The sequence below is a fragment of the Trachypithecus francoisi genome, unplaced genomic scaffold, assembly GCF_009764315.1.
Source record: "Trachypithecus francoisi isolate TF-2019V2 unplaced genomic scaffold, Tfra_2.0 Lachesis_group2, whole genome shotgun sequence".
Classification (NCBI taxonomy): Eukaryota; Metazoa; Chordata; class Mammalia; order Primates; family Cercopithecidae; genus Trachypithecus; species Trachypithecus francoisi.
The window spans coordinates 43,014,809-43,086,897 of NW_022681465.1; the positions used below are offsets into that span (position 1 = coordinate 43,014,809).

A 72,089-nucleotide genomic window follows, 5' to 3' on the forward strand; every position below is an offset into this window, starting at 1 on the left:
CTTTCCATTTATGACTAATTATCAGTCAATAGCAGTCATTACATGTGTCTTAGGTTAATTTTGCTAAGTTGAATTTGATTAAGAGTCAGCTCCTCACTTTCAAAGCCTACGATTCTAAAGCAGTGAGACTAATTTCTCAGATAATACATGTGAATTGCTTTCCTCACTTTACATCCTACAGGTTTAACCTTTACACTTTGTGACCTATGGAATATGGTTGTCTGCTTACAACTTAAAAAAGGGAATGCGGGGAGAGTACTGCTGATTTTGCTCACAGTCTCAGCATTAGAGGGCTTATAGCATCTGCAACACATCACAGCATTTGTGTCAACCTACAAATTATCTGTCAGAACTGGAGGAATTTACTTAAAAGGCTTCCAGTGAAATCCTATGGCAAATAGGTACAATCTAACATCACCCTTCTCACTATGTGTTTTATTCTTGGCATTTATAAATGTTCACTACTATTGTGCATTCTTGAGTAAATTTGGATTTTGGAAGATAATTTGTAATGCTTATCATTCCTTCTATAAAAAGCAGCTAACCACTGCTCTTTCTTAGCCGAAATGTGAGATCTCAGAGGGTTAAGTGAGTTTCCCCCACACAAAAAGTCAACATCAAGTATTTCTTTAAATGTGGACTTCTTGACAAACACATCTCTCCATTTGCAAGGCCCATGAATTTAAAGCGTTTGGTAATAACAGGCCTGTTCTTCTTTTCTGAGTTGGAAGCTCCTTGTGAAATGGTATCCTGCCAAAGTGCCACTGCAATAAAGCTTGCATCCTAACGTTGGTGTCAAAGTGCCAGCGAACCAAGACTGGCAGCGGACTAATTTGGGAGAATTGTCTGCCTCAGCCTTCTTCAGTCACTTCTACTGATCAACTCACCCCCATAAGCTATTCAGCTTGTCAGTAGTTCCATGGGTAGAGGGAGGAGGGGATGAAAAGGAATTAGGATATAGCTTCTCCCTTTCACTTAATACCTAGCATCCTCTGCAGCACTGGTACGTCCTCTAAGAATGCCAGGAGCTCTGTTCCTCCATTAGAGGAATGACTTCATAAGACTCTAGAGGTAAGAAATACACCCCTAGCTAAAGGTGGCATTACTTATAATATGCAAGGTTTTGACAATATGTAACACTTTTACAGATATCCTGAAATAAATCGAATACTTAGCTACAAGCCTGTCTGCACTAATAGATGTCTTGCCTGATTAGTTAATTATCTGTTTCCTTCTATTAAAAATGATCAATTAAGTGAAGGGAAGGAAGCAGCTGCATTGCTAGGGACAGTCGGATGGGTGAGAACCCTTCTGCAAAGTTGGTTTGGAGTAAAGAACTACAAAAATGCAATCTGCGAGCTACTAATGCCTACTTTTTGATAAACTAAGCCCTCGTTCTCCATGGCCACACTTGAAGTCACAAGTGCAGATTTGACCTTTTTCTCTCAACTCATTACCTATGTATAAAAGGGGTCAACAAAAATTCTAGCTTCAGTGGCATGAGCCTCCTATGGGATAATGCGCAGAAAGCTCCTAGCACACAGCAAGCCTACAATGAATTATTTTTTTCTCTTCTTCCTCTTCCTTATTATTATTGACTTAACTACCTGAAATTGGTGAACCACGATGAAACTTTGCATTAATGCAAAATGGCCCGAAATGTTTGATCTGTAGTTGAATATCACATGAGAAGAAAAATATTTAACTATAGAAGTCCTACCTAGCATGAAGAAATTAGGCAAAATGAATATGGGCCTCAGAGGTCCCGACTTCTTATTTGTAAGAATGACTTACCCTAAGGCAGTGATTCTCACTCACCGTGTAGCTTGTGAACTGCTCACAATGCTTAACAAGCAGTGTGTGGCTCATTATAGCCTGATTTACTACCTGTACACCATGTGTGTGCTTCTGTTCCTCTCAGAAAGGAGCTTCAAATAAAATGTGTAGGTTCCACTCTCTGTATCTTGATATAGGGCAGGTGGCTGTTCTGGTCATGAACCCAGAGTATTTGGTACCCCAAGGTGATGCCTTAATCCTCCCTAGTAATCATGAGGGACAAATGCAGGCACATATCATCACAGTAAGCAGTAAAAACAAGTTATAAATGTTAACATTTTACCCATGCAGTAGCAGGAGAGGGGGTCGAGCTTAACAATTAATAGCGGATGGTCAGCAGGCTCATGCTGTCACAGGGGTGCTGTCAGAGTGACCAGAAGACTTTAGATACACATAATAATCTAAGAGTTGCAAAGAAGGGGAGAGGAAGGTAGGAACAGTGTGTGTATGTTTCAGAGGGAGGGAAGGAAGAAAGGAGGGAGGGGGAGAGAGATAGAGAGTTTTCACTGATTGTAAAGAGCAAGCTCATTTTTTTCCTTCTTCATTTGTTTTCTTATACCCAGAGGATTTTCTGCTCATGACTCCTTTCTGAAAGGTATCTTCTGTGCAATAAGCATATAATGGGTATGATTTTTTCCCCTTTTAATGCAGTTACTTTATAGTGAGGGGCCAAGGAGTTATTTTAACCTCACAGAGGCCAGGTTTTTCTGATTGTATTTTTTTAACCTTATTTTTTTAGTTCACACTGTCAGGCTTATAGGCCATCATCTTCAAGACACTTCACTTTCATTTTCAATCAATTTCTCTCCACGACTTTTCACATAGCTTCCTTCACACTACTAATTTCACTTTAGAGCTGGCATCCTATGCCATATCCCCGGACTTGCTGTGCTAACATGTTTAAACATGATTAGTCTTTATTAATGTAAAAGAGACAAAGCTTCAAGAATCACACACCTCTTAATTCGCTATAGTTCCAGAGGGGGACCTCAACCCTGGAAACTGAAAATGAATGGACTGCTGGAGAGGCAGATATGCTGCGTGTTCTCCTGCTAAGTGGAAAGTTTTGCATTTTGGTTGCAGACAGGATTTTCTTTACATTGCATTCCAGTTAAAATTCCTGCTATAACAAATGCCACAAAATATCCAAATAATTCAAAAGCATTTCCTGGTCACAGATAATGATTAATATACTTTCGGCAAGCTTGTTACACATTTACTTCAGAAAAAGAAGGGATTTTGACATCATTATGGTGATGTTTGACCTCCATTATGATCTTGAGAATAACACAGTAATACTCTCTTAATGCAGTATTCATTTACTATGTTATTCAACAAATATGGGCTAAGAATTTTTGTAAGCCTTCAAGAAAGGGGGGAGTAATAGGACACTATCCACAAAAGACACTGAGTTTAGATGAACACTTCATCTATTTAGTACTTTCTTGAAATTTCTGTCTAAAATTTCAAAAGGCTGGATATTTTATAAAACATATACATAAATATACCCGTTACTTGATGTAAGTCACCTATTTTGGAAGGGTTACACATATACAACAAGATGTTAACATAAGGCTAAAATATTAAGGGCCATATGTAGGAACAGAGTAGATCATTAGATCTGAAATCGAAGCTAGGGATATTTTCTACAGTTGCACATTAAATTTAGTTCCTGTGCAGGTCACAAAGGCCAACACAGAAATTCCATCAGTCATGTAGTATTCATTTTCTAATAAAAGGATATCTACCAGTTGGTAAGAAGAAAATGTTCCTGGAAATAAACAAGAACCTAACCATGAATTACTAAAATAAAAGAAAATATTGAAAATATTTTTATAGAAAATATTTTATATTCAAATATATATTGAAAATATTTTATAGGGCCAAAGAGATATTTTAATCTCACAGAGGGTAGCTTTTTCTGATCATATTTTTTAACCCTTTTTTTTTTTTAGTTCACACTGTCAGGCTTATAGGCCATCTTCTTCAAGGCACTTCACTTTCATTTTCAATCAATTCCTCTTTAATAGTGGCTTTTAAAGAAGATATGGAAAATGTATTCATACTGTCATTCCTTATGCTGACCCTTAGTAAAAATCAAGAGAATAATGCTGCATTACAATCATGTCAATGTGCTTCCATAGATAATAGAATGAAATAGTCACCAGGCTCCCCGTAGCTTGGTGTTTTGTTGCAGCTAGAGGTGACTGTGTGTGCTGTCTATGCTTTGACTGGGGATGCATCTGAACACCAGCACTCCTCAGGTGAACCAAGCTAGACAGCCCATGGCCAGGCTCCTGCTGATAATGTTGATACCAATGCCACTGCTCTGCAGGCCCATGGACACTGGGCTGTTCCTGAGCAGTGTGTGGGTCCTTCACCTTTCCAACCTGCATCTTCTCCACCGCCCCAGCACCTGTCTCAATCTACTCTGCAGAACATCCTTATTTTCACCAGAAATGCTCCTGGACTTGTTCACCTGCTGCTGCTGCTCATGTTGGGGCACCATAAGATGACCTGGGGGCCTAAATAAGTGACTTGGGAACACCATAAGGTGGCTTGGAGAATTTCTTTTTATCAACTGCTTGGGAAGTATTTCAAAATTTAAACAACCAGAATGGTTATGCCAGTGTATATCCCAGGTCCCCTGATAAGAATGCCATCTTTTTTTCCCGCTGGACTCAATTAGTACTATATAGTCTTCTTTCCTGTGGACATTTATCACATATGTCCCTCATCTTATCTACTAGACTATAAAGTCCATGAGGGCAGTGTCCGAATCTGATTTGATGTCTATGCCCCACAACTTTTTTAGCACAGTTCTTCATACTGATTGAATATCTGCTGAATGAATAAATGAATGTGGGACATTTATTCAAATCCTCTGGGTCTAGGAATGTTGGTGAAAATAGGTAAGCTGTCTTGCAATTTTCAATCTCTATCGTTTAGTTAGTTAGATTGTTATATTAGTTAGCTGATTGTTAGTTAGATTGAACACATAAAATAGTCCATCTTTATCATAGGGGATGACTTCTACATTTAATTATAAAGATATAAAGATAAGATTTTTGAAAATATATATATATATATTTTTTATTATACTTTAAGTTCTAGGGTACATGTGCATAACGATTATATCATGTATAACTCCCCAATGCAATCCCTCCCTCCTCCCCTCTCCCCCTGATAGGCCCCAGTGTGTGATGTTCCCCTTCCCGAGTCCAAGTGATCTCATTGTTCAGTTCCCACCTATAAGTGAGAACATGCGGTGTTTGGTTTTCTCTTCTTGTGATAGTTTGCTAAGAATGATGGTTTCCAGCTGCATCCATGTCCCTACAAAGGACGCAAACTCATCCTTTTTTATGGCTGCATAGTATTCCATGGTGTATATGTGCCACATTTTCTTAATCCAGTCTGTCACAGATGGACATTTGGGTTGATTCCAGGTCTTTGCTATTGTGAATAGTGCCGCAATAAACATACGTGTGCATGTGTCTTTGTAGTAGAGTAATTTATAATCCTTTGGGTATATACCCAGTAGTGGGATGGCTGGGTCATATGGTACATCTAGTTCTAGATCCTTGAGGAATCGCCATACTGTTTTCCATAATGGTTGAACTAGTTTACAATCCCACCAACAGTGTAAAAGTGTTCCTATTCTCCACATCCTCTCCAACATCTGTTGTTTCCTGACTTCTTAATGATTGCCATTCTAACTGGTGTGAGATGGTATCTCATTGTGGTTTTGATTTGCATTTCTCTGATGGCGAGTGATGATGAGCATTTTTTCATGTGTCTGTTGGCTGTATGTATGTCTTCTTTTGAGAAATGTCTGTTCATATCCTTTCCCCACTTTTTGATGGGGTTGTTTGTTTTTTTCTTGTATATTTGTTTGAGTTCTTTGTAGATTCTGGATATTAGCCCTTTGTCAGATGAGTAGGTTGCAAAAATTTTCTCCCATTTTGTAGGTTGCCTGTTCACTCTGATGGTAGTTTCTTTTGCTGTGCAAAAGCTCTTTAGTTTAATTAGATCCCATTTGTCAATTTTGGCTTTTGCTGCTGTTGCTTTTGGTGTTTTAGACATGAAGTCCTTGCCCATGCCTATGTCCTGAATGGTACTACCTAGATTTTCTTCTAGGGTTTTTATGGTATTAGGTCTAACATTTAAGTCTCTAATCCATCTAAAAATCTGTAGAAAGATAGATGTAACTAAACCCTCATCCCTGAAGTATTATATTTTTCTCTTTGAGGTTGAGTACCAGTAGAAACTTCATATTTACCTGGCAGATTATTTTTAGGAAGCTTGAAGAATTCCCTCTTCCAACTTGGTTGTAAGTAGGATCACCATGTAATTTATTGTCCAAACTGGGACACTTTTGGAGGTGAAAAATGGCACTTTTAATAATTATGCCTGACTACAGACACTAGCCAAGACAGTCCCTGGGCAAACAAGAATGTATGGTCACCTAGTTAAACATATATTTTTAAATTCTGAATGATTGGTTTTTCAGTGTGACAATATGTCTTCCATCTCCTTCAGTGGCCATAAAAGAGGCCAGAAATGACACAATTTGAACATTTTACATTTCCCCAACTTGTCTTTTTAATGTATGCAACAGATCGGGGTCTTTCCTATATCCTTCATTCCACCTCAGAACACAATCTCAATTCCTAGGCATAGAAGGGAATAAAATAAAAATGGCATTCTTTTTTATTCTAGAATACAGAAGATTAAAAACTGACACAGATGTACCATCAAGCCAAGCAGTAGGTGAAATTCTCAGAGAAAACTGATTTTCAAGAGATGACTGGAATTTTAAATTGTAAGCTTTAAAATTTGGTAAGATTCTAATGAAAAGAATGGACTCAATTTTGATGGGAACACCTATCAGCACTTTTTCTTTCACTGGAAGAGATATTTGATCTTGACTTAGAGGAACATAGTAGTAGGCATAATGGTTGACATGAAATAAAATAGAAGCCGAAATCCGTGGGGAGGCAATTCTAGCTGAGTGATCAGTCATTTGCTTACAGTATGAAGCGCCTAGATTTATCACAGTAATATTCTCGTTTGCTTTCTGTAGATCATGCAGGGCTCATTATATTTATGCTGATGGCTTTATCATCACTGCTGATGATCAAAATTCTCTTGGTTGGACTTATGTGACTCAGTAACCTTCAATAATTGAGGATGGAACATTATATTAAGGGCTAAGGGGGAAGTGTCTACAGTGAGATCTTCTCTCCCTAATAAGAGACCAAAAGTTTGTCAGAAATGATCAGCACGTTTTCTTGGAACATTAAAAGGAGCAGAAATAAAGGAGCCCTCTGCTTTCATAAATCACATGAGTATCCAATAGTCTCCTCTTCACCCTGTAATTTGGAATGAAAAAGATCTCTTGTGCATAAACTGCTTTTCCTGAATCTAATACAATTAATCCAGAAGAGAAGTGGGAATGGATATCAGGTTTTTTTTTCCTTCAGATTTTGTTGTTAATTAAAAAAACAATTATCAAGGATTTCTAATTACTTTATAAGTGCTGTATGGCCTGTACCTGCTCCTCAGCAAATTAGTAAGATAATGCTGGAAACATCTTATTAAACAGAATTACCCTTTCTCTTCTTCCAGATTCACACATCTACTTAATGGGCCTCTTCTTGTGCAACATCTTTGTGAAACATTTATATCTATTAAGTTATCTCACAGTTATTAGCATTGTATATTGGTTTCTTTTTTTTTTTTTTACCCAGGACCTAATAAATTGATAGACTACTATAAGGTTGAGTAGAAACAGACACAAACTCTTCAGAAGATCTTTAAAAATATTCCTCTAGAGTAAGTGGGTGCTCTGAAAATTATAAACTCTGATGTAGGGTATAGAGACTCATTGAAAAGACAATACCTAAAGGAAAATAGGGCCCAGAGGTCCACAGAAGTTTCCTGGGACAGAATGGGAATCTCTGTAGTCAGGGACTGACAGGTGAAAGGCTATCCCGTGGTCTGTATGTCCCCTCCAAAACTCATGTTGAAACTTAATTGTCATTTTAACAGTGTTGAGAGTAGGGAACTTTAAGAGGTGATTAGGTCATGAGGACTCTGCTTTCATGAATGATCAGTGCTGTCAATACAGGACTGGGTGCAATATCTTGAGAGTTTAGCCCCTTTCTCTCTGGTCTTGGTGCCTGCTTATCCTTCTGCCAATGTTATGACGTGGCAAGAAGACCCTTACCAGACGAGGCCCCTTGGTCATAGACTTCTCAGCCTCTACAACAGTGAGCCAGATAAGTCTCTTTTCTTCATAAATTACATAGCCTGTGGTATTCTGTTACAACAACAGAAAACACACTAAGACAAGCTAGAACCAAAATGTGAGCCATTGGAGAATGCTAACAAAGGGAGCACATGAATGGGAGGGGCGACTGTGGACATCAGATCTGTATGTGATATGCTGCTCAAAAAAACAACAGATGGGGATGCAACTACTTCAGGGTTTCACAGAATATGTCAAGGTCTGCAGCCCATCCTCTTCAGTTTAAGCAGAGTCAAGTTGAGAATGGAGAAGCAAGCTCCTGAAATATAGGGAATCATGACATCATAAGTTTTAAATCATCTTTAAGAAGATCATTCTACATCATATAATCTATCCTAGAACTATATGATATTGGGGTTTGAATATGTAGTTAAAGATTTTTTGTATTTTATAAATTTGAAGTGACTTTCATTTCATCTGAGTATATTTTTGTTATATTGTATGTCAGTTGCCAAATGAATCATCATTTCATGGTGATGGCACTCACTGCAATTTTTGTTGTTGTTATTCAGTACTCTGTTGTTCTAGGAGCTGTGTCAAGATCACAATTTCGTTACCACAAATTGTCATACGAGGTTTGCTAGCTCATTCAGGAACACTGAGTGTATGTAGGGGAGCTGGGAGTAAGCCTAACATTCCCTCCCCTCTTCCCTACAGCTGCAATTATCAGTCCACCAGGCCCTGAGTATCTAACAGAGATCAATCTGCAAATGCTTTGATGGCATGTATGCCAAGTCACTATTTACCAGAGCGAGAGTCTCATTTTGGCATGCATTACTCATGAAATATTTGTAGACTGTTGGGGAAGTTTATGGAAATCCTTTTATTTGTAGGAATTAAAAAAAATTCATCATGAATGCATAGTACTAGTAGGGATTTTGAGAGAACACTGGGTCCAGGTTTGAATTTCAAATTAGACTCAGAAAAATTTCACTGAGATATAGAAAAAACACACAAATAGAATTTAAGAATTGTAAAGCATGCACATTGACAAAAAGGTAAAGGATTTGAGATCATCAGACAAGAAGTGAAGGTTGAAAAGTAGTTTAGTAAGTCATAGGATGAGTAGGTGGCCCTTACAAGGATCTCCCTCACTGGGGCCATTTAACTGAGTGAGTGATTGGATGGATGGATGTTGCCTATGAAGGATTTCTTTGTGCCTGAGCACAGCTGGAAGGGGATTTTCTCCCTATGTCAGTGGGATGTACAAGGGAGAGCAGAGGCAAAGAGGCGCATTGAGCAGTGGCAGAGTGGGGGCACACTGAGCACAGGTAGGGTAGGGCGCATTGAGCAGTGGCACAGTGGGGCTCATTGAGCAGTGGCAGAGTGGGGGCACACTGAGCACAGGCAGGGTGGGGCGCATTGAGCAGTGGCACAGTGGGGCGCGTTGAGCAGTGGCAGAGTGGGGGCACACTGAGCACAGGCAGGGTGGGGCTCATTGAGCAGTAGCAGAGTGGGCGCATTGAGCAGTGGCAGAGCGTGGCACACTGACCAGAGGCAGAGTGAGACTCACAGCTTCATAAATCCGCAAGTTTCTAACTTTCCTGGAAGCAGTAATAAAAGAAGTCTCTGCTATTGTGGAATAAGTTTTTTTATCCTCCATTGTCTTCCAGCAATGGACCTTGAGCAGCAAGAAGTTAGGTCTGAACAAGGTTGCCTGAAAGAGATGAGAGAGGGGAAATGAAGGGAGCACAAGACATACTGAATCCCCTTACAAGGTTTATCTAAGGCCGAGCAATTCATATAAATTACCTGGAATGTACTTTATCTCCATCCTCCAAAACAATTCCTTTAAGGTTTTCCATGGAAAGTCTTCACTCTTTATAAATTTATCCCACTAGCATACATTTATTTTTATTCTCTCCTTATTTCACATAACTATTAGGCTATCCTTCTGTTTGGGGTTGGGCCCTATCTTTTGTTCTTTGTGACTTTCTTTATTATGCTAAGCTATTCTGGACACAATAGATTCTCAATAAATGTTTATTTAATAGATTAATAAGATTGTATTTGTATTCCTCCTTACATCTCATCTAAAAAGGAGGTGTTTCCTTATTATAAATGTAGTGTTAATTGTTAAAAAAATTGAGATTTTTTTTTTTTAATGGCCTCCTTAATGCAGACATAGTTTGTTACTGGGGCCTTTCATTACATCAGGAAAAATACTTTTAGGTATTTCCCTTCTAACCAAGAAATGTACTAAAATATAAATTAACTGTGACTTTATAATACAAATATATTTTATGGAAATCTTGTTTTTTTCAGAGCCTATAAAGGTATGCCGCAGTAATGTAGGGTAGAGTAAGTCCAAAGTTGTTTTTGTCCCAGTAAAAACATTTTCTTCAAAATACACTTATTTCTGAGTTATAATATTCTCATTTACAGGATAAGGATAATAATACCTCTTTCACTGACCTCTTAAATTTATTGTGATGAATAATGAATTAAAGTTATAAGATGTCAAGCCTTATGCAAACATTAGAATATAAGGATTCTTCATTCATTCATTTATTCACTCAATGCATTTTACAGCCCTTGTTTGTAAGAAAGCTAGTAGGTGCAGGTGCTATAGAGCATGGGTCTCCAATCCCTGGGCCCAGGTTGATGGCCTGTTAGGAACTGGGCTGCACAGCAGGAGGTGAATGAACAAAGCTTCATCTCCATTTACAGCTGCTCTCCAACACTCACATTACTGCCTGACCTCTGCCTCCTGTCAGCTCAGCGGTGGCATTAGATTCTCACAGGAGCGTGAACCCTATTGTGAATTGTGAATGCAAGGGATCTAGGTTGTGTTCTCCTTATGAGAATCTAATGCCTGATGATCTGCCACCATTTAGTTGCAGGAAAACAAGCTCAGGGCTCCCACAGATTCTACATTATGGTGAGTTGTATAATTATTTCATTATATATTACAATGTAATAATAATAGAAAAAAGTGCACAATAAATGTAAAACAACTGAATCATCCCAAAACTGTCCCCCCAACCCCCACCATCCCCCAGTCCATAGAAAAATTGTTTTCCATGAAACTGGTCCCTGGTGCCAAAAAGATTGGGGACCAATGTAGAGGATTCAAAGATACATAAGGACCTAATTTTTCCCCTCTCCAGACAGGTCCCTATTGATCTTATAACATCCAAAATTGTTAGCCCAAGTAGATAATCTTGTGTGTAAACCAGCAGCCCATATAAGAGAGGGCAGATTTCAGACTTTAGTAAAAAGATAAGTCTGGCTTCATGATGTAAGTCTCTGGAAGGAAGAAGGCTTCAGGAAGTTTGGAAAATTATCAGTGATGTTCTCATAGCTATAAAGCCGCAGATTAAAGCACTGAGAAAGAAAAGGTGGTAGTGTTCAGAGAAAACTATCTTCTGATATTTGAGTGCCCATACTGTGCAAAACACATTTGATTCATTCTGTGTGGTTGGCTCCATAGGGCAGAGTAGGAGCAATAAAGGAAAATTACAAGGGCACACATTTCAGAATATTACAAGGGAGAAATTTCTAATGTGCTAAGTTATCCAGAACTAGAATAGGCTGCCTGAAGGGTGATGAGTTTCTTGTCACTGGAAGAGTTCAACCACAAAATGCACTACCTCTTGCTTGAACGGGAGGCTTTTAAGGTATTTTACAAAGCTGAGATACTGATACAATATGTCTGCTCTCCAAGTTGGTCTTAGTAAGCTGTGAGCTTTTCTTCTCCTGCTGCGATTTTGGGATCCCCTGTTCCAGCTCCCTCCTCTCCAGAAGAAATTGGAGAAAATGAAGGATAAGCCTCCTTTAATATTAATTCTGTATTAAGCATGGAGAGTTTCTCTATCAAGAGGAGTTTTCTATTTAAAGATAAACCTAGGGTCATAGATTTATGATTTTACATATCATTCTTTTCATTTTAAATGGAAGCAGAGGTCTTTAATGTGGCATTCATATTCTTTCTTTTCATTTTCCAAATATAAGTAAATAGCGATGGAGTGAGTGTTTTTGCCTTGATACAGCAATCCATTTTCCTCTTCTGTTCTCAATCAGACAGTTTTAAATTTTGGTTAGCTGCGTAAACACACTGTGATGGACGACATTAATAAATAAGTATTACACTGGCTCTGCTTGAGCAGTCCCTCTTCATCTTTATCTTTTTTGTTTAAATCCTGTAGGGTCTTAGAATGCTCTTTATGGAGATCAAGAAGATTAAGCAAAATTAGCTCTCAACTACATAATGGGCTTCTCTCTCCTGGCATGTGTCTCCCCTCTCTGCACGTGGTGACTCCCCCTGATATCAACAGCATATTCACAGATGGAGGGAAAAATTATGTTCTGGGAGAGCAGGGCACACAATGAGATTTCAGCTTTCTCTTTCGTTTCTAGCAGCATATAGCTTGAATAGGAATCCAAAATGAAAACGATAAGTAAATCAGTTGGCTACTTAAAGACACCTTCAAATTCATCTATTTCCCAGGGCAGGCTGACCTGTTCAATCTTGAAGCCAGAAGTATCATCCTAGTCTTGAGAACATCTAAACCACAGCTTCATAAACAGATGATACCTTAAAAGAGGTTATTTGCTGGGAGAACTATGCTTCACCCATGTCAAACAGTGAAATTTATGCTGTTTATAAAGTTCTCCAGAGAAAGACTGGCTTACTCATGGGCAGAGTCGGCAGCTGCCTACATGGAATAATTTGAGGATCAATGAGAGGCCCCCATGCTTTAAAATCCATCTCCCTCATCAGTCTGCAGTGGTGCCTGAAATTTCCACCATTACTGTCATTTCTTAAAAGCCTTTAAGCGGACATATGCGCTATTATCTTGAGGGAGGTAACATTAATTAACTACATAACATATTAGAACGGATGAGTTTTCTTGTTAATAACCCATTACAACCATTGACACCCAGTAAAGATCAAGGCTCTAAAGAGATAGAGGCAAGGGCAGGTAAGTTTTAATGAAGAATTAGAAGACAGTGATTCACAGTGTGTATATTGCGGTATTATGCAGGTCTTATGTGGATGTGGGGGATCTAACATAGGGATAGCTAGTGGGGAGAAAGAAGGCATTGAGCATTTTATCGCAGATAGTGGGGTATGTATGGCTCCCAAGTAAGAGAAATGGAAAACAAAAGGAAACGTGTGGAGGACAAAGTTTACTTACCACATAATATTGCTAGCCCTGGCCTCAGTCCTCCAAAAAAGTTCCTTTTGTTAATCACCACTCGTACAGTGATTTTAAACCACCTTAAATGGTCTTACACGAGGGTAGAGGATATTTGTTTAATTCTAAATCAATGGAAATGGAGAACTGGTTGTTATAATTTTGATGGCAATATTTCACTAACTTAATTCATTGACTTATAACATCCACTGGCTAAATAAGCATATTTCTTTACTGGTTTCTTCAGAAGTGTTATTCCAAAACATTTAACCAATTAATAATATGAAGCATTTATAGAGTTTAATTAGAATCAGAGAATTTTAGAGCTGGAATTGATGTTTTGAAATCTTTTGGTTTAACCCTATTACTTCAGAGATGAAAGAGATTACTTCAGAGATTCATTGTCATAAAGTGTCTTTATTTATTCCTTCATTTAGTCTACAGATCTTTATTGAGTATTGACTGTGTCCTTGGCACAGGGATATAGTAGTAAGCAAAAATAGTTCTATTCCTCACGGAGCTTATACTTTAGTGGGGGATGAAAACATTAATCAACTGATCACAAAAATATGTATAAAGTAAAAACTATGATGTATGTTATTAAATGATATGATTTATGAGAGAGTATTATAGGAGGGTGTGACCCCAATAGGGGTGGTGTTAGGAAAACTTCTTTGTGTAAATAATGCTTGAATAATATCTGAAGGTTGAACAGGGTTTCACTGAGCAAATAGGAGAAAGGAGAGCTGTTTAAGGAATAGGTAGAGAGTGTGCAAAGGCCCTGTTACAGGAAGGTCATGACCTGTTTAAGAAATTAACAAAGGGCCTGGGTGGTTTGAGCTGACAGTGCCACTCGGAGTGAGTTTTGAGATGAGGCTGTAGAGGTAAACCGAGGCTGCTCATGTAGGGCTCTCTTCAGAATTTGGGGCCTTATCCTGGGAACAGTGCAAAAGAGACTGGAAAGGGATTCCTATGGGTTAGGAGACTAAAACAGTGAGTGAGCCAAAAAAATCCCAAAAGCCCAGCAGTGACCTTCCCAAGGCTGCAGAACTGTGGTAGAACTGGCATTACTTCTAGGTTCCTTGATGAACAGGACTGCGTTGTTCTTACTCATAACAGGCATTTGTTGCTTTTTGAACTCCACATCATCCATTTATCCCACTTCCATTTTATATGGGGGTTCTTCCCCTTCTCACAACCAGTTTCTGTGATTTGAGTAGAGTTGACTTGATTTTCAGCTCCAAGGATGACATGTAATTCAGATCTGACCAATGAGACTCTGAATCTCTTAGGATCATAGGAATTGGTTCAGAAATAAGCATGTGATCCCATCATAGAGAATCAGATGTCAAGAGACGGTTAGCACTTCTAAGACAGAGGAAAATAGTGAAGTGGGGCCTGCGGAAATCATCCTAACTATAGGTAGTAGATAATACTGAAGCTGACACAGCAGAAGCCAGACAGAAGTGATGGAAAGAAAACATTTGTTAGAGCTGGGTTTCCTTGGTTTATCTACCATGTGCATTGAAAAGAGTTCTAATTAATACAGTACTAAACTTTTTTCTCCTCGTTTATGAAACAGCACCTAAGAAGGAGAAACCTATGATTTTAAGTACAACATTTACAGAATGGGTCTAACACTAGGAACTTTAGTATTAAGACATTTTGAAGCTGAAAAAGGTCAATTTTTCACATGGTATTTTGTTTTAAATAAAGGTGTTTCCCCAATATATAGTTGTATTCTGGAAAATTTTTACCACATATAATATCTAGATACATGTTATTGATTAAATCTAATGTCATCAAAGGAAAATAGACAATTGACAGATGTCACTCAAATAATAGATTGACATATGGTATGCAAGTAATTTTGATGCTCCTCTAAAAACACCAGTTCCTTCATACTCAATAAATCATTGCAATATTTCTATTATAACATTTTGCCAATTATTATTTGATGTTGTCTCCTCATATTAACCCATGAAAAACCTTTTCTTTTGTTCTCACTTAACTTTAGTTAATCCAGTTAAATGATACGTAGTTTCTTTATTTTTTTTGGAGGTTTTTAGGATTTTTATTTTTTTGTATCAATGATCAAATAGCTTAAGAGTCTGCAAGTTACAATATTTATTTTAAAACAATATTGTACAATTTAATTAAAAACACAAGATAAAGCTTTTGTGGGGAATTTTTGAAACTGTAGAAGACCCTTCCACTAAGTTCTTTTTAAAACAATTAAATAAAATTCTTCTTCACTTTCTAAATGATACAATTCCACCCAGAACAAAAGCACCCTTTCAAAAATGTTATAATTAAATGGGTTTTAAGAAATGTTGTCCTTGACTGCCCTGATTGTAGTTTTCACAACCAGGCACTGGTAGGTTGTAGTCACAGCTCACAGCAGGATCCGTTTTGGGCTTTAACACACCAGAGTTACAGAAGGGAGTGCAGCTAAATGTTTATCAAGTTGGAATGTTGAGGATCAGTCTCAGTATAATAGACACTAATACTTCCTTTTTGCATTTAACTTTTCTGCTAGAATCTGAGTTCTGTGGCACCTACAAGAGAAATGGCTGCTTATATCTGACAACTTGCAGATCTGAGCAGTAGGGGAACAAAGGCAGGAACAACACAGTGGCACTGGTCCCACTGAGTCCTGGGGAGTCTCAGCTTTCGGGAGTCCCCTGAATATGGGGCAACCCCACAGGTCTGAAATACTAAACTTTAACTAAAAATCTTAATGTTGGGCTGGAAGAGATGAACTTCTAGGGCTGGTAGAAGGAGTTGAGAATGAGGTGGCAGATTTTCCTCCTTTCTATAATCCTATGAAAACAGAATAATTTACCTGTGTAAGACCTAAGGAAATGTACATTATTTGACAATGTGAACAGCTGAATACATGGTGTGATGGTTATGCCAATATTTAGTAAAACTAAAGGAGAAAAAGAAACTATAAACAGATATAAGGACCAGCCATATATATATACACACACATATATATGACAGAATATACATTTATATTCACTCATATACATTAATATTCATGCTTCATCTGTTGTGTACAAGGTACATTGCTAGCTTACCATATGAGAAAGTGAAGGCTACTTAATCAGGGAATTTTACATTAATGTGCATGGAAGCTAATGGGCACAGAATTTGTGGCAATAAAACATTATAATATCTACTTCACGAACAAGTCCAGAAATAATTTTATGTTCAGAGGACTTCTGGCTGGTATGATCAAGAAAAGCTCTATGGAAAAAAATGATATTTTAGCTGTGACTTGATGATTGTGGGAAATTTGTAAGGTCATTCCAATTGAAGGAAATAGCATAGATAAAGTTATGCAAGCAGAAAAGTGAGAGTTCAAATAGTGAACAGCAAGTAGTTTATGAATAGAAGCACTAAACTATAAATCAGAAATATAAGATAAATGAAGGCCAGATCATGGAGGTACTTTAAAGCTATTTAAAGGGTTTTGTAGTTTCTCTTTGAGGTAATGGGGAGCCATTAACTGCTTCAGAGCATGAAGAAAAGACAGTAATGTTTAAGGAAGGCTAAGATGGTTAGGGAATAGGAGGCTATTGCATTTGTCCAAGTGGAAGAAATGGAAAGAAGGGATGGTTGGGAGAGACTGAAACAATGAACAGGCCTTAGCAAGTGATTGAATGTGAGGCCATAGGGCAAGAAAGAAGTAACAGATGACTTTCAGGACACAAGAAGGTTACTATTTAAAAAAGGAAATTCAGAACAAAATGCAGATACAGTAACAGAAAGGAATCAAAAGAATGTAATTTTCTTAAGGATTCTAGTCAATTCTTCATAGACATTGAACCTCTGAATAAAGCTATGACTTAATTTTTTTAATGTATATCCTACTTAGCAGTGCTGTGCTGAACACCATCCTATGATAGAATCATTGTAATTATGATACAATCATATTTGCAAAGTTCTAATTCAAATAAATTGATTTTTTTCTACTCTGCTTGTGCCAGCAGCCTGCACCAAGTGAAGAAATGACCTCTTTCTTTCAAAAACTATTTATTACAGATGCAAGACCTACATATTTTATTTCCATATGTGCTCTGTTGATCCATGGAAAATTTCAGCTGTAGGATTTCTTTTAGTAGAGATAAAAACCAATAATGTATGAAACAGACATCATCACCAACATGATATTAAAAAATATGAGGCAAACAGTATATTCAACACTATAGAAATGACATATTATATATATATAAACACAGTTATTTCTTCCAGTATTAATAATGTTTGTGAACCCTCAACAAGTATGTGGCTAACCACCCAAGAGTTTTAAGCTATGGAATCAAAATAATAAGTCCAGTGAATGTCTAACAGGAGAGATAGTTTTATATGGTTTTTATAAAGCCCTCAAGAGTTCAAAGACTCACAATCTCTCTTAAAAGTCTTCTGCATTTTATCACTCTTCTAATTACAAGGTTCCTGCTTAAGTCCTGTTGAAATCTTCCCTGCTCCACTTCCTGTTAGTTCCACTACATTTCCCTTTCTGATTTTGGTAAAGCCTCAGGGGTTGTCAGTCCTCCTAAAATGTTTTGTGGTTGTGAAATGACCTGAGAAGCATATTCTTTTCCTAATTGTTCAATATCGTGGTGATGTGGCACCAGCCAGTGTGTGCTCTGCCTATGAATTGGGCCTTGAATAATGATAGTAGGAGACAGTCCTGCATAGATCCTGAAAAGTTGAGTGGGCAATTCTTCAAAATCCTCAAATGTCCTTTGCAGCCTCTCATGTTTCCCAGTCCTCAAGCAACTACTGCTTCTGCAGCCTTGAAATCACAGTGTCTGGGAGAGAATTGGTGCAATATGAAGTCCTGTGGACCTACAGCCAGAAACATTTCCTCATAAAAGAAACACACCTCCGTCAGAAAACATAGCTTGAGAACAGAGCTGGACTAGGATGAGTCAAGAAGCCACACTGGTGCAAAATGTCAGGAGGTTCTTACTCTCAGGAGCTGGTCTGGGACCTGCACAACCATCAGGTTGTGCCTTCTATTTTGCACTCTTGATACTTGCTTGTTTCATGCTAGTCACAGACCCTGATTGAAAGCAAATCTTTCAAAGAGAACATCAAACTTCCAAGAATGTGAATTGCATCTTTATTATGCTTCTGCCTGTAGGCCACAAAAATAATAGCAGGTATTTGGGGATGGGGGAGAGGATTCTACTCTCCAGGGGCAGGTATCAACATCAATTAAGACCTTATGGTTGTAAGCAACAGAACTGACTTTATCCAGTGGGTGGAGAGGGGGTGGAGGGGAAGAAAATTTTTGAGGAAAATATTGGAGTGGCTCCTATGGTGGAAAGGAAATTTGAAGAACAAGATTTAGGAAGGGCAGGGAACAATTCTGAGGTTCTAGTAGAAGGAACCATTGTTGCTAGAAGCTATAGGCTCCAACTGTCATGCTCCCATACCTCCTGTCTTTGCTTCATTCTGCTCAAGCTATAGATTGAAAAAAAAAAAAAAAACAGAAGAGTATGGTTGGCTGAGCTTGGGTCACATATTTTTTTGTTATATTCCTATGAAAAAGTTCCTATTAAGCAGTAAGGGAGAATTAATTTCTTAAAAGGAATTTTGGGTCCATTGTCCAACACAGTCAGAATGCATATTGGGCAACCAGAAAGTGGCAAATAACCACTGTAGTTTGAGCTTTTCAGATTGTAAATTTGAACAGAGTCTTGCCCAAATGTTTTGGCATGTTGTCCGTTAGGTAGGCTGACAGTGGGATAAACACACTTGCTTAAAACAGCTTTGTGAATGAAATGTTCCCCAAGTTTCACCTGCCTCATAGAGTATAATTAAATGAGACATTGTACATTAACCATTTAAAACAATGCCAGCACAAATAAATACTCAATAAATTAGCTATCTTGATTATTTAAAAATACCAACATGGGTCGTTTTGAAGAGGAATCTGAGCCTCTAAATCATTTATTTACTCATTTCACAAATATGAACACTTACTATCTAATTGATTGCTAGGTACTGTGTTAGGCTGTCAATACTGAAGGATGAAAGGTATCGTTCCTGCCTTTATGGCACTTATCATCAAATGGGAACGCAGTTAGAGGAACAAGCATGTAAATAATGACAGAGCCAAATGTAGTGCTAGTGATATTCTCAGAGTGCCTGAGCCTGATAGGGCAATTTAGGGGAGTGGAGAGTCAGGGGCAACAAACGGGTAGGTCATTCTGGGCTGTTCCAAGACTAGACTTCATGGAAATGTGTTATAATAAGAGTTCATGAAAGCAGCATCTCCACAAAGCAGCAGCAGAAAAAAAAAATTCTCTTTGAACCAAGTCCTCCAGTTAAAATGCTTCATGAATCACAATCACAGGAATCAAAACTTTATTCCAATTATTACTTGTGTTCCCACATTGAGCAAGGCAGTATTTTCTCTTAAGCGATTTTTAGAAGATCAGATATGTGCCTAATGCCTTTTCATTTCCCCCTGCACTTACAAATGTATTTTTATTTAGTTCTCAAGAGAATTTTTAAAGCAAGTAATACTTCCCTATTCAAACCAAAGCTCCTTTATCACCAGGTTATAAGAAAGATCATTTAGCCTGAATATCCTTTATGTTTTTAATAGAGAAAAGATTGACACTCAGAGAAGTTTAGGGACTTGTCCAGGGTCGTGTACAGTTGACAGATGAGTAAGACATTGGTCTAAAAGCATAAATAATTTCAGTAAGGCAATGTATCCAGTTGTTGAGTAAGCTGAATTGAGTATGCACTGTGGGTTGAATCCCAGCCTTGGGATTCCACTTTGCAAAACAAGTAACAAAAGTGATCAAAGATAAAATATTTTCCCCTACCCTAAATGTGTACTTTGAACATATGTTGTATCTGCTTTGAACCCACATTGACTGGTGATAATCTCTCTTATTGCTATCGCTTTGTTGAAGGGGCAGTCGATCATGGAGATGGTGAATGCAGGAGCTGGAAGGGTCAGATCTGGACTGGCATCCTGCCTTTATCACTTACTAGAGATGTGGGCTTGGCCAACTTAACCAACTTCTGTAAGCCTCAATCTGTCAAATGAAGATAGTAATGGTATCATGTATGCCACGTAATAAATTTAGCATATTATCTAGTATATAAATATTAGATATTGCTGATATTAATTAGTAGAATGAATGGTAAGATTGGATAGAGGCTAAATGTTGTTTTTATTCCAGTATTAGTCAGGGCTTTCCAGAGAATCAGAACCAAAGAAATATTTATTTTAAAGATCTAGCTTGTGTGATTATGGAGCTGGTGAATTCAAAGTCTTCATGGCGGGCTGGCAAGCTGGAGATCCAGGGAAGAGCCGATGCTGCAGATCAAGTTGTAAGGCAGTCTACTGTAGGATTCCTCTTTGCTTGGTGGAGGTTCCTTTTCTGCACTATTCAGGCCTTCAATTGATTGGATCAGGCTCACCCACATTATGGGGTGCAATCTGCATTACTCAAAGTCCAATGCTTAAAATGTTAATTTCATCCAACACACTCTCACAGAAACATTCAGTAGAGTGCTTGACCACGTGTCTGAGTATCTTGGCCCACCCATGACAGCACATAAATTTAATCAGCACAGTTCCAAAGCATCTTAACCATGCTTTAAAAGTTTCAGTATGTTGTCTGGTACCAGTGCGGCCATCACTTCAGTCACAGAACTTAAGCCAGCTATTATTTTGACAGGGTTGGATGCAAATCACTTTTTTTCTCTTTGCTAATAATGAAGCAGTCATACTCTGTGATGGGCTCTGTTTGCCACTTTTTTTTTTTTTTTTTTTCCATAAACTAGTTCCAGCTATGGAGATTCACTGGCTCTCATATGCTACCTTCTTCCAAAGTAATATCTGCTGCATTGTTCCCAAACTAATTAAAGAGGCATCTACTCAACTATTGCTAGTCACATCCAAGTCACTCATATTCCTCTAGAGGGGTGACATTCCCTTCAGTAGCAACAGCTGACCCTTACGTGGTTGTTAAGATTTTTCAGATGCTGGCTCTAAAATCTAGGCTTGTTTGGAAATGAGCCCTGCAGGAAGCAGTCAGCTGGTGTGGAGCCATTTCAATTGAGGCCTTAGTGGTCAGGACAGATCTGAGGAAAGCTTTGTGTATTTTTAGACCACATTCTCCTGTCACAGGCAGTAGAGAAAACTGAGAAGCAACATCCATCTCCTCGTTGTCAGGTCATAGTGCAGGGGATACTCTAGCAAGAATGGTTTGGGTGTTGAAAATGGCATAATTTGCTTTGTGCTATGGTACATGTTATTAAGGCTGCTGTTTAATGTTCTTTTCCAAGGAGGTTGTCTCTGGTGTTTTTATCGTCCAGGGAAATGTAGTACCAGAAATGATCACATTCCTGGCAATTTTCTTTGAAAATGGTAAACTTTTGCAGAGTTTACTCTCTCTTCTATTAGGGTTGATAATGAGAAATTGTGAGGATTATTAAACACTCCTAGCTTTCAGTAGGAACTTATTTAGCACAGATGTTTCTATAATTGCAGTACACTGGGAAAATTCACAGTGTTCAATGGCCCAAAACTCATTATTACTTATTGCTTCTACCTGTGTATTGTGGTGCTAGTAAGCTGGGCTGAAATGTTTAATTCAGCAAGGGCTATAGCTGTGGATCTCAGCTACTTTAGAAGACTACCGAGAAGTTATTAGGTGTTCTGCTCAAACCCTTATACTTATTAATCTTTTAATCATTACCTGGTGCCTTGACATACTCTTTTTTTCTGGGTTCAGCCCATATCATTGCATTAGATTACTCCAGATAATTCCTTAGCTTATGGACATGAGGAGAAAATAGAATCTTAAGAGACTTTTAAAGCAAACAACATAACTAACCATTGTGTTATATTGGGATAGAAAACATAAAATATATACAACTGTACTTAGCTTTCTACTACTTCTTCATAAAGTGCAGCTCTCATGTCTTGGCAGTAGTGCTTTTATTTTTGATGACACCTTGGCAGTGTTTAAGAACAGGAGTTTGAATGATGCAGTGAAAATACTTGTAAAAAGCCACCAAAGTGAGTGCAGAAACTTCCTCATATTCCTAATTCTCTACAATCTTAAAACCAACATTGTAAACAAATTCCCCATTGCATCCTTTATTTCCCTAAGGTGAAGAGCAACTGTTTTGACTTGACTACACATTTGCTGCAGGAAAGTTTGACAAATGTATCCATATGAGTTTAGCTAAGGTATTGTCTCCTCGAAGAGGACCAACTTGTCCTGGTTTTACACTAAACACTCAAAGTTCTATGTCCCAGGAATCCTTCTTGGTCTTGGGCAAATAGGAACTGTGGGTTACCCTAACTCCCTGACCACTTAAGATTCCTATGTTTTATTAATATATCTAATCCCACACGTTGAAGTTTCTTAGGCATGTCAAAGATTGCTGTTTTTACTCTGTATTTTGGAATAGCTTAGGATTTACATTCAATGCAAAAAAAAATGAGAAAATGAATATGACTTCAATGGTAATTCTCAGGCGTGACAGCCAATCATAGAAGCTATCAGAGAGAAACTAAAGAATATGTTTGATTAAGTTTAGAATTAGTAGATCTCAAATATATAACACCTGTAGTCCTAAATCAAGGTGAGAAATTTTTGCTTTTCATATACATTTACTTGTAATTAAATTGATACAGTTCAAATTTATTTGATGATAGAAAAACAAATATTACAGAATGATGTAGTGAATTTGGATAATTTAGATTTATACTTGTACCTTTATCTGAATATTCTTATATTTTAATCTGAAGATAAGTATATTTTTTGTCTTTTAGTCTTTGCTTCATTCATTTTGAATGGCTCCTTGGCCACACAAATATGTAAATTCAGAGGGTGATAGTGATGGCCCCATTTCTAAATTTTTGCTTTGCTGCATATAGACTATAAATGATTTTTGAAAACACTGAAGTTTTACCAAGTCTTCAAAACTCAACTTAGATTAGTAAGTTACTTATAACAAAGAGTAATATAAGACATATTTCACATAGGAAGCTTGTGGAAAATATTTGAGAAAACTAGCGCCTCCTTCCTTAGTTGTTATTTTGACAAATAGCCACAAGCATGTACATTTTGTGGATGTTCCCATTCCACACTTCTGTAAGTGCTGCATAATGATAAAGTACACGGAAGAGACTGGATCTTTTTTCTTTAACAGCAGGGAGAGGAGCATTGAGGTATTTTCCATTGGAATTAAGTTACCAAGGAAAATGTTGAGCTCTAGTTTTTGGGTTTAAGATATACATTTTTCTATATGTCAAAAGACTAATATAACAATGCTTTGGCTTCAAGAAACCAAACAGATTTTGAGCATTATTTCAAAATATTCCATAGTACTTGAATATTTCATAATAACTAACCAAAGAGATATTCCATTGTTCAAAGGGTTAGATAAACTTCTGCAGGCTGATTTACTTTTAATTATAGTATGGCATCTCAATGTTAAGGTGTTTATGAAAATTGTTTCATTAGAATTCAAACCTTTTCGTTTTCAGAGCTTTCTAGTAAGATCTAAAATGTTTAATCCACTTGATCATGAAAACAAACTATTAGGAACCAAGAAATAGTCTTTGTATTATTTGTAGTTTCCAGCTTCAGATGGTACTTGGGAGCATAGAGGGCTGAAAAATGTAAAAGCGAATTAAAAGTTCACGAAAATTATTTGAATATCAACTTAATATCAATCTGACTTTGTGCTGGGGATCAGATTTTTAAAGTCAGAGGGCAGAAGGAAACTTCAGCTCCCTCTTAAAATTTCGTTTGCATATGTTCACCTCTCATTCATTTGGAGGTAATTATTTGAAGCTCTAAATCAAGTTCTTCTTTAAGATGGAAAATAAGTGACAGAGATAAATCCAAAGTTAGTGACACTTGCACACAATATGCCAGCCTCAGATGGAGGTATCAGCATTTCATCTGCACTGCATTGTGCTGAAATTCTTCTCACCCATTCCTTGCCTGGAATACGCCTGTTGAAGAGCCGCAATAATAACTACTCTGCCAATTAAGGTTGTTCTACCCGGGGCCAGCGAGAGCTTAGTTTGGGGACAAGGTCACTTGCTGGGATAGAGTTGTAGTTCCCCAATTACTAGTAGTTCCACTACCTCTTCTAACTTGTCAAATAATGAGGAGACTTTGAAGGCTAAATCCAGCAGTAGCTCCTAGCGGGGTTAATGCAGAGTGAATGACAATGATACCTCAGGAGTGAGAGTCTGACAATGTCTGTCAAGCTCCTTTCACGAGGATGAAGAAGTTCATTGCTACTTAACACTACTTGGGAAAGGTATTGGTCTTAATCTTATCAGTGAGAAAGGACCACATTACTCACTTTGGCAGAAATTCATTAACTCCTAAATGCCACCCATGTAAACTGGGCATGAACTTAATATCCTAGTGACAGAAGTTGAGTGTGCTGCAGTAGGACAGCTCATCCTCGAAACTATGTCACTTCCAGTCTATTTCTCATGTCTTGACTTTCTAGTCAATAGCTCAATAGCTTTTTTTCTTTTTTAGAGTTTCTAAATTCCAAGTTTAGTGATGAATAACAGTGGTTATACAACAATTATTTTTAGTACTCATTAGTAACACAACTGAGAGAGTAAGAATAACCAAATTATGCTCCCAGATGAAAAACAGAAAGGTTTTATACCAGTGATAACAATTTTCACTGCTGACTCCATTGGTAAATCATTTAACCGAACATTCAAAACAACAATAACTCAACAAAAAACCCTATGAAATTATTCTATGATTAGCCATTCAACATTTGTAGGAAATTGACTAGATGGCCTGAAAACTAATGTTTCCCAAGACTAAACTGTATTTTTAAAACTTGTGCTCAAAGCTGAAAATGTAATGTAGGAAAGGAGTTTTAGTGGCTGAATTCTTTTGCCTGTGTTTTTCTTTCACTCATGTTTATTTATTGAAATAGTGAAGGGTACTGCTGTCCTTTGATTATACTTGGATCCTCTGTATAAAAGATTGAGAGAGCAAATGGCCTTTTTGGCTCCTAGGGATGTTCTGACTCACTCTCCAAATTCTGCTGAAGTTTGCTTTGCATAAATGGACAAAGCTTCACTTGGTCATGACAAATATATACACAGATATTTAAAGAGATGCAAATATTGCTTCTTACCTCATAACTAGTCAACTCATTCAGATCTAATTATCAGATAGTTTTCTTGTTGGGAAAATAGTTCTGGGTGTCCAGGATTATCTATGAAGTTGCAAAAAAGTAGTATTTGAATAAACAAATGAGAAAATATATATTTTTTTTCTTCAAGAACAGAGCCTTTTCTCAAATTTTGATTCTTGGGCTCCAAAATATTAATTTACTATTTGCTTTTGACACTTGGTAAATTCATTAAGACCAAGAAGGGCATTTTCTCATATTTTTAATACTTATTTCACAGCACAAGGGCCTGTAATGAATTTCAAAGTTTCAAGTTTCCTGTGGGAAATTAGATGCTGCAAAATAGCTATTGGCCACAAAAAATTAATTTTAATTTTGATAAATAAACAAAATTTCAGTTGGGTAACATATGTACATATTTTAAAGTGGTTCTTTTAATATTACTTAGAATTCTATCAGCTCCCTGGGATGCATTCCAGACTATTAGCACATACACATCATCTCGATTCCTATTGAGTATTTTGCGGATTGTCAGTAGCCAAAACTATGACGGAGAGGGAAAAACAGAGACTGTGGTACCAGATTTATAACAGTGCTTCTGAGGCACTTTTCTGTATGGAGTTCTCTTTCTTTTGTTTACCCAGAGTGTATTTTTGTTTGTTGATAAAGCTCCTCTTCCTCTATAATGGATTGTAGTTCCTATTACTAAAAATTATTGAACCTAGTACAGGCAAAACACTTTGTCTTGGGTGTCCCAAGGCTGGTTCATAATGAGGAGGTACTCCTTGTCCTCTATGGAGGATTTCTTTTTTCTTACTGAATTGCTGGGACATTGTCAAGGACCTGGTTGAATTCTCCTGCACCTCTGTGAAGCAGTCCTTTCCTTCCAGGGTCACATGTGGGCTGTGTGGTTTGGAGAAAGTTGCCGTAACTGCTCCTCTCTTCTTTGCACAGCTTCTCCCTCCTACTCTGCCTGGGCCTGCACCCTCCCTTCTCCCTGCCTTTCTACTCCTCTCACAGAAAGTTTTCTGTTCTTCCGCTCAGGGCCCCAAATGTCAGCTAGCTAATCTGACAAATTAATCTATGCTAATCTGCTCTTGGGGTTTTGGAGGCTCCCTCCAGGTAACATAGACATGCATTTTAAATAACTGTGAGTCGTCACCTATTCTGAACCTCCCACCCACTTTTTTGGTGTATAATCAGTTGGTGACACTCAGGGGGGACCATAGAGAATGCACACTTGAGCCAGCAGGCCTTTAGAGGCCTCTCCTGTGGTCTATCAGCCCACCAGAAGACTGCCTGCTTCACAGAACCTGAGACATCTCAGGGCAGCCACTCTACAGTCCCTTTAGGGTTTTGCAGACACCCTGGGTCTATAAAATTACCTCTGTCCAAGTTGGATGGTGTGCCTATAGGCATGGATGACCGTATCAATCTCCCTTTGTTTGCCACAGAACACCGTTTCTTAAATCAATTTTCAGACCTGCTGGAGCCCAAAATACAGAAACAAGTTTCAAATCATTAGAAAAATACAAAAAACTTTTCTAGCTAGCATTTTCTGTTTAAGAAGAAGGCATATGCATTGGGCTGATTTTCTGAACATGTATACTACCATAGGCTGGATGTTTAATGATGATAAATGCTCACATTTATTATTCCAGCCACAGCACTAACATCATTACACACATTATCTCATTTAATTCTCGAAACAGTCAAGAAATGACACTATTATCATTCGCATCTTACAGATTAGAAAAAGGGCATCTCACTGATGTTATATAAGTTGCTCAGATTTACACAGTGACAAAATTGGAACCAGAATCTGCATCCACATGGTCTTATGTTAGTATCTGTGCCCCTTTCACTAGAGCACACCTGTGCTCCATTCATCTTATGACGTGTTTGGGCTGCGGTCTGACATCATCACTCTGTTCAGTGATGAGGGCAGGTTTTCTCACTAGCTGGGACCTTGGCTGGGCCCTGGCTTTCCTTAGTTGCTCTTCCTAGATATGAAACAACTTTTTAAGACATTAAAGCAGCGATCCCCAACCTTTTTGGCACTAGGGACTGGTTTTGTGTAAGACAATTTTTCCACAGATGGGTAGCAGAGGGGCCTGATTTCCAGATGGAACCGTTACATCTCAGATCATCAGGGATTAGTTAAATTCTCATAAGGGGTACACAACCTAGATCCCTTGCATGCACAATGCACAATAGGGTTCATGCTCCCAGGAGAATCTAATGCCGTGGCTTATCTGACAGGAGGCAGAGTTCAGGCGGTAATGTTAGCTGGCCGGCAGCTCACCTCCTGCTCTGCGGCCTGTTTCCTAACAGGCTGTGGACAGGTACTGGTCCGCAGACTGGGGGTTGGGGACCGCTGTATTAAAGTGTCAACCATCTCTTCTGACTGGTCAGGTCATTTAGCCAGATTACCTTATGCAGATTAAAAGAAAGGGTGGAAAAAATAACAAATGGTTTCATGTCCTATAAAGAATTAGAATAAAATGTTTTCAGTGAATTTCCTCTAGTATAGAAACTGTTGTGTAATATTTCTTATAAATGTTCAGGACTTGTTTATTCTTTGTTATTACCAGTTTTTGAGAATGTAGATAAATGGAACATTTAGATATAATCGGTGGCTCTGATTAGTGACATATGTTTAGAAATTGGGGGCATTCAAAGACATTTTGTATAACCATTTCATGAATTTTTTTTTTTTTTTTTTTTTTTTTTTTGAGACAGAGTCTCACTCTGTTCCCCAGGCTGGAGTGATCTAGGCTTACTGCAACCTCCACCCTCCAAGTTCAAGCGATTCTAGTACCTCAGCCTTCCAAGTAGCTGAGATTGCAGGCGCCCACCATCATGCCTGGCTAATTTTTGTATTTTTAGTAGGGATGGGGTTTTGCCTTGTTGGTCAGGCTGATCTCAAACTCCTGGCCTCAAGTGATCTGCCTGCCTCAGCCTGCCGAAGTGCTGGGATTGATTACAGTTGTGAGCCACCACACCTGGCCAATTTCACGAATTTAGTTATCTATTATAAAAAGTATACTTAGGTGTTTTCAAGTTTCTTTAACATACTACAACTTTTTTTTCTCCTATAGCTAACTTCCTTATATAGTCATAAACAAAAATTTAGTGGTTAAAAAAGTCTCCATGAAAAGGAAAGGAAGAAATAGATCTTAAACCCCAAGATAGCCAATTGAATTTAATAGTCATTGTTAGTTTTCTATTAAACAGTGTTATAGAGAGGACAAAATGTATTGTCTTTGAAACTGCATCTTCTGTTTTATCTACTAAATTCTCCATAGACTAATGCTGATAGAAAAATACGTATGTTTGGATTTAGATATACTTAGTAATGTGACATAAACAGAGAGAGAGAGAGGGAAATCTTTTCTTCTGGTTTTTTTTTTCAGAGGTTTGCTAATTGGATTTGCTGTGAGCATTACTGGGTTCTGTTTAAGATCAGGCCTTTTCCTTGACATGCAAGATGTTCCTTTTTGTAAACAAAACACGGGATTTTCATTCAAAAGAAAATGTGTTATAATCAGTAGACATTTCTTTTTATTATTTCTATTTGAAGATTCCCACTAGGTCTCTGACATGAAATACAAAGGGATTTGCCTCCAGCATGAATAATTTCATAAATTGAAAGAGTTGACTCTTTAGCATTCTTTAATTCAATAAGTATAACATATTTTTATTTTAAGAATCATAGCATCCTAATCCACGTAAGTGGTCCAGAATGTCATGGTCATACCAGAAGAAAAAGGAAACATTTGTCACATGCATATAAAAGGTGAATACAATTTTGAGTCATCCTCCTTTATATTTTTTTCCTTTACAAGATGTACGTTTCCTAGGAGGCAGGTTTATACTACTTCTTGGAATTATTTGACATGAGAAGTGTATTAATTCTTCTATGCCTAAATGAGCAACATCCAATAAGAGCATATGATAGTTTTTTAACCACTGGATATATTCCAGTAAAATGTTCTTACCCACAGAGCTTACCTACTTGAACAACTATCAAATATATCAGAAATCTTTGAATATTTATGTTGAAAATCAACAGCCTTTTTTGCCTTTGAAGTACAATACCAATATTTACATGATAATTCTTCAACTAGGCAAAATAATGATGTGCTATTTAAGAAATGAAGTGGATTGAAATCTAAGGAAACCTCAACCATGCATATAAAAGATTAAAATATTTGTATTAACTTAACTGTGCTTAAGTGCCTTTTAAACTATCTTAATAGAATTTATGGATTGCTGTTGTTTTGTATTATTGGAAAAAACACTCTGCCCTTTTACTAGACTGTGATTGTTGGCTGAACTATTGTTCACCACTATAGACTCTAGATTCTATAAAGCCTGAACTCTTCTAGTTTCCTATCTTAGAAAATAAAGAGAATTTTCTCTCTCTCATTCTCTCGATATTAATAATAGCAAATGAATCTATTGCTGAAGCCTTGGAGTATGTTCTTAAGGAAAAAAGTAATGTGAGGCTTCTGATCATAAGTGAAAAGATTCTATATTTGCTTTGGTTTGGAGTTCAAGCTTATATTTAAAAGGTCAAATTTAATCCAAAGCCACTTTAATGAATCTTTCATGAAAGTTCAACGTTTTTATTTTCTTAATGACTTGATCATTTCATTGAAGGAATCACAATCACAGAATTACAGAAAATAACCAAAAAGCTGAAAGATATAAAAACAATTAGATCATATATAATATCAATTTATATATTTATATATGCATATATATTTTAATAAATATATTCTTATCAGCAATAGAAGATGGGTAATTCAATATGCTTAGGTCACTGGGCTGGCACAATTTTTCTGAAAGACAAGTTTAATATTATTTACTAAAAGTGTTAAAATAAGTACCCTTTAACAGAGTAATTATCCATTAATACATTTATTCTGAGTGCAATTAAAGATGTATGCAAAAACATCGTCAGCAACACTCCTATTATTATTGCTATGTTAAATAATACAAATTTGGAAACTACCAAAATTTTAAAGAAAAAGGTTATCAGCTAAACCAAATGACATGCATAGAACGGAACATTATATAACTCATATATAATGTAAAAGTATATTTACTAATGTAGAAAAACATTCATGATAAAATATTGGGTGAAACGTGTAGCTAACCAAACAAAGGGTTGATACTAGATATCTCTGGCTATATGGGGCGAAGAGGAATTGTTCATGTGATATTTCTATGATAAATGTACATCTATTTTATACATTATCAATAAAAATAAACTTTCTTATAATAAAAATGATTCTTTAATTTCTAAGCTTGAATGGAAATCTGAAATTCAGGAGGACAGCTTCAACGTGAAGTCAAAATTCTATAGTATAAATAATTTTTTGAGTTATTTAGAAAACAAACATTTTCTGATAAAATATCACAGGTGATAACTGTGTTATTTTTCTGATGTGGAATCTTTTCTCTGGCTTACCTAAACATACGTAAAACAAAGACTGGCTCTCTATAGGGAACATTTGATGTTTTGTTTGTCTAAAGGGGTAATGGAATAGTTAGCAGTAAATGCTTAGCTAGCGGTGTGCTGGTTAATGTTAATAAATGACTTTAGGGGTGAAGGAGAAAGGTTTTATTTGTAGCGTTTGCTGAATGGTGTCAGTAATCTCATTATGGGTAATTTTAAGCTAGCAACATGACATCACTGAGTTGGGAGGAGACATGCACCCCCACCCCTTGCACGCTGGTACTATCCACCTCCAACACACCCTGCGGGAGGGTCTGTCAGTGGGTGGAATGTGGCAAAGTAGGTGCAGAAGCACTTCAGATTCAAGATTAAGCTTGGGAAAGTTTAGGAAGTGGAAATCTTCCTAAGGCAAAGGAGAAAGAGGAAGTGTAAAAAATAGTGATGCAGTTAAATATAGCACATAGGATAAGACTCTTGGGAATGACTGAGAATGGCAATGATCGGACTTTATCGTTTAGAAGAATCAACTGCAGCACCTGTTAAGTAAACACATTCCTAAGTCTCTCCTTGGAACTGGGTTCAGGAATATACATTTTAGAGAGACCTTCTGGGACCACCATAATCAGTCGAAAAGTCTGGACTAGGCTGTAAATATTGCAGTCCTGTGTGATGTCCTAGATTGCTTAACACTTGGGAATACTTTATAATTAGCATAAATATATAGTTATCCTCAAAACTAGGATACTTTTGAGCATGAAGGGGAGTGTTCAGTACGACAGTATAATCTAAGACTGCCTTGGGAAAAATGAGTAAAAGTTGACCTTCCTCATAAGCATCTTCAGGAGATTGCAATTACGTTGGTCAGTATCTGTAAAACCACAGGGTGGGTGAACATGCACATACAAAATGTGTCTCATTCTGAGCCCTCTGAAACAAAGAAATTCTTTGGCTCTTGCCTGAAACATGATGACTATCACTGGGTTCCTGAAGTGAGGAACTCTTTTTTAGCACCACCCCATTCAGCAGGACAGAGAGCGTTTCCAACAGTCAGTACAAATTCAAGTTAGCCGTTCACAGGTCAAGACTTAAGATCTTTGTATACTTCTCTCTGTATTCACATCTGCCTTGTTTAGAGCAGTATCTCCCACTAAAGAGTGTTTTGACACAACTTGCTTATACGGAGAACATGACAATCAGAGAGCCACTGAAAGGATTTTTTTTCCCCTGTCCCACTTGTATAATGCTCATCTTGTCAGCATTAGTATTCATTCTATGGGGTTACTCTGTAATGACCTTTTACTTTTTTCCATAATAGAACCAGAAGGAATTGTGACCCACATCAAGTAAATGTTGATGTCTATAAAGAAAGGTCAGTGTAATAGTGCAGAGGTGTAGGGCATCACAACTGAGAATTGGCATGGCCTACTTAGATGGCAGGGAGGACATTACACTTGGGAAGAGCAAAACTCAGATTCAACTAACTAGCACTGGTGTCCAGTTACTTCGTAAAAGTACCACAGAAGGAACTTCTATTAGATGGAGATGATAATTTAGGTCAAATTATTATCATTATTATTATTGCCTAGACTACCAAATGCAGGCAGCTCCCTAATGCTTGGTATAGTAGTTCTCTACCTAGAGACTGTGTGCTCTTATGTAGTGATGCTTGGGGCAGAGCTATTGAAAATGCCTCAAGGACATATATAACAAAGTCTTGATTATATGTAAAATCATAATAAATCATATACTACCTTTAAGCTATATATGGATGATATTGTGATTAATACAGTAGAGTTTAAAGTAGAAAAAACTTTACTGACTTTATATACACATATGTATGTGTAAATATTTACTTATACATATATATTACTTTATACATTTCTCAAGATAGTAATGTGAAATCAGCCATTTGTGAGTGTAGAAAACTGTTTTAGGTTAAAATATACTTTCTAATGTAAAATGTTTCCATAGCACAAATGGATGTGGTGACCATAAAAATAATATTGTCCAGCCTCTTACTGTGTAATTGGTCTGGTCTGGTAAACTTTGATTTTAGGATTCTGGGTAAAGGTATAAAAAAACTAAGTGTAAAATATGAATAAGACATGAGAATGACAAGTAATGGAAGAGGTAATGGAGACAATGATTTTATTTTAGCTCAGTGAAATGGAAATGGTGGACTGGTCCTGGAAGAGGACTGTGGGGATAATGTCCTGGGCCTTAGAAATTCAAGAGATAATTGGTCAGAGGTGGGCATTGAAAAGGTAACCTTTGGGGGGAATTTACATTTCATAAACTGTTGGATGATAGAATTATGCATTTTCCTTGGTGTGTATTTTCCTATAAATATCAGTGACATTGTAGAAGTCTTTATAATAAGTCTATTTATTCAGAGCACTTGTTTAATAAGACCAACTATTCCTACTGACCTCATTGTATAAAAAGTCAACAGCCTTTCTAAAACACCCCTTTCAGGGACAGGGAAAGCCAAACTACATGTGTCCCTTCTCCTTCTGGCAGGTAATTTAATCCAAACTCTTCATTCACCTATAAAGCAGTCTAACACCTGGATTTATTTACTAGTCTTTTCCACATCGTTACTTTTTTGAGTGCCACCATTTTTGCACATTATTTTTCTGAGAAAGTTAGACTTCTGCCCTTGCAAAAAGAACATTATTTTCTCATCTCTTATCTTATGGGTTTATGGAAGTTGACATTTGCTGTTCCTCCTCTCTCACTCCTAGCTATTTGAAAGACTTGCCCAGGGTCTCCTTGGGGACTTGGTTTCCAGACCAAGTCTGGTGTTGCTTTCAGGGTGAAACTTCCCAACCTCTTCAAAGAACAGACAGGTTTGACCCCAGAGCCCTTATTTATAACAGCTAGTCACAAAGTGGCCACCTTACATGACCTATGGAATATGCCTGGCACTATTCTCAGACTCCATAGACCAGTGCTCAAGGGCAAATGACACATTTCCTGATTAGGAATGAATTCCTGCAACAACGTTATTAAATATTAAGAGCCACAAATAGATCCATCGAATGTTTATGTGATCCCCCCAAAAAATCTTTTAGCTGTACTTTTGCATTCTTAAAATCCGCAGCATTTAAAATTACTAAGGAATTGAGATATTTCTTTAAAATGCTTCTTGTGTTTGCTATTAACTTTTATTTGAGACACCTAGAGAGGATAAATATAGAATCCGGAAAATGACAAATAAGTGTATTTAAGAGGTGAACAGCTGGGTGATTTTTTTTAACCTTCCAAGTCTCAGTTCAGTGTCTCTATCTGTTGGTGAAGAGAATACTGAACCATGTAGTCATTCTGCGAAAAGTGCAGTGAACACAAATGCTGTATTTTCTCTTCAGGAAGTTTAGATATCTAAGTCATTCTTTTAAATACATATTAAATCAGCAACATGTTAATTAAAACATATTAATTTAATTGTTTTGAATTTTTGTAGCTCTACAATATAACAAAGGATAGGAAAGTAAAAACTCAAAACAAAAACCAACACTCATGTGATTTATTTATACAGTGTCAGACAATAGGTTTTTAAAATGTATTTTTCTAGCAGTTTGAAAAGTTAGTTTTAGAAATATTGTTGTATTGTGTATATGTGATTATTACATATAAAGGATTTGCTATATTTTCAAACAGGAAGTCTCATGGATTTTGCCAATAAGGTTTGAATATGCACCTGAAAGATTAGTACCCAATATCTGAGTAACTTGAATAATTTTTCTCTGTAACTTGAGAGAGTGTAAAAATCTCAAGGATCACATGAATCAAGGAATCACATGATTTAAGCCTCTATTTTTTTTTTACAGGAATTCACAAACTTAAGTTTTGTGATAAATTAGAGGATTCTTGTACCGGAATGTATTCAGTAGATCTACCAGTTCCATTAACTTACTGTGTCAGTAACAACTAGTGCAAATTCAGAGCCTTCCCCTTGGGTTTGAATCTCCAGCTACTTGAGTGGTAACTTGGTAGTCTTCTCTGTTACGTATTTAATTTACTTAAAATAATCTGTCCATGGAGACAGATTAATTTTTCTCTGCCTCCTCCTTCACATCTTCTTTTTATGGCCAAGTAATGGCTACAGAAGTGAGTGATTTCAATCATTTGAGTATTTAAGTCCTAATTTCTAATTTTGGCTACACTACCATACACTATCTTTATATGAAGTTTACTAAGCAATCATGCTCTCAGATATGCTCATAGATTTACCTTGTTTGAACAATATTATTAAATTATCTGTCCAGGAAAAAAATAAGTAAGTCAGTGAAGAACTATACTTCTGAGAATGCATGGAAACTTCAGGGAATAGTTTATCAGAAGTAAAAGATATTTGGAAGGAGAGTGTATTGCAAAATATATTCCAAATGTCAAGAGACACAATATAAAGTAGGCAAAACTTATTGTGGAAGTGCTGTGTTTCAGAACATGAAAATTTATTTCCAAAAGGAAAATAGAGGTAGGCAAACAATCTAGAGGATTCAAAATGCTCCACTCTTTCAACTAATATAAATGAGAAATTTGCTTTTTTCTCCAATTTTCCTCTTCTATGAGTATACGGACATAATGTGTTCTGAATCAAAATTTGTTTTCTGTAAGGGCAACATAACTTTATTTACAGAATATGTTAAATAGCAAGGCACAATTTGAGAGCAATACAATTCATTACAATGTAATGATCCAATCATTATTGGCTGCTGTCAGTTTTAGTTAGCTCAGTTTGTCATAAAATATTTCAATGACATGTTAAGAAAGAATACAAATGACATACCAACCTTTCTTTCCCTCTTCCTTGACACCCCATCCCCAGCAACCCCCCACCCCGATTCACCACAATTTTTTCCCAAAGAGCAATTAAATCTTCAGTCGAATATAATCTGACCACTTTCAGTCTCCTTTATCTAAAATGTAAACTTTAATCTGATAGCTGCCTATATACCTTTTCCAGATGAATGATGCCAGTACTACTTGTGCCACTACAGTTAGAAGTCTCTTAACATTTCCATTCTAAACACCTATTTTCAAAGGTTTATAACTCAGCTATAAAAATGTGCTCCAGGCTGAAACTTAGCATACAGGATCCCAGCCCAGGAGCAATCTTTTACTCTTTTATATATTAATCTTGAAAAAAATGGTATGGCTGTATTTTAAAGAACTAGAGTGTTCACACTAATAGAAGTTAAGGATGTAGGGTATGAGGAAAGATCACAGTGCTAACAAGTCCTCTCGTCTAAAATAGGTTTACCTGAAATTCAGTTTCACAATATCTCCTTCCTGCTTTCCATTCTCTCTGCCCAGAAATAAATCTAGTTTTATTGCTTTTATTCTTTGTTTCAATAGCCTTATTTGGGGAACTTATTTAGTAGTTATGCCACCTTGATCTATGGTCCTATCCACAGGTGGCCTACAGGTATGAGCTGGCCTCTTCAGGGCAACATCAGATTTGAAAGAGCAGGGTGCCATGAGTCTTTCTGAGTTTGTCATTGTTATTGTTGATGTTATTATTTAAACATGAAGACAAATGAGAACATATTAATTTGTGTTGACAGTAATTAAGAGTGACTTGAAAACTGAGTAATTCAAGTAATTATGCCTTACTTTTATAAATTGCTTCCCAAGACAGTAGTTTGGATATTTATACTTTTATTCTAGATGTTTGTTTTTCTTCTAATTAGTAATATTAAATATTCGAGCTCTTCCTCAATGGATATAGTACATTAATAACAAATCAATTGGTGATCTAGTGTTTTTGTAAATATCTGATACTTTGATTATGTTAGCTTGGTTTTCATCTCCCACAACAATCCTTGGGTCTTCAAATTTAGATGACTTTAGATATTTTGATATCTAAATTACAGATTTAAAACTATTGATCAACAGCCTCTAAATACGAGTTTTTATTTTCCTGGTGTATTTTATGTAGTTCCAAACTTTATTCCCTCAAAACATTCATATTTCTCCTTGGATGTTTTTATCATCTATAATGACTATCATGATATTCATTATTTGAAAACAAAAAGAGGACTCCCTTGAATTCAGAGATTTGGGATGATACTACATCATTATCAAGGCATATGGCTTTATTTATATTTTTATCATTAACAACGATTTCATGACTAATAAAGTGTCATAGGTAGAAAAACAGACAAAAGCTACCACTCTCTCTAAAGGTGCTACTTGGAAGAACAAACCTGCATTTCCATATGATAACAGTCCCAGGTAAGATGGGAAAGCTGGAGAGCTTTTCTTTTCCTACGTATCTCAATCTGACATGATGCGTGGGCATCAGGAAACTCATTAACTGTCAGGTTTGGTGGATAGGAGTGGTTTTCACAATACTTGCTTTTTATTATATAGAACAGCATTCTTTCCAAGCCGCTGAGACTACATGGCCCTTCTGTACCCATTACCCCCTCCAATGGCACCCTTTTCAGTTTGCCTTCTCTGATCATGGGAATTGGCAGGGTGGGAAGATGAAAAGTGACAGGCTTGGTGGGGCCAGGAAGGCATAAGTGAGGCAGAGAGAATGAAGGAGAATGTGTGAGCGCATATGTATCCTTCAGGATTCTCAGTTATTCTTTACCATCTGTCCATAGTGTGAATTCTTTAATAACTACTTCAGAATGTGTAACATTTACTTGGAAATTCACAGATGTATTAAATTACAAATATACTTTAAATCAAATATAATCAAATTTACTTTCATATTCAATGTATTATATATATGTATATATGTAAATAAATACATGTATGTATACACACATACACTCATTCATTCATCAAACATTCATTGAGTGTCTTAGTCTATATCCAGCACTGCAGTAGAAGCCAAGAAGACTTGTACAAAATGAGCTGGCTTTCAGAGGGGGTGGGGAGAAAGCCTTAGAAACAAATAATTTTAATGTGATCAGTTCAAAATGATAATTAGAATGCATTGTGATGGAGCTCTACCAGCGAACAAAAAGGAAGGAAGTCTTTCTGGAGAAGCTGGGAATGCCTCAAATAGGTTAGGGTCTTTGTGTTGGACCTTAAAAGATGGGTAAGTTTTTATAAGCACATGTGCAGACATGGATGCATGGAAGAAACTTGTAGTTTTGTTTAAAAAGACTAGTTAAGTATGGGCATGAGGATAAGATATTTTCATCAGAATGAATGGGAGATACAGCAAGCACAGTAAATGATTAGGTTTCAGAGCATGTTTTATATTATAGGAAGGTGTTTGTACTTTATCCAGTAGGTGACAGGGAGGCACTGAAGATTTTTAAGTAGTGACATAATGTGATCTGCTTAGAAAGATAGCTCTGTGGCAGTGAGGAGGCTGGAAAGGCGAGGTATAGATTGGGGGAAGGAAAACAAATTTCAAGTGTTTCTGTGGTAATCCAAGGCCAATATGGTGGATGAAAATCAGAGCTCATGTAGTGGTAAAGCAACTGGGAAGAGAGAATGAATTGTAAAAAGAGGCAGGACATCAGGATCTAGAGTCTCAGTGTTAGGAGCAAAGGAGAAGCAACTGTCAGGATGACTGACAAATATTTAGTTTAGTTAACATGGTGGATGAAGTTGTTATTATGTTAGGTGTTTAGAAAGCTTGGTTGGAGTGTGAGAGGGGTGGATGAAGTTGTTATTATGTTAGGTGTTTAGAAAGCTTGGTTGGAGTGTGAGAGGGATAATGACTTTATCTGCAAGTTTGGAGTGCTTGCAGATCCTCCGGGGAGATCAAATAAGCAGGGTTTTTAGTTGTTGTTCTTTTTTTTTTTTTTTTCCTTTTTGTGGAGAACAGGATCTTACTATATTGCCCAGGCAGGTCTTGAACTCCTGGGCTCAAACTATTCTCCTGCCTCTGCCTCCCCAAGAGCTGGGATTATAGGCGTGAGCCACCGTGTCAGGGCAAATAAGCAGTTTTAAGTATTGGATATGTTCTTAAAAAGGGGGGGTGGGGTACAGATAAATTCATTTTTTAACTGGCTTTCCATTGTGTGTTAGGCATTGGAAATACAGCAATAAGTAAGTTATATTCCTCATTCTCACTCAGGAAGCTTACTTGGAGAGAAAGACAAGTAAGTAATCAAACACCATTCAATATGGTTGCATTCTCAAAAGGGTGAGTATATAGTGATATAAAGAAAAAAAGGGATATCTAATTTTGCAAGGTGAATGGGAGGAACCTCCAAGTTGGCTTTCCTAGGAAGCCATAAATGACCTGAAGCCTGAAAGGTAAGTAACATTTATTAAGGTGATGAGTGAGAAAAAGACCATTTTAATGGATTTGAGATTGATCAACAGCAGATGAAAGTGGGAAGGAGCAGGAGATTGCTTTGGGTGAGAAATAGAGTGAAATGAGACAAACAAACCTGGAGGAGGAAATCTTGGAGACTTCAAGGTTTAACGTGCAGGGAAAGGAGAAAACAGGTTTAGAATGATAATTCAGTAATGGAAATAAACAGTGTTGAATGAGGTAGAACCCAGAAGCTGTGATGTTATAAAAGTCAAGGAGGAGAGAATGCTCAGTAATGTCAGTATTCAGTAGATCTACTGGTTCCGTTAACTTACTGTGTCAGTAACAACTAGTGCAAATTCAGAGCCTTCTCTTTGGGTTTGGATCTCCAGCTACCTGGGTGGCAACTTGGTAGTCTTCTCTGTTACATATTTAATTTACTTAAAATAATCTGTCCCTGGAGACAGATTAATTTCCCTCCAGAGAGGGAAAGCTGGAAAAGAAATTTCTTCTAAATGTCAATCAATAAATATTAGTTAAGTACCTGTTATTTTTCTAGAAATTGTCCTAGATACTGTGTTATTAATGGGTAAACAAGACAGACACAGTCCCTGCCTTGGAAGGACTTGTAGTCAAATGAACTAAAGATGGAAAGGATATTCCTGGGGATTTGGTGAGTAGGACTCAACTGATAAAACATAATGACTACTCCCTATTTCCCCCACTCCCTATTTCCCCCACTCCCTACCCCCAGGCCCTGGAAACCATTAATTTCCTTTCTGCCAATGGATTTATCTATTCTGGATATTTCTTATAAATGGAATCATATGTGTCTGGTTTCTTTCACTTAGCATACTGTTTTTGAGGTTTATCCACGTATAGCACGTATCAGCACTTTATTCATTTTTAGAATTGAATATTATGTCCATTCTATGGGCACACTGCATTTTGTTTATCCATTAATCCGTGGATAGACATGTGGGTTGTTTCCACATTTTGGCTATTGTGAATGGTGCTGTTGTAAAAATTTGCTCACAAATATTTGTTTGAATACCTGTTTTCAATTCTTTGAAAGAAAGAAATCAGTTTTTACTTATAATTATAGGGGAATGAGCCAGTGGAGATGAAGAAGATACCAACATATAGGGGAATAACTGATGGAAAATGTTTTGTAGGAGATAAAAAGGGAAAAATTGAAGACCATTGTGTCTGTTTGGAAAGGATTTGAGAAATGGAGGAGGAAACATATTGGTTGTATCTATTGTCTTTACTAAGACACTGAGCTTTTACTGAATGTTGGATATTTTACATTAAATGAGGATGTTCTTCTAAATACGTTATGTACTATGAACAAGGACCAAATCTTGGAAGTATTTCTTGACAAATGAGTCAAAAAAATACCAGAATATTTATAAGCATTTTAAAAGTTTTCATTAACAAATTTGAGAGTGATACAATGAATACACTGGTCATTGCTTAATAGGGGCATTTAATTTGGATCAATTTCCTACAATGCACTTAACAGGGCTTAACATTCATTTTGTCGCTTTGGGAGGCCGAGACGGGCGGATCACGAGGTCAGGAGATCGAGACCATCCTGGCTAACATGGTGAAACCCCGTCTCTACTAAAAAATACAAAAAACTAGCCGGGCGACATGGCGGTCGCCTGTAGTCCCAGCTGCTTGGGAGGCTGAGGCAGGAGAATGGCCTAAACCCAGGAGGCGGAGCTTGCAGTGAGCTGAGATCCGGCCACTGCACTCCAGCCTGGGCGGCAGAGCGAGACTCCGTCTCAAAAAAAAAAAAAAAAAAAAAAGACACCTCTGAGACCCCATGCTAGATCATAAGGACAGCTGTAAGCTGATTTCATAATTTCTAAGTGCAACTGAGGTAGAATTAAAGTGTAAATGCAATTTTTGAAGTGCTTGACACAAGAGAAGCTACAAAATTGCTCTTTGCTCTGACTTGTTTTAATTTCTTTATGAATGTTTTATACAGTAGTCTTTTTACTGTTTTTCTAGTCATGAGCAATTTTATTTGATGAAAGGGCAATTATCACACATAGAAACTCAGTATTCCAGAAGCTATCAAAATTCTACCATTAGACTCATACCAATCTGCTACAAAAAAATTGTGGAAACTTTTGATCCTGAAAGTTTTAACTTGAATGATGGGTGATGGCAAATTGGGGTATTTTTCTAAATTTAGGATTATTCTCATCCTGAAAAGGTTTGATATAGTTATGCTTTTGTTGATTAAATATTAATTTTACTATCGTATTATGCTTCCAATCCCTGAAGCTTCACTTCCAGAAGTTCCATTTATTCTCCCCGAGAACAAATGACAAAGACAACACATTCTGCAGGTGTAGGCTCAAGCAACATGGTGGCACTGATTAAATGCATGGAGTCCCAAATGTTCTGTTTTGGGTCTTGGACTCATAGAGTCACTCTCTGCCTCTGACTTGCTCCCCCCTCTCATTTAAAATTAAACGTAGAGCCACTGGCAGCTTTCAGGCTTGATTTTCATCCCAGGCCTAATGGCTTACAGGTGGCAATTTTTTTTTTTTTTTTCCCAGTGACAACAACATTTTCCCAAGCCTGTTCAAGGGTAATGCCAATGAGAACATTAAAAAATATATAAAATTAAAAAATTAAAAAAGGACAAAAAGCCATTTAAAAATAAATAAATAAAACCTTTTCCACTTGTATTTGTTACATAAAAGCTTTTTCTTCTCTTTTTTTCTTATGTTTGATATACGGGAACTGTTCCATTTATAACTTGAGCTCTTGTGCTCTGGAGTCTCTGTACTTAAGACTCAGATCTTTTGATGTTTAACTGTTATAAACTGACCAATATTCTGGAGAGAATATTACCTCTTACCTCTTACCTATGAAACATACTGAAATGATTTTATGATTAACACTCCTATTTTGCTTCTCCTTCTCCTTCAGAACTTATGTCCAGAAAAGAAAGAACAAAATCCCCAAAACTGAGTGTCAGTTATTCTCAATGGATTTCACAAGCTATAATGTAGCCCCTGAGTAGGTATTGAAATTATATTGTCAATGTGTTTAATGGGATTCCTGTTTTTTGAAAACACTGCAGAGTTGTGCAAGTGAGTAAAATTCAGTGAAATTATAAATTGTGATACGTATGCTTTCATTGCAATTGTCACTAGTGAAAGCTACCTAATAACTATCCTAAGATCATTGTCCTTTCTCACTCCTGAGATTTGGAAATCAGGAGATTTTCCCTATTTAAATCTTTCAGGGGAGATGGTAAAAAATTTTTGGGAAGATTAAAACTTCAAAATGCTTTCATATATTTTAAAATAAAAAATTGTTACCAAAAGTAGGTTGCCATCAATAGCTATAATACCTTAATAAATAAACTCCTAAAATGGTCTAATACATGTTTCTCCTAACAAAGAAGTTCATATTTATAAATAAATATCTAAGATATATTTTAAGAAAAAAGTCGCTGTCATCAAATAGTGTTTACTGAAAATCAGTAATTGTAATTAAATCAGGATGTATTACTTGTTTAACTTACCATCGTTTGTAAACTTTTAGTTCATGTCAATAAGGGCACATTCACATATTAACAACCGATTTCTTTCTTAACAAAGAAGAGAGCTAGGAATAAACTTGCATATTATTTTAGAAGAGAAATAGACAGGTTGGCCTATATAATGTTACTGTTATTTGCATATAAATTACTCCACAGGTATAATCAAGAAATATGTTTGCAAATAGCAATCATGAAAATAAAAATATTGTGAAAATACAAATATTTATGGGTTTATTGTCTCATTAGTATATGCATGTATCTAGATTGATACATATGCAAAAGGGAAGAGAGAAGAAAAAACTATACATAATGATAGGGAAAACTATGAAGTAGGGGAATTTGTTTTTGATAAATCATTGCCTCACTTTACTCTAGACTCCTTTCTCAAATCTAGACTCAATTTGTTCCTATTCGTGGAGCCCCTGAATGCCCTCTCCAGTGAGATGGTGCAATCAAGCCAATCCCTCTTGGAAAAAAACCTCCTTCTCTTGACCTTTCCTAGCATCCTTATCTTTATTCCATTTCCTCAGAACCATGCAGCTAATACACTAATTCGTGTCAAGGTGAAAATGGGTGATGGATTCCACAGAGAACACATATTTGAATAGCATCATTAGCTCTCCAGAGATCATGGCCATACCCTCTAAAGTGTGTGGGAATTTCATGTACCAAATAGTCTCCTGTGTAAGACAGTAGACAGATTTTTGATGTCCTTTCTAGCCCATCTTGCAGAATATTTTTTATTCTTCCTAAATTTTAGGACTGTCTTTCATAGGCATGCACCCACCACATGCAAGCACACCCCTCCACACACTGATGGGTGAGACAAACACTTGTGCGTAGTCTATCGGTAACAATAAGGTAGCCATAATTAGCAGTCTTTTCAAATCTAGATTTTCTTTTTAACCTGAGGAAGATAAGAAGCAAGATAATATTGTTTTAAACTTGCCTGTAACGCACCTATGATGAATTCTTTGTGTGTGAATTCTAATCAGATCTAAAAAATTTATGTTGTGTAAATTAAGTATAAAATTGAAAAATCAACCTGTCATTGGGTGTTTTGGAGTTTTGATCTGATGAGGGAGAATTGTCAGTGACTCTACAAAGAAAAGCCCAAACCCTTCCATGAGATAAGGATCTTGAGCTTTTTTTGAGAATGATTGGAAGGGCTCATTTAAGTCAGGTCCCAAACAAGGTGGAAGCATCTTGGAAACACAACAGAACAAAATCCATAAAAAAGAAAATTCTGCTTAACTGGTAAGAGAGAACCTTAGTGTTCCAATTCCATTATAAAATTCAACACAGAAATGAATAGTAATGTCTATGCTGGAAACATGGCTCTTGGAAACCTGTTGACTTGGAGAACAATCTGAAGCTAAGAAAGTGGGCTGAATAATGAAAGCTACTGCAACTTTAATTTGCATGTTTTTCAGTAACCCCCAAGATGCAGTGGGAGGGGATGGGATGAGAGAGTTGGTACTGTTAGACATTTCTCCTCTTAGTCGCTCTTTTGGCTCCTGATTTGTTTAGATCATTTTATTTCAACAAAGTTTCCTGGGATTTGTAAGCCAAAGGGTGAGCTCAAAAAATTCTCTCCCAGGCTGTACTGAGAAGGTCTGTGCTACCATTTCCTGAGTTCTGCAGACTCTGAACTCAGTTCTGAAACAGCCTGTACCAACCTTACTTGATTTAAATCAAAGATACATGTAGTGTTGTTATTATTCATGAAGATTATGTTAAACTCCAAGATGCATGGATACATATAATTGAAAAACCTTTATTCTAGGTTTACTCAGTGGCCTCTAAAAGATTAAACTATTACTGTAAGCAGCCCATTGTTTCTTGCATATATCTTAGATTTTATTTCCTGTCAGCTATTGCAAGGACTACTAAGAAGAATTAGTTTCACCGCACAGTAAATAAATGCTTTAATGCCCTGCATTATTGTTTACACTAAGCTTTGCAAGCACTTAAGCCACAACAGATAATTGTCAAAATGATGAAGCAGTAAAATCACACACAGCCAGCAGTTACAGTGTAGATGTTGTTCCGGGGAACATCTCATAAGACTTAGAGCTTACACTTAGTTGGTTAGTTGGTTAGGGAAAGCAATACTTTACGAAAATGTATCATAAACAACAGAAAAAAAATGCAGAAAGAATTATTTCAGGACCCAAGTACCCCGCAAGCTCTACTTATCTAAGCTTTCATATTTTTCTCCCTCTATGTGATTTATTTTACTTATATCAGGTGTTTAAATCAATACTGCTTGAAAAGTGCCTGTGTGAGACACTACACTGTCATGTATCCATGAAAGAAACCAATGTCTCCTGTAGGAATTCTGCTAATTTAAAAATTAACACAGGTACGGGCATTGTTTGCAATTTCTGTTCTGAAATAATAATTTTGCCACTTAAATGCATCTCGCTCTTGTCTTTTCAGAGCTTGAGTTTTGTCAGTTTTGTGTCCTGGGGTGGGGACAGGAGGATGAGAACTGCCTACCCGCTTGGTTTTAACCACAGAATGTCTGGGTTGCTCCATGTTTTCTTTAACAGGGACATCAGTGAAAATTATGTTCCATCTGTGGTGATGTAGCTGAGTGCAAACAGGACCCTGCTAGCCATTATGTACCTATTAGCCCTGATTACCTTCTGATAGCTGCTCACCAGTTGGTTTCTCTCACTTTGACAGATCTAGTACTTTGTTTAACCTTTAAACTAGTAGGGCAATAACACAGCTGACAGAAGGGGAGAAATAATTAAGGAAAACTTAGCTAGGACATTAAAAAATCTCTAACAAGGCGGATATTTCTGTTCAATTTGAAAACTTGTCAAGGGATACATACAATTCTCCATAATTGCTGTAGCAAAATGTTTCATAATTTTTGCTAGCTTCAAATTAATTTTAGCAATGTAATTTAATCAAATTACTAAGTGTCTTCCTTTAAAAATATCTATAATTTACACTCTCAGGAAGTAAATTTTAATATTTCAATACTTCTAAGAAAAGTGATATCCAAGAGAACTTAATTTCTGGAAGAATCAGAAAGGAAATATATTTTAAAAATATTGTGTAAAAATCTGCCAACAGTCTGTTTTACATTTTCTGAAATGGCTGATACATGCTTTTGGAAAATCACACAAGTTATAAATATGTTTAGGTTCATATTGTTAACAACTCTAAGCATTAAAACATGGTCGACAGTAATTAGAAGAAAACAAAACATCCTGAACTTTACTGGCTTTTATTTAGTACTTTTGTGAGCAACTTTAGATAATAACTTGCTAGGGACGGAGTCAGTACTGTCTCCTCTTTTCTTGTTTTCAACATTCTCGCAGCATTAACTCCACCTCTGAAGGCCTGACCCCATCACCATACTTATTTCATTTTGGAGCCATTTAGTTCCTTCAGTGAAGGGGCGTATCAGATCTCTCTAGGTATTCCTCCCATTAATCCACACACACAAAGCAGAGAAGTAGAGAGAGTGCTTCATTGTTGCATGAAGATATTTAATTAAAGTCGGAACAACTTCTAAATGAAAAAGCACAAATAATCTCTCCAGATCATTAATAATTTGGCAGTTTATAAGACATTAAAATATAACGTGCTCATTATTTTCCTTAAATCTATTGAGAGCATTACATAATTCCTTATGTTTAACTGTATGCTTTTTGGCTAAGACGATATCAGCTAATATAGGTGTCTCATCCTTGTCAGATCTAAGATACTGACATGGAGAAACATCACAATTGTCTTCTAATCATGTCTGACAACAAGTCTAATTTAGCATTCTTTCATACATTGTTTATCATAAGTCTTACGTTCCTGTTATCCATTCTTATGTTAATTGATTACTATTATGTTTCCTACCTCATGGTTGCATAAATATTTTTAAGAAACAAGTCTAGCATTTCCAATAGCTAAAAAAACCTCAAGTCATATTAAAACAACAATATTCTCAGCCATGTATATATATGCCATGTTATTATTTAAGTTTTAGAAGGATTTCCACAAAACAACTTAGCTAGAACATTGAACTGTATTACTATTACTGATCTCTTTAGTAGTATACACTTTATATTATAAAATATGCAAAAGACAAGATTCCTTCTTTTAAGGAGTTATAATGAGGGGGAAAAAATTCCTCCACAAATCAAAAGAGAAAAAGAAAATGAACATATAGTTGCAACCATCTACCGTTTTGCATTCTTACAGTGCTGAAATGATTCTGTGGCTTAATCTACAAGCCCTTATAGGACTCTTTAAGTGGACAAGGAAGCCTTATGAAGTATCAGAATAAAGGGGGAGTGTTTGAGGATAGTAGGTGGGGGAAGACATCTTGAGACACATAAAACATTCTAGAGTATCCAGAAATGGGACGAGTTTAGCTATGTAATGAATAGCACTGGGTTTGCCTGCCTGAGTCAGACAAACTTAGAAAGGATGTACAGGGGGACAAATACCTAATGCATGCAGAGCTTAAAACCTAGATGATGGGTTGATGGGTGTAGCAAACCACCATGGCGCATGTATACCTATGTAACAAACCTGCATGTTCTGCACATGTATCCTGGAAATTAAAGTAAAATAAAATGAAATGAAATGAAATGAAATAAAATAAAATATAAAGGATGTGTAGGGAAACTTCTCAAATGGAAATGAAAGTTTTGACCTCTGTTAATTAAAGCTTACTCCTACTTTTGAGAGACAAATTAGAAATCACCAGAGTTTACTATATGCAGACACCAAAATAATACTAAGGTCAGACTTATTTTTTTGATGAGGGAATTGCTGAATATCAGAAATCAGGCTGGAAAGAAGTAAGGTTCACCCAAGTACAATGATATTAGGATCTGGTCAGGGTCGCAGCTACTGGCTTCATGAAGAAAGTGACATATAAGCTGGATATAAGTTGGATCTCAAAGGATGGGTGTGAGTTAGACAAGGGGAGAGTAAGAAGAAACGTGAGAAATGGCCCAGAAAGAAGGAATGAACTATGAACAGGCTCTAAGGTAAAGAACTTGGTGCTTTGGAAGAGATTTTAAAAATTTCATGTGACTGGAATTTAGAGGATGAGGTTGTGAGTGGGGAAAAATGAGGTTATGTAGGTTTTTTCTTAATGTCATGTAAAGGAGTTTGAACTTTATCCTAAGAGAGCTGGGGAAGCTTTGGAAAGTTTTAAGCAGGGGAACACCACCATGATGAAGTTTGCATTTTAGGGAGATTGTTCTGTTTGAGTGTAGAGAATGGATTAGATGTAAGCAAGAAAAAAAGCAGGAAGCTAAGGAGGTGGCAGTATAGTATTCTTGACAAAATAGAATGGTTGTCTGGTGTAGGCTGGGTGTAGACAGTGGGGAAAGTGAGAAGGGCCTAGCTCTAAGAACTTTAGCAAAAAGACCTGGTATGCTTGGCAGTTAATATGGTGTTGGAGAAAAGGAGAAGGAAAAGAAGAGGTCCAGAACGAGGCTGAGGTAACAGGAGTGCTGAGAGGTTACATGCAAAAGATTAAAAACAAAATATAAGAAAACACAGAAAGACTACAAGAGTTAAGAAATAAAAGGCCATATTATTTGTTCCAACGAGGGGGGCTGGCGATAGCAGTCTGGTAGAAAGAGAGTAATAGAAGGTGATTTTGGCACATTTAATTAAGGAAATTCAAATGGAGATATTTTACAAGGAGCAGCAAATATGAACCCAGAGTCACAGTGAGACATCAATGACTAAAATTCTTCAAGGGACTCTAAAGAGAACCAGGGCTGAACCATATAGTTCAATGCTAATGGGCCATCAGATTGAAAGGGTCTTTTAAGGGGAGTGGAATAATTAACAAGAAAGCCACAAAAATGTGAAAAATTGTCTCTCTGAGGTCAGAGAGAGGTCAAGTAAAAGAGTGTTAACTATATGAAGGGTCTTTGGTTTTCTGATAGTTTTGTGACATTTGGATTCCTCTGGTTATAGGACCCAGTAGTGACTATTGATTGCCTCATTCAATTTTGTACACTAATAGAATTCCAATCTTGGTAGTGGCAATGTGCTCAGTTTAAAAGTTACATTTTCTAGCCTTCTTTGAAGCTAAAGCCGGCCATGTGACATGCCTCTGGCCAAAGGGATACATGCAGAAGTCATCAGGTGTGGTGTCTTGTGAAACTCTTTAAAAAGGGGGCAGGCTTAAAAGGTCATGAACTCTTTAATTTTTTTTGTTTGTTTGTTTTGGTCTGAAATGTTGTCATGATACTGGAGAGGTAGGGCAGGGAGAAGGAGCCATCTTGCAATCACAAGGACAAGAGTCATATCCTAAGGCTTTCTGAGTGGAAAGGTGTAGGAACCTGGGATGTTGAGGACACTGTAGCTGGTATGCTGGTCCTGGTCTCCCTATCCCTGGACTTTTCATAAAGTCACAAAAATAAAATTTTTAATTTTGTTAGGGACCAATCCAGTAAAATTAAAATTGTAAAATATTGTTATTAATAATGTAAATAGTAACATTTATGATTTTTGAGTGTTTTCTATGTGGAAGGCACAGTGTTCAACACTCTACATGTATTGTTTAATTTAATCCTTATAATCCATATAATCCTATACATTTTATAGTTTATCTCCATTTTATAGATGAAGAAAACAAGATTCAGAGAATTTAAGTAAATTATACAACATTACACAACTAGTACATTTATTAATCTCCCTTCTAAACTCATACATTAATCTTGCAACAGTAAATGTTGACTTCATGTTCACTTTTGGACTGTTTTGCTCTTAGCCATTTGTTATCCATATCTGCTAGTGATAAAAAGTAATATTTTAAACAAGAATAAGACAAGCATTACTGGTAAATTCATTGAATGAATATGACTGGGGAGATTGGTGCCAGTCCACACATTTGCTGATACGCATTGACTGAAAAAGTTTTCATCTAAACTCTGTAAGACCCCACTAAACTCCTGACATTCTGTAGGACCCAAATATAAGCCCCGGTAGTGTCTATCACTGTCTTGGACTAAAAAAATGGAGTTAAATGATTACATAGTTATTATCACTATTTAGAAATGTACATGCACCAGATGTGGACACAACTGCTTTTGTTTCAGAGCTACCTGATCTCTCTCCTGTGGGGATTTCTTGGGTGATGGAGAACAGTCTGTTACTGAAACTCATGATGCAGTTCTCCAATAGCACCTTCTGGCTGAACCAACTTAGAAATTTGTAGTAGCCCAAACAAGAACCACAGCTTGTGAGATGGAATGACACATGTCACAGAAATTACAGATGCTTCTAATATAGGCAGAGACAAGGTACTCTTGATAGAAGGGTCAGCAAAGCAGAACAAGTGCATATTAAAGAAAACTATCTAATAAGTTCAGTTGTTCTAATTTCTGTTCAATCTGGAAAGGGGGGTTACAATAATGCCTATGTCTATTCAAGCACATATACAAATTTACCTTAGAAAGGACCATCAGGCCAGGTGCGGTGGCTCACACCTATAATCCCAGCACTTTGGAAGGCTGAGGCAGGCAGATCACGAGGTCAGGAGATTGAGGCCATCCTGGCTAACACAGTGAAACCCCGTCTCTACTAAAAATACAAAAAAATTAGCCGGGCTTGGTGGTGGGTGCCTGTAATCCCAGCTACTTGGGAAACTGAAGCAGGAGAATGGCGTGACCCCGGAAGGCAGAGCTTGCAGTGAGCCAAGATCGCGCCATTGCACTCCAGCCAGGGAGACAAAGGGAGAATCCGTCTCAAAAAAAGAAAAAAGAAAAAGAAAGGACCATTATAAAAAAGAAGCTGAGGCACTTTGTTACGAGACATTTGTAATTATTTACTTGATCATCATGCTCAACCTCTAGGATCAGGACACTGTAAAGTTAGCAACATTTGTCATGTTTGCAAAGCTGCAATTAATTTCAATTGCAATATAGCCATAATTGTTGAATATGCCCACATTATTTTCTCAAAAGGAGATTTGCGATAGCTGTTGTCTTCTTTTTTCAAGTTATCAAAACCTGTGATGCACATTGTAAATGCTCAATGTGGCTTCATCATAAAGTAAATACCTTTCCTTATGTGCAAAGAATTTAGCTCACACATGTTATACAGATATTCATATGGTTAGAGTAATTCAATTGCATGGCAGGGAGACACAATTTATGGCCATTTCTCTGGTATACTAGGGGATTATTCATATACCTTCTTCTCTTTGGGGGGAAGAAAGCATGAGCCTGAGATCTGATCAAATGTGATTTCTTTATTAGATGCAGGCAGGAATCTCTAAATACCCACCTTGCAAATTGGGGAAGCTTTAAAGTGGGTATTTTCTGCTCTCCAAAGGTGGTTTTCTGGAAAGGGAAAGGGATTGGAAGGCATTCTGGTATGCCTGTGTTGTAATCAGTAAAGTTGGGCCAGGAAATTCCAGATATATCTTCATTTCTGCATTTCTTCTTACAACAATCCATACTGTTTCTTTACAAAACACAAAGAACTTAAGGCTTTCTTGTAACTGTTGAATTCACATCAGGTGTTTTTCTTCCCCAAAAGGGATCTTTTGCTGAGGTAATTTCTTCCTGGGACAAAACTTGCTATGAAATTTTGCTTTTCTATTGTATTAATTTCCTATTGCTGTATAACAAAATACCACAAACTTAGTGGCTGGAAAAAATACAAACTTATTCTCTTATAACTGGATGTCAGACATTTAAAATCAAGGTGTTGGCAGGGCTAGTTCCTTCTGGAGGCTCCAGTTAAGAATTTGTTTCTCGTCTCTTCCAGCTTCTAGCAACAGCCAAGCATTCCTTGGCTCATGGCTTCATCATTCCAGTCTCTGATTTTGTAGTTATGTCACTTTCTCTTCTCTCTGCCCTCCTGTCTTCCTCTTATAAGAACACTTGCGTTTACATCAAGCCTACCAAAATAATTCAGGATAATTGACCCATCTCAGGATACTTAGATTAATCCTATTTGTAAAGTTTCTTTTCTCATTTATGGTGACATATTTACAGGTTCTAGGGATTGGGGATAGACATCTGTGAGGGTCGTTATCACACCTGTATAAATAGAGTTTTAGAACATTAAATAACAGTTTACTCTTTCGAATGACTATAAGTCATTTTTGTTTAAACCACAGACACTTCACATTGTGAATGCTAGACCTGTCTTGAGCTCCAAAATTCCAGGGGATACTGATTTTTCTGTGACTTCCTACTCCAGAATAATATTACACACAAATTGGAACCATGTTGAACTAACACAGCCATTCTGAGTCCTGGACTTGAGTCTGATCTTCAAATGACTTCAAGGAGCACTGTGTTTGTCAGAATCCCTGGACTCAAACCAACCACATGCTTTCCCATAAAAGTGACCAAGAAGCTGTGGTCAAGAAACTTTATTGATTTTTAAAGAAGTGTTCTCCAAGAAAAAAGAGGATCTTGGTGATTACAAACTATTTCTTAAAAAGACTTTTGATTTAATCTCTCAGCTTTGCTTCAGCATTGACAATTCTGCACCAATTACTTGTGATCGCTGTTTTTCTGTTAGAGGTCATGCTATGGCTGTACTTTACCTCTATTTATTTTCTATAATTTATGGAAGGGAGTGTTATCTAGGCTTTCTCCAGATGCACGGCTGACTGGCAGGCCCTCAAGTGGGCCTGAATGGGTTTTGTCTTGCTGTCTGTGAAGAGGAGTTTTTTTTATTTTTTTCTTTTAGCTCCAGATTCCTCCTTTGAGGAGGAGGGTTATGGGGTTGGTGTAGACTTGGCCTGGGGTGAACTGCTGACGTGATTGCTGTACCTTATGACTGTACACTCTTCTTTATTTTTTTAAAGAAGTTATGACCCGGTGAAATGTCATAGAGAACCTCAGGAATTTATGACCCATTAAATAGGAACTTTTGCTCTGTTGGAAATATTTGGCAGAAAGCTTCCTGTCACCTCCTCCCACAGAGCTGGAGGGAAAGATCAGTGAGCATGTGTCCCTCAGGCTCCTAGCTCTCAGTCCCCTCTCCCCTCTTTCCTTCCTGCCAGTGACCCTGCTGAGGGCAATCCCTGCCTGTAGAGCAGGAGGCCAGCACTGTCCACTTGCTCCTCCTGTGATTATATGGGAAATCTCAACACAGGGTGCAATACATAGGAAGTTCATCTATACTTTTGTTCTAGACTGTGTTTTCCAACATATTTTTGGCAGTAAAATAAAACAGATATGGTATTTTTATTTCCACCTACTAAATCTCAATTGTTTCTGAAGAGAGGGATTTGATTAATTGATACCAGAAACCCCAACAGGGAGCACTACAAGTTGTTGCACCTAAAAACTCATCTTTCATGTTTAAAATTTAAAAATGCATCATTTATACATTGCCCTGTTTTCAATATAAGTGTTTTATTAACGCCTCCTCTCACTGTCTCTCTCTCTCTCTCTCCCTCTCTCACCTTTCTTGCATCCCATCTCTATCTCTTTCACCTTTCTCTCTCTTTAGCTCTTCTCTCCTTCCCCCCCTCTTTCTCTGTCTTTCTCTCTCTCTCTCTCTCTCACTCACACACACACACACACAGACACACATACACACATTGGGGCAGTTTCCCCCATGCTGTTCTTGTGATAGTGAGGGAGTTCTCATGAAAGCTGATGGTTTAAAAGTGGCACTTTCCCCTTCACTGTCTCTCCTGCAGCCTTGTAAAGAAGGTGCCTGCTTCTCCTTCACCTTCTTCCATGATTGTAAGTTTCCTGAGGCCTCTCCAGACATGCTGAACTGTGAGTCAATTAAACCTCTTTCCTTTTTAAATTACCCAGTGTCAGGCAGTTCTTTATAGCAGTGTGAAAATGGACTAACACACGTGCATACACACACACACACACACACACACACAACACACAGAGCACAGAAGCAGAACTGACGAGTTGAACAATTTAATTATTTTGTATATTAAATTTGTTTTGGTTGCAATCACACCCTTGAGTCTCTAGAAAACCTGAAGAAGAAGTCTTATATGTGCCACTTATTCTGGCTCATTCATTCAATTCCTTTAATGAATATTGAGCATCTGTAATGCACCAGGCACTGTTTTGGTGCTTGGAATATATTGATGAATTAAATAGAAAAATATCCCTGCTCTCATGGAGCTTATGTTCTTGCAGAGAGAGACAGACTACAAACAATACACATAATACATATAAGTTGCAAGGTGATAAGTGCTACAGAGAATAAGAAGAACAGAGGGGGTTCCTGTACACGGAGAGCGGCAGAACACAGTCCATGGTTGAACAAGGATCTCTGAAGGTATGTGTGCAGCAGTGCAGGAAGAGGTGGAAGTGCTAATGAAAAAGAAGTCATATGTAAGAAGGGCACGGCAAAAGGGCTTGGCGTGACGTATGGCATCCTTTCATGACAGGAAAGAGTGGGCCGATGCAGGAGCTCATTGTACTCCCCAAACATGCCTGAGACAGACACTGCCACTACTCTAGCCCTTCACTGCTTTAATTCTCCTTAGGCCTGAAGTGTCCGAAAGCCAATCTGCACTGTGAAGGACGGAAATGGTAAAGGTTATGGGTGTAATGGAAATAATTCAGAATTAGTTTCAAGAGACTTGCAATGTACCCTTGGGGTTCGCTTCCAACTACTATGAGACATTGGGCAAGCCACTTAGCCTTTTGGGTCTGAATTTCTTCATTTGTAAAATGAGAGAGTTAGACATATGATCCCACTTAACTCTCCCCTTCTTGGGGTCCATACGAACAAATAGGAAGTGGAGTAGAAATAAGAAGGTAAGATGAGATGGAGAAAAACAAAGTCAAATGAAACAGGAATGGGATATTTGGACAAAGGGAGAAAGGAACAAAAGATAATGAAAGAAAAAAGAAGACACGTGTAAAAGTAGCCAGGAAGTATACCAATATAATGCAGATATAACCATAGACAGATGAGCAATTACCTTCTCCTCTTTTACATTTCTGGAAAACTACTTTTGCTGTAGCTTTCCAGTACTGTGTGCTGTGAACTACATGTAGTGGGTCTTCTTCCTTGTTTTCTGGCGTACAACTCCTAGAATTCTTAGGCTCTCCAAAATGCTGTCTTTTTGTCTGCCAAAGTTGACCGATAGCTTTAAGATGGGGCTGGTCACCAGATAGACAGACACATAATTAGAGGTTTGGGGCTTTCAGCCTCACCCCACTACCTCCTGGGAGAGGAGAGAAGCTGAAGGTCAAGTTGATCACCAATGGCCAATGATTTAATCAATCATATATATGTAATAAAGCCTCCATAGAACCCAAAGAGGACAGGGTTGAGAGAGCTTCTGGATAGCTAAACATAAGGAGGTTCCTGAAGGGTAGCACGCCCAGGGAGGGCATGGGAGCTCCCTGCCCCTTCTCCCATGCCTCTTCATCTGTATCCTTTTTAATAACCTTTATAATAAGTTGGTAAATGTAAGTGAGTGTTTACCTGAGTTCTATGAGCTGCTCTAGTAAATCAGTCAAACCCAAAGAGGAGGTCATGAAAACCCCAAGTTAAAGCTAGTTGGTCAGAAGTTCTGAAGGCTCAGGCTTGTGACTGGTGTCTTGGGGGGCAGAAGAGGGGCAGTCTTGGGGACTGATTCCTCAATCCGTCAAATCTGTCACTATCTATCTACAGGTAGATTTGCTGGAATCACATTGGAGGACATCCAGCTGGTGTCCAATACTTGGTGTGTGGGGAAAAACCACTATAATTAGTCATAGAAGTCTGTGCTGATGATTGTTGTCGTGTTGTGGTGTGAGAGCAGGAGAAAAACCCTGTTTAAGAGAATGCTCCTAAAACATGTACATAAAAAACATTCCTGTTCAATTCCCTAAAGGAGTATTTCTTGAGTGTAGGTTTCTGGGTTCTCAGATGGAACTTAGAATGCATGTTTCAGGATCCAGATAAAATTATGGCATTCATTTTTATATTTTAGACATAAAGATTACATAAGCTTTTAGTACTTTGGTAACCTATCCACCTTGGATAACACTCTTTTAATGGGAAAATAGGATTCAAACAACTGGGACCATATTTTATAATTCTGATTGCTTTCTGTGTCTTAATTAATTTTGACATCATCCTAGAGTATATCTGTTTTCAAAGAGATTAACTGTCAGCTTTTGCTTATCTGGCTTACATATTTCATTTTACAGGTTTTTCCTGACAAACTCCTCTCTCTCATGCTTGGCATCTTCCTACCTCTTGGCCATTTCCCAATTTATTAGCACCAACCTCCAGAGGGAAGATAAGGGAAGAAATAAAATATAAATGACTTAATTCCTATAAACTATTGCAAAAACTGGCAAAGGGTAGAGGTTGAAAGCAAAGGCCAAGTAAAGTTTAAGTTACAGATCAGAAGAGATAAGGCTTTTCCTACTTTGCACATTGAAATTGGTCCTACATAGCCATGAGGGCATCTTAAAATGTTGATGAGCTCCACATAACAACTCCAAATAGATAGGTAAAGGGGTAAAGAATGTAGGTGAAGAAGTTGGTCTTGGAAAGGAGTAGAGTACTGCTTCTAAAAAAAAGTGAACAGTAAGGGTGGATAATGATAGATACCTATCAAGAGAGGGTGGGGACAACATTGAAGTACTTGATGCTTGATGGACTCTAGTTTCTTTCTTCTGAAAAGGAAGAGACATAGCCATCTTCCTAGGGACAGTGGGGCAGGAGGAAGCTTGTAGAGATTAAGAAGGGTTTGGATCAGCTGGTATGAAGAGAGGAAAAGGAATCAAGTAAAGATCCAATAATTGTTAGGTAGTGTTCAAGAATCAGTAGAAATTCCTAAATTCACAAAAATTATTAGCACAGTTATGAGATTTTCCTGGGTGCCTTCAGCAGCCTAGGAGCAGGAGTAGATAAAAATGAATAGAAGGGCTAATCCTTGATGTGGAATTTTCAGGTTGGTTACAGCAGAAGAGTAAGGGAAGATGATGGAAAAGAAACTGATCTGAAGAGATGTTGTCTATGTTATTTCATTACAGCAGCAGCAATTTCTCAATAAACAAGGTATTTGTTAGACATTGGGTCCAATTTACAGGTGAACAAAGTTTGAAATAGCAGGTTTTCAAAAGTTGCACAAACTTTTATTTGAACGTAGTTCTCTCTGGTTCCAGGAATGTTCTTTTCCAATGTACCTTGCGTTACGGGAGTGAGTGAATTGGAGGTTTTGGTAATATTGTCACTAAAATTATTACATTGACAGTGAGATTAAGGCAAGTGGGTGGAGTTGGAAACTAAAATAGGCAGGGGTTGAGGTGTTAGGGAATATATTAGACGTGAAGAGTAGGTTCTGAGGAAACACCGTAGCAGGAACACACTATAACACTATCCATACGTTATAACACTGTGGATAGAGCAGGAGACCCCACTCTCTGAGTGAATTATTTTGTAAGTGGAGACAAGGCCCAGGATGTGGCCAAGACATTGAGTTGTTATAATTAAATGAAGATGAGAGGCTAGAGAAGCTCCCAATGGAGGAGAATTACAAGTACTGAAGAGATCATCTACTTAGTGTGGAAGTGACACAAGATGCTGCCTGGAGATTAGGAAAAGAGTGCAAACCAGATACAAGAATCATCACTGACTGTGGAGGCAGATAGGAAAGGGTGTGTGATAAACCAGAAGAGACTAGAGAGCAGAAATATACTCCTGCTTTGTCTGGTCTAACCCTCCCATACAGCACGAGCTGGCTGACCCAACAAGGTCAGTAATCATCACTTTTAGGCATTCCTGTAAAATCCCAGTCACCTTCCACATCACTTTTTTCTAATATGCACTTTCTCTGAGCTTATTTCAAGTCTACATTAAAACCCTTAACTCTATGAGTCTAGCCACATCCATCACTGACACTGGAGTCGGCTTTTCTCATACTCAAACTTCAGCTTTATTTTTTTTCCTAATGAACTCTTATTCATGAAGCTGTCTTTTGTGTCCTCCTTGTTTCTTGGGTTAGAAATCCCAGCCATAACTTTTAACCTAAACCACATCCCTGTGTCTTAGAGAGTGGCATATCTGGAAGGCAGGAGCTTCAAAGAACAGCTGGCCTTTCAGTGAAGTGGCAAAACAATATTGGACTGATTCAGAACAAAGAGTGCCATCTACTGAAAGGCCACTTAGCTGTTTACTAATGTATTCAGCTGTACAAGTTATCATAAAATAGGCTCATAATAGCATTGTGGAAAACATAAAATGGGAGAAAAAGACATGAAATGATATAGCCAGGTAATCCTAAGAAGTGGTGGTTAGACGTGGAAGTCAAGGTCCACCCTTACCCACTGAAAAGAGTGTCTCTCAGATTGTTTTCCTTCCTATGGGATTCTGTGGGAAGTTTCCAGTAGAGAGTCACCTAGAATGGACAAGCGGCTTTTTATTACTAAAGATGAATATTTAATAATAGCTGTTTGGAGGAATAACATAGTTCAAAATGACGAAGTAGACCAAAGTATACTAGGATAAAACAGAAACAAATTATTATATGGAGGCAAGCAATCCTATTCTTGTATGGCAAGACGATGGTACCTGAATTCATAATGTACAGTGGACCAAGCAGATTGGTTAGAGAGCAACAACCACATGCATTTTGCAGGGAATGTCTCTCACCCTGTTGCCACTTTTTTCAGTGCTCCATATGCTAGATTGCAACTACAGATTTAGCCCTTTTGCCCAAAGGCATCTGAACCTGTGAAAAGCCTAGCTGGGGCACTGTCTATTGTTCATTGACAACTTGTCAATTTACTTCCAGGCAAAATAACTCATAAACATGATAAGTAAGGCAGATAAAACAAGAATTCTTTCACACTTTGCAACTTTACTGCAAAAATGGCTTATTTTCCATAAATGTGTGAAATCTCCCCTCTGAATTGTGACTGTGCATTGAACTTTAAAACTGTTTAGAAACAGCACAAGCATTTCACAATTCCTGTCTGTAATAAGATGAATGTTAAATATTAAACATGCATTAAAAGTGATAAAATAAAAGATTTTCAAAGGTTCACTAGCATCACCATATTTCTCTTTGATTCTCGGAGTTAATAAAAGTTAGGTTTAACAATACTCTCTAAAAGACAAATGTTTAAACACTGTCTTCTAAATTTGACACTTCATATATTTATATTAGCTATTATCAAAACCCTTATGTCAGTTAAAAAAAGACAAACTATATTATTATTAAATTCAAAAGCAGTATGTGGTATGTTAGCATATGTTCATACTGTAATGAAGTGGCTTTTGTTTCTGATATTTATAAACATTCCATTTCTAATGTACTGTTTAAATATTGAAAGCTAATTGTGAATTCTTTTAGGTAACATATTTTAGGTAGATAATAATTTTGAAATATATTATTCTCTAAGGCAAAGCAGTCTGTTTATGTGTAGTTATTTATAAGTCGTACTCTTTAATGAAGCCATGTTCCCTGGATTCAGTTACCTAGTAATGGATTTGATTTTAAGCTTCTTGCTTACTGTGATACCATCCCACAATTACACTCAGCGGCTCCCTGATTTTTCCCAGGTGAACCTCCATAACACCAAACATCCTAATTTTCGACTGACTGAAAATGAAGGGGAAGATGAATGGGATGGGATCCAAACGTACAAGACCAGGTTCAGCTTCCTGGGTTTGTTCTTCTTTTGTGACCTTTGCCCCTGAAGCACAGCCTAGACCCTCGACATTTCCAGATAGAGGGTTTGAAGGTCCTATTAGCCTTTTCCCATTATTATCCCACATTTTCTTCACTTACTGTAGAATATTTATAAACAGGAACACATATGCATATGTTACATAACAATTGGCTTTTGGGAAATAAGTGAGAGAACACGAGAAAAGAAATTTCAAAGACTGCGAAAAAGGGTAGTACAACAAATCTGTGATAAACAAGGGTGCCTCAAAAGAGGACACGTTTTGTAGGAGGCAGTGTCGAAGAGTAGAAAGAGCCCGGAACTGAGGGGCCAGGGACCTGGGTTCCAATTACGTCATTGGTATTGAAGTTCTTATTCTTGAGGAGTCCATCCAGTTCAGACCTCGGTTTGGATCAGTTTTCCCCTCTTTGGGGAAAGAGGACAGTGCTGGCTGGGTTCCAGATCCCCTACTGATTTTTTTTTTTCCTTTTGAACACAGGGATTTCCTATAAGATTTTAAATGAAGAAAGTCTTCTACTGCTGTATAAAAAAAAGAAAAAAGAAGAAGAAAGGTACTTACTGCCAGATCTAAAATTATATTATTATGTGAATAATGTATTCAGATGATATAACTTAATTCATAAATTTTTTTGCCAAACAAAATCATGTAGATTGCAGATGGCTTTTGTGTTTGCTTTAAAACAGGTGATGAATATTATGAAAAACTCCATCACCTGATTTTTGTGTGAACATAGAGAATATACATACCTATACCAATGAACCTTCATTTTAAATGCTACTTTTTCTACCTGAATTTTTCCAGTGTTCTTATCATATAAGCTGGGGACTGCAGAAGCTTATATGATATTAGAGATTAATAAATCTCTAGTTTATTAATCTGTTAGTTTTGTTTTTAAAATACTAGTTTTTTTTTTTTAAACAAACAGATTAATAAAATAGAGAATATATTTTTTACATACCGTCTGATGTTTCAGTTTCCATATCTGGGTATCTTGGATTCATCATACCCTACTCATCATCCTGGCCATTGACTATATAGAAGCAGGACTCTTCCTCCCTACCGCAACCCCATTGTATCTAACCATTACTTCCCATCCTCAATTCGTGAGCTGTTTTTCTCCCCTCAGCATGAATGATCATGTAATTTCTCCCATGGAACTAAATCTGGTTTATGTGCCCAATTCTCCAATTGTCAAGGTCATTTAAAATTTTGTTATTATTATTTTTAAATATGTTCACCATGTAACTTAAGTTGGCATCCTTGGCAAATTAATAAGCACACTACACACATTATTACTAAAATCATTGAAGATTGTCACTTGAAAAACCTTGCAAAGAGAAACAGCAGTAACCTAGGTGTAAATTGTTCAGGACTGTTGGAGAAATAAAGTATTTATTGTAGAAATTCACCCCAAGCAGATATTGTAAGAGGTCAGAAGAAAAGCAGTGAGTTAAAACTAAGAAAGGCAAATAATAGGGCTCTATAAGAGTCAGGAGTATAAGAATGAGAACAAAAAAGAAAAAAAGAGGAAAAATAAAGATATAAACCAACTGTGTATTTTGGCGCTATCAAGATACAGAACCTGTATTGAATATGCAAGTTTAGAATGTATTTGTTTAATTTAAAGCATGTTGTTTCATTTAAATACACAGCAAAGAGACTGCTTAGTGCTGGACGTCAATTAATATTCTTCCAAAGGACTGGCAGGAAGCCATGGTGGACGTCTAGTCAAAGACAGTGTGTCACACTACTGTTGACTGTAAAATTAATTACCATTTCTAAACAAGAACTCTGTGATGCATATTCTTCCAGGCAAACTACACTGCCCTCCTAGCATTAAAGGTTATAAATAATTATTTTTTCTTAAACACTCTTTAGAGGAATCACAAGCAAAAACATTAACAGTCTCAAAAATAATGATAAAAAGAACACCCATCTATGGTGGGACAAGTCGACATTGTGAAGACAGGATTGAATATTAAGAAGTGTCACCTACCTAAAGTAAGTGTTAGACATTCGCATGATGGCATCAGCTGCTGATCTAATGCATCTGGAGCTGCCCTGTCACTAAGGCATTGCTAACCAAGGCAGAGACACAGACAAAGCTGCTTCATCATTAATGTCAGTAAAAGGCTCTGGAGGAAAAATAGAGAGTCTCTGGAGACCTTGTCTGGACTTCTTGGAGCCTGGACAACAGTCCTTTCCAACAACAGTCTTTTCCAACCCAATAGCAGCTGCAACAAAGGAAAAAAGGAAGGCATTGACTTGAGTTGCCATTAAGTTCAAAGAGGGGAGAATACTAGCTTGTGATGAACCTTTATGGTCAGAGTTATTAATAGGGAGTTCTTTTTTATAGCTTTTTGAAAATATCACATTTATGAAGAGTGCTAAATTATCCAGGGTTATTGTTTGGCATGTGTTGACTGGTCAGTTTTAAGTTGATAAAATTAAAATATTTTCTATCTCTGAAGAGGCGAGAAGAGTACAAAATTCCTTTCTCAGGGTTGTAGCATACAGATTTAAAATAGCACTATCAATCTAGGGAAATACAGTTCTGGCTCTTAGTTGGGTACAGAGTGGTTCAAGGATCATATTCAATGAGAAGTTATTAATGTTTCAGAGGCAACTAAAAGGACACATAAAATGATGTTCTGCAGGGGTCTGTCTAGGGCGGTAATATTTAACATTTTATCAGTGACTTGGATGATAAAATATGGAACATGCTCATAAAGTTTCACAGAGGACTCTAAGTTGGAAGACATAACAAGAACCTTGGAAGACTGACTTATAATTCAAGATGACCTTGAGAAGTCAGCAGAGGAGTCATTCATGATCAGGTTTATATCTACCAGGTAGCTTAATGAGTGAGGTTTGAACAATTGGCAAAATGATAAAAAGAGGGGCATGGATAGACAAATATGAAATGCACTACATATGAGTAACTTGGTAAAGACAAGTTGTACCAGAAAGAAGCATGCATGATGCTGGAGGGTGGAAATAGCATAATATACAGGATTATGGCTTAGTTTGATTCTCTATGATTTAAATTAAGAATGATATAATAGACTGGGAAATACTCAATAAAGGCAAAAATGAAAGAGCAATAAGAGGAAAAGTGAAATGACTTATGATGCATGGGTACAGGGAAGTGAGGCCAAAGTCACTTAGGTGGGGAAAAAGGAGATGGAATGAATGTGTATCAGCCCTTAAGGTGGGGGTAAAATTGTTACTGATGTTAAACAGGGCTTGCATGGGACTCTTCCAAGCTATTCAGCTGCTATTGTTTTTCTCTGTACCACAAGCCTGGGCTGGTCCAGAACTGACCTAGGCATGAAAACTCCTCCCTGCCCACCATTCCCAGCCTCTTTGGAGTGAATGAAGGCTCTGTCCAAGGGCTCATTCTGTCATGAGCTAGTCATGGGTAAAGGATTCCAAGGACTTCCCTACATAGCGTCAGATCCGAGCCTTGGAGTGGCTGGGAGTGGAGGCGTTGCTCAACTGATCCTTGGTGGAGGTGCTTTTGGCCTCATGGAAGGTGTAAGTCTCACTATCATTTAAGGAGCATGATATTAGCTTTTCTACTATATTTAATAAAACTAGCTATAATTTAAAAATTTGTTTATGATGCATTGCCAGTAACAGTTGCTTTGTTGAAGGACCCAGACTTATTGATTTTTTCAGGTATAGTTCATGATTCTTCCTTTCCAATTGCTTTTATTTATTTATTTTATCATTCTTCTAGCTTCCTTTTGTTAAAAAGTATGCATATAGCTCATGTCACTTATAGCTCACTGATTTACATGTGACTTTAGCATTGAACCCCCACCTGTAGTTGTTCAAATCATTTAATAATATAATTGTTGGCTGCTGTCAGGGAGGATGTCTGCTTGGACAATGCAGAAAGTAGCATTGCAGCCATGATTGAGGCTAATTGTGAGATTTTTGGTGGGGGGTATCATTCAACTTAAATATTCTCTTTTTACCAAAAGATTGGTTGGCACAGATTATTCTTACTGATACTGGAGAAAAGTATGCAAAGAAAGAAATAGTGAGAGCCTGTGCCTAGATAACAGACAGCAGGTATGCCTCCAAGAGTGCATTGGAAGGGTGTAGATATCTTCAGGAGCCCAGTAGTGGGTTAAGAGCTGTAGCAGAAAAGTCATAAAAACCAAATGTTAAAGACTCTTCAAAGTTGAATTTACAACAAATCACAAAAAGACTTGGGATTTTAATTACTGCCTTTTAATTACCAATAAAAGAAGATAATCCATTTTGAATATACTCTTATACCAGTGATTCTCAATATTGGCTACACATTGGAGTTGGTTCACCTACTTTTCAGAATATTGCTGCTGTGACCTAGAAATCAGAGATTTTGACATAAAGGGTCTGAGGTAGTGCCTGGGAATTGGGATTTCAGAAGCTTCCCAGGTGACTCTATTGTATAGCCAAGGTTATAAACCACTGAGCTATATATACCATGTCTTATGCCATGTGGCTGGAGCCAGTAACAACAAATTACTGGCAGCAACATTTTTACACTTCTTACAGTGCTCCTGTCCTGACTCTCTAGCTGTCTTCCTCTTCACTTTTGACCCTCTTAGAGTTGTTTCTGCATTTGCTGCCCCAGTCTCACCTGGGTATAACAGTAGGCTTTGTTTTCCCTGATTTTCACCTTACACATTTCCTCTCATTTTACTCGGCTTTCAAAATCGTAAAATTGGCCTGCATGGCTTGCACCCTAGCTTGGCTAGCCCCGGAGGTTGAGCCCAGTGGATAGTAATATTCCAAAACAGGACAGCATGGAACAACTTGAAATGTGAAACCACTCAGGTTATCTATGTGGTCATACTTAAAAGGAGTGAAATCGAAGAGGATCATGAAATGAGAAGAATCTCAGGGTAAAACAACAATGAAGTCGCGACCCTTAATTGTACATGGCTGAGATTTTTGCTTCCTTGATGAATAACAAAGCAATACTTTATATTATTTGTGTTTTTTTAAACATATGTATTTATGATTACATAAACCCTAAAGCCAAGTGTTTGTGTTAATTTTATCATATTTTCTTGGTTATTCTTAGCCAATATTTTAAAATTATTTAAAATCAAGCCCCAGGGTAAATATATTTTCATATTTCATTATTATTATGGTCCAGGTAGACTCAAATGATAGCTTCTCTCAAAATTTTGAATCATGAAGTTGCAGAACAAGATGAAGCATCCAACACAAAATGGTGTCTCATCAAGTCCTATGCTGTCTGGTTCTACCATATGACATAATCACAACTATTTTAATATTTTAAAAATCAAAGTTAACAACAGGCTGATCGTACCACTAAGATGACAATTTCTTTGGTTCAGATATCAAGTCTGCAACTACTTCTTTGATATCATTAACAATGTTCCATTCAATCTTATCTACACAATAGCTGTCCAATAAAATCTTATAGTTTAAAAGTGCCTTAACTCTTGGGTCTCTCCTAAATTATTTATATTCTCCTCTCTCATCCTTTTTCAATCTCTTCTTTTTCCATACTACTGTCATCTATTTGTGTATTTGTTTTTATTCTTTCTGCTTCAAAGGGAGAAGGGTGACGGATGTCCCTAAAATTTCAAATAGCAACCTCCTGAGATAGAGGTCCAAGTTCTTATCTTCTTCAATAAACTTTGTTGAGGTCCTCAAAATTATCTCCCTATGATCAGTGTTCTAAGTTTCTGGCTGCCTGCTTATCTTGTCCCAATTCATCATGAAAGAAGATGTATTATGTAGTAGATAAGATCAGTCATTTTCTCCGGCACAAAATCTGGAACCCTTTCAACTATTACTATAGCTGAGTGGATGTTATTTTACTTTAATCAAACTATTTTAATCTTTCTATGCTATGTGGGTTTATGCTCACAAATTTCTGTAATTCCTAAGAATATGCAATAGCTACAATAGATGTTAAGATCAGTGTCAGGGTTACTATCTGTGAACAACACCAGAAAAGAATTTGGTTTCTTCATAGCATTGACCTCAACAGAGTCTGATGTTTAAATATGAACAAAGTCTTATGTTATATATTTAGTTAGTCCAGAGTGAGGGCAGGCAAATTTCTTTTAGGGTCTCTTCTGATATTTCTGTTACCTCTCCCTTTTTTGTGGTCTAGTTTTTCTTTCCTTCATTCAATAAACCACTGTCCTCTGTTGACCCACATTTTCAACCTCGAAGACAGGCATCTAAAAATTATGTTTATTAAGAAGTTCATTTTGGAACTGTATTATTGTCCTGTGTACTGTGCATCTTAAAGGAGGTACCTAAGAGAAGGATTTCATAACTCAAAACAAGGAAACTCTTATAGAAGGAATGTGAGATAATGGGTTAAGTCCTTTTGCCTAGGAACCACCGCTCAAATAATATTGTCATTTTGCCCCTTGAGAAGGCAGAACCAGCCCAGCAGAGACTTGCTTGGGCTTCCTCTGGTTTGGAGAACTCCTAGGCTGAGTGAGAGCCACCTAGATAGAGAATTATTATATCACTTCTGGTTTCTGCTGAAGCTTTGAAACTCCCTGGGGGTGTTTTACACCTATTAATAAAAAGATAGGACAAAATTGAATAATGGTGTCTGTTTCCATAAAAAGGAAATAAGACTCAACGGACCTTCCTCCCAAAGTGCTTTCATAAATAACAAGAAATTAATGCCCGCCACCAATTTTCTAGTCTTTTTTTTAAGACTAGAATCATATTTTCCAGTTAATAGTGACCTATTTTTGAGCAAGATTCTCATCTTGTTCCAAACCTTTAGGGAGATAATTACCACACAATGGGTTCCCTATTTTTAGCAAACAGAGGAACCTGTCCGTTGTGATCATGAGCTTGCTGCATTGCATACATTTTATGTCTTATTTCTTCCCACTCCTTACACTTCCTCCTCAGCTGTGGGCAATTAGGTACCACATAGATGATGACAATTTTATTCCAGGTTGTGTCAACAGTTTTACTTTATATCTGGATTTCTGCTGGAAGGTTCATCTGCAACCAGTGCTTTTACAAAAGTATACCCAATGGTCATAATGAGTTTAGGGTGCACAGAGAGGCTAATAATGAATTTGAAAGAATTATAGAAAAAGTACCCTAAATGTAACATGGCCCAAACATCTAGATCTGCAATGCCATTTTTGTATACAAAAATTAGCCTATTAGCCTTGATTTAATAAGCAGAGAATCTGTTTTATTTCATTTAACTTATACCTCTGAAAGCAAACTCATTTTTACTGTTCTAGCTTATGAATGATGAGCTTATTCTTTCAGGAGTAAATGTGGGTGGAAAATAGATAGGGATTTTTTTATAACATGAGTAGATAAAATACCTATTTCCTAGGGTGCATATCAGATCATAATGTAAAAGCACAGATGATGGTAGATTGAAATGGTAGCACTTTCTAGTAATGTAATTAAATTGGAACCCCCAAATTTAAAAGGTTATGGGACTCGAAATGACTATGAAATAAAAGTATTATGTATTAGTCATCTGTTACTGTATAATAATACTACTACAAACTCTAAAATTAACATGTTTATTATCTCACAGTTTCTATGGGTTTTAGCAGTCTGGGAACAGTTTAGTTGGGTTCTCTGCTTCAGGGTTTCACAAAGCTGCAATTAAGGTGTTGGCTGGGGCTGCAGTTTCATCTGAGACTCGCCCAGGGAAGGATCTGCTTTCAAGCTCACATGAATGTTGGCAGCATTCAATGCTTTGCAGGCTGCCAAACTGAGGGTCTCAGTTTCTTGTTGCTTGTTGGCAGAGGGCCACTCTGTGACCTCTCTCCATATGGCAACTCCCAACACGGCAACTTGCTTTGTCAAAGCCAAAAAGGGAGAGAAAGTCTTTTCTCAAAATAGACATTACAATCTATGTAATATAATTGTGCACACACACATATGCACACACACACATAATCATGTACATCCCAATAAAAAACAAAATTAGGATGAACTTAGCAGCAAGGTAAACGAGATAACATATGTAAATTATTGTACATAGAAAGTGTTCAGTAGTTGTACTTAATGAAATAAAATCTTGTTACAGATGTATTTTTAATTATCACTTAGTGTATATTTGGCTTTACAGAATAAATGGATGAAGAATGAATTAAATCAGTAGACTACAGATTTTCCTGACCTTAAGAACTTCCCTAGGTGCTTGTTAAACTACACATTTTCAGGTCCTACCCTTGGATATAATGATCAAGTAGATCTGACTGGAGTTGATGATTCTTATGATCAAACAACTTTATGAAAAATTTATTTGTGTTAGAAATTGTTAAGCAAAGTAAACAGGTGAAATACTTATAGAGTGTAAATAACCACAACTGTACATGATTATTATGTACGATGGATTGAGGATATAATTGGAAATCCTAAACAGATCTGTGTGGCAGAATGTGAGGTGAATGGTGTGTAACTGTTCTACTTATTGGTTGATAAGAAGCTGAAGGGGAGAATGGCAGGGATTGGTGGTGTCCTAAATGAAAATTAGAATTATTCAGTCATAAGAAAAATCAGTTGAGGACAAAAGATTTAAGAGAAGAAAGAAAGGGAAGCAAAATTGAGGGTTTTATATGTACAAAAATCAATTCTGATACCTTTACATTCTTAACAAAGGAAACAAAACATTGAGATTATTTGAGATTAGACATGAGGAAAGAGGGTCTGAGAATACTGGCACATGTGACAAGAAGGGAAAATCTAGGGGGTAGAAATGAACCAGTGAGTCCCAGATGGGGGCCTCCAATTTTGAATATCAAGAGTATTCTATCTAAAGAGGAAATTGAGGGTACACTGAACTTAGATGGGTGTAAAGAACATGACTCAATTCTGGCAAAGATGTGAGATTTTAACCCACTTAAAATGTCAAGAAATGTTTTTATTACAATAGTTTTATAATATGTTTTGAAAAAGGGAGTGTGATGCCTCTAATTTTGTTCTTTTTGCTCAAGATTTCTTTGAATAGTCAGGATCATCTCCGGTTTCACGCAAATTTTAGGACTTTTTTTTTCTATTTTTGTGAAAAATGACATTGAAATTTTGATAGGAATTGTGTCTGATTTGTAGATTGCTTTGGGTAGTATGGACATTTTAACAATGTTAATTCTTCCAATTTGTGAACATGAAATATCTTTTTATTTATTTGTATCTTCTTCAATTTCCTTTACAATGTTTTATGGTTTTCAGTGTATAGATAGATCTTTCACTTCTTGGTTAACTTTAATCCTAAGTATTTCATTTTTGATGTTATTGTAAATAGGATTGTTTTCTTATTTTCATTTTTTGGATAGTTCATTGTTAGTATATAGTAATGCTACTGATTTTTATATGTTGATTTTTAACCTGTAACTTTCCTGAATTTGTTTTTCATTTTAATATTTTTTGATGGAATTTTTAGGGTTTCCTATATATAAGATTATGCTATCAGCAAGCAGAGACAAGCATGTTAATGGAATAAAAACAGACACACCAACCAAAGGAATAGGTTAGAATTCCCAGAAATAAACTGAAGTACTTATGATCAATTGATTTTTGACAGTTTCCATGAACACACAATGGGTAAAGGATAGACTTGTCAATAAATGATGCTGAGAAAGCAGGATGTCTACTTGCAGAAGAATAAAATTGGACCCTCATATCATATGATATACCAAAATAAACTCAAAATGGATGAAAGACTTAAACGTAAGACCTGAAACTATAAAACTACTAGAAGAAAGCATAGGGAAGTCTGGGCATGTTGGCTTGCGTCTGTAATCCCAGCACTTTGAGAGGCCAAGGCAGGTACATCTCTTGAGACCAAGAGTTCAAGACTAGACAAGCCAACATGGCAAAACACCATCTTTACTAAAAATACAAAATTTAGCTAGGCGTGCTAGCAATGCTGTAATTCCAGCTCTACTCAGGAGGCTGAGGCAGGGGAATCACTTGAACCTGGGAGGTGGAGGTTACAGTGAGCCAATATTGCACCACTGCACTCCAGCCTGGGTGCCTGGGTGACAGAATGAGATTCTAGCTCAAAAAAAAAAAAAAAAAAAAAAAAAGAGGAAAGAGAAAACAGAAACAGAAACACAGGGGGAAAGCTCCATGACATTGATCTGAGCAATGGTGTTTTTAGACAGAACTCCAAAAGCACAGGCAACAAAAGGAAAAACAGAAATGGGATTACATCAAACTAAAAAACTTCTAGACAACAGAAGAAACAACAGGGTGAAGAGATACTCTCCCTTTGATTGGCAGAAAGTATTTGCAAACCATACATCTGATAAGGAGCTAATACCCAAAATAAATAGGGAACTCAAAACAACGTAATAGCAAGAAAGTAAGTAACCCAGTTTTAAAAAAAATGGCCAAACAATCTGAACAGACATTCTCAAGAGAAGGGTTATGAATGGCCAACAGAAATATTTAAAAAATGGTCAGCATCTCTAATCATAAGGAAAAAGCAAATTAAAATCACCGTGAAATATCACCTCATACTTGTTAGAATGGCTGCTCTGAAAAAGATAAATGAGCTCAAGCCTGTAATCCCAGCACTTTGGGAGGCCGAGACGGGCGGATCACGAGGTCAGGAGATCGAGACCATCTTGGCTAACACGGTGAAACCCCGTCTCTACTAAAAATACAAAAAAAAAACTAGCCGGGCGAGGTGGCGGGCGCCTGTAGTCCCAGCTACTCGGGAGGCTGAGGCAGGGGAATGGCGTAAACCCGGGAGGCGGAGCTTGCAGTGAGCTGAGATCCGGCCACTGCGCTCCAGTCCGGGCGACAGAGCAAGACTCCGCCTCAAAAAAAAAAAAAAAAAAAAAAAAAAAAGAAAAAGATAAATGATAAGTATTGGCAAACGTGGAGAAAAGAGAATGGTTGTACACTGTTGGTGGGAATGCTAATTAGTATAGCCACTTTGGAAACCAGTATGGAGGCTCCTGAAAAAACTGAAAATAGAATTAATCTACGATCCAGCAATGACACTTCTGGTTACATATCCAAAAGAATTAAAATCAGTATGTCAAAGAGTTATCTATACTCCTTTGCTTATTGCAGCATTATTCACAATAGCCAAAATGCGGAAGCAACCCCCATTAACAGATGACTGGATGAAGAAAATGTGGTATATATGCACTATTAAATACTATTCAGTCTTACAAAAGGACATTCTGTTATTTGCAATAATATAGATAAAATTGGAGGACATTGTGCTAAGTGAAATAAGGCAGGCACCGAAAGACAAATACTGTTTGATCTCACTTATATGTGGAATCTAAAAATGTTGATCTCATAGACAAAGACAGTAGAAAGGTCATCACCATAGACGGGCTGGGGTGTGGGGAAATGGTAGAGAGAGAGAAAGGGAAATATTTATCAAAGTGTACAAAGTTTCAGTTAGATTGGAGGAACAAATTCTAGCCCTCTATTGCACTGCTTTCTGACTACGGTTAATAATAATGTATCGTATATTTCAAAATCACTGAAATAATAGATTTTTAACATTCTCATCACAAAAAATAAGTTGATGATGTGATACATGTTATTTAGCTTGATTTAATCTTTCTATAATATATACATCAAAACATCACATTATACCCCATAAATATACACAATTTTTTCAAAGTAAATCTTTAAAAATGACACAAGTCTTTCAATTCAAGATCAAGTTGAATGCTTTGTAATATTTTGCTATAATCCTATTGTCTGAAAAGATATATTTTATCAAATTTGAGAATAAGAAAAATATAGCCTCATGGTTTCTTTTAGAGGCCTTTCTTTTTCTTTTGTATACTGCACATGGAAGGTTAAAAGGGCTGAGCTGTTTTGATTAACTATCCAAATGTTTAATCAATACAGCAATAGCAAGATGCATTCTGGCTGTGAAAGACCTTGGAAAGGTCCCACTTGCCTTATTCTCCACCCCCAAGTGGGACATCAATGAACTATTACATGGTCCCTGCATATCAATGCAGTAGGGCTTAGACAAATACAATGTTAATGGATAATTGTGGGTCACCTTGTCAAAATATGTTAAATGCCCCTTGAGTACAGTTTTTTTTTCTCCCTATTAAAAATGACAGTAAACTGCGACCTTGTTGATATCAAACATGCTTTCAGGAAGCAAATATTATTATTCAGTCTGTAACAGGTTTATTGATTTATGGGTCAAAAAATTCATTATGACTAAATTATAAAACACATTTTCTGTGTTGATACAACCCACGGTAATTGTGTGACAAAGTGCTGAACAGTCTTACTTGGTTTAGGCAAAATACCTTTATGAACATTCATTCAGAAAACACACATAGAGGCAGCTTCTAGCAGAGTGATTCATAAGCAAGGCCTGTGTCCCTGTGTGTCTGGGATATCGACATAGCACGGAGTCAGGGAAAGTTCACTCGGTGACCAAGGTCCTTGGATTCTGGCCAAGAATATGCCATCTGTCAGGATCGTGGTACGTGCAGGAAGCCTGAGCCTTGGACTCTTGCCTCCCACTAGATCTATTCACAACGCTGTGAACACCCACACGGATCCTCCACTGTTTCTGGTGCTGCTGAAGGACAGAGGATTGCTTGTCATCTGGTGCCATGAGTCACAAGGAGACAAATTGTGGCACTTGGTACTTCTAGATTCCAAGTGCTGCTTCGGCAGCATGACACACAGAATGGAATGGGTTAGATTGGCAGTCATGTTTGAGGTTT

General features: G+C 37.1%; 2 long non-coding RNA genes across 2 annotated transcripts; one reads left to right on the forward strand and one right to left on the reverse strand.

The window, feature by feature from the left end:
* Positions 1 to 9,694: 9,694 nt before the first annotated feature.
* LOC117064431 lies at positions 9,695 to 39,365 on the reverse strand. Its single transcript, XR_004429452.1, has 3 exons — positions 39,310 to 39,365; positions 26,856 to 26,953; positions 9,695 to 9,803 (listed from the first exon to the last, which is right to left on the reverse strand). It is a non-coding gene; the product is annotated as an uncharacterized LOC117064431 (long non-coding RNA).
* A 390-nt stretch (positions 39,366 to 39,755) lies between these two features.
* Positions 39,756 to 59,892, forward strand: LOC117064432. Its single transcript, XR_004429453.1, has 3 exons — positions 39,756 to 39,846; positions 56,633 to 56,739; positions 59,851 to 59,892. It is a non-coding gene; the product is annotated as an uncharacterized LOC117064432 (long non-coding RNA).
* Positions 59,893 to 72,089: the final 12,197 nt, after the last annotated feature.